The sequence below is a fragment of the Myzus persicae genome, unplaced genomic scaffold (genome assembly GCF_001856785.1).
Source record: "Myzus persicae strain clone G006 unplaced genomic scaffold, MPER_G0061.0, whole genome shotgun sequence".
Taxonomy (NCBI): domain Eukaryota; kingdom Metazoa; phylum Arthropoda; class Insecta; order Hemiptera; family Aphididae; genus Myzus; species Myzus persicae.
The window spans coordinates 125,923-198,011 of record NW_019103690.1 but is presented as its reverse complement, the minus strand read 5'-3'; the positions used below and the strand labels follow the sequence as shown (position 1 = coordinate 198,011).

At 29.9% G+C, this 72,089-nt stretch overlaps 2 protein-coding genes across 2 annotated transcripts; one reads left to right on the top strand and one right to left on the bottom strand.

Moving 5' to 3' along the window:
- Positions 1–14,261: 14,261 nt before the first annotated feature.
- On the top strand, positions 14,262–54,214 carry LOC111035037 (homeobox protein SIX6-like). Its single transcript, XM_022316529.1, has 3 exons — positions 14,262–14,997; positions 22,747–23,124; positions 50,855–54,214. Exons 1-3 carry the CDS (start codon positions 14,669–14,671, stop codon positions 51,228–51,230), a joined length of 1,083 nt encoding a protein of 360 aa, XP_022172221.1. The 5' UTR covers positions 14,262–14,668; the 3' UTR covers positions 51,231–54,214.
- A 5,177-nt stretch (positions 54,215–59,391) lies between these two features.
- On the bottom strand, positions 59,392–67,496 carry LOC111035039 (WD repeat-containing protein 74-like). Its single transcript, XM_022316531.1, has 7 exons — positions 67,342–67,496; positions 64,465–64,672; positions 64,196–64,403; positions 63,949–64,047; positions 63,006–63,112; positions 61,100–61,310; positions 59,392–59,496 (listed from the first exon to the last, which is right to left on the bottom strand). The coding sequence occupies exons 1-7, from the start codon at positions 67,391–67,393 to the stop codon at positions 59,437–59,439; spliced, it is 945 nt and encodes a 314-aa protein (XP_022172223.1). The 5' UTR covers positions 67,394–67,496; the 3' UTR covers positions 59,392–59,436.
- Between the last annotated feature and the right edge of the window lie 4,593 nt (positions 67,497–72,089).

The following is a 72,089-nucleotide window of genomic DNA, read 5'->3' as shown; positions in this document are numbered from 1 at the left end:
TAAATCCCCGAGGTGGGTAAAAATTATATATTACAATAAATAAATAGACGTTATTGCGGCCACCATAAAAGCGTATGGCTTTGGACGCACATGCATATGAAAATAGTCGGTTGGAAGTATTTACACACTTTCATCCTATTAAGACCTCTAGTAAATTTTCGTAAAAAGGTTGAGTACCTACACACTACAGTCTACATGACCATACATTTTATGTCTGCCAGGCTACCTGTTATTTTAAAACAGATTTACTCGTCCGAAAAAATAAAGAAAACCAGTTCAAACTTCCCAAGATTAGTCAAGATTTTAATTTTCTAGTTTTTAATAAATAAACATAACATGTAATATTATTTCACTTATTTTGAATTATTTGTTTTATCAGTTCTATACTACTTTTCCTATTATTTTTGCTGTTGCCATTTTACACGAAAAATAATATAAACAATTATAAAAATGTATGTGTTCTCCCTATCAAAAAATTACAAGCGACCCTCTCTGAGGGAAACATGGCGTATGCACATGAGTCGAAGCAGAACCCCACTAAGAGAAATCCTTTAATTCGTGTATTATTCACATTATACATACACCGCGCACTGCACTGGTGGCGGGCAAAACATATTGTTATTATACGGTGGTGACAATATATGATGATAATAGTAATAATCGACCAAAATTATTATTATACACCGTTGTCGAGTTTAATTAGCCGACTGCACTGCGCTCAGTGTGATATGAACCGAACGGGTACCTAATTGGCTCCCAACAGATACAATAATGTACAGTCATCAATCACGTTTCGCCTTATTATTATTATGTCTATATATTACGTACCGCATTGAAGGGATGGTTTCTTTTTTTATTATTATTATTATTATTATTCGCAAACTTGCCAATTACTGCCGCGCGCGAATAAAAATGAAATATCGTGATGATGGTTAAAGATTTTAACCCCGCGATGACAAAAAACCTAATATATATATTTTTTAATACATGTATGATACAACACACAGATACACCACACACACACACACACACACACATACACACACACACAAACCATCAGTATCGATTTTTTGCAAGACTACGGCGGTCGGTATAAATATAATAATTGTTCGTTTTGGTACATATGAAATAACGTCATATTATTATGTATATATTATATAATTTTGTAATCCACTGTTATTCTCGTGCGACGATCAACAACAGATTATTATTATATAATATATTACAGTACACTTCAGCGTTAAATCGGAGGCGTTCGTCACGAATAATATATACAGATATGATTAACTGCTGAGTTAACAAATAAACGCACCAAAAGAGTAAAAGTCTGTTAAATAGCCATGCACGTTGCACTTAAGTGCTATTATGTAACACAAATTGGAAAAATATACTTTAAATATCAAAAATCATACAAAAGTCAAAAACATGCATTTAAAAATAATAAGTAAAACCCAAATTAACGGTCATACAATTATTTGTTTTATTTAAGTGTCGCTATAGTCGCTACATTGATATATTTTATTGAGCATACTTGTCTGTATAAAAAACAAAATAATCATGTACTTAATTAAAAAATTACAGTGCATAATATTTAAAGCTCTTTCTAATAATAAGCTTTAAAATGAGCCCAAATTGAAGTAAATCTCTAACTTAAAAATTAAAAAAGTTTACAACAGTTGGTTTTAATAAACAATGAGCTACGATCAATCTAATGGAAGATTGAATTAATATCAAGACACTAATCTCAAAATAAAAAAAAATCCTTTAGAGAAATACTTAATTTTGTCAAGAACAATAATTATAGTGGGTAAGAGGCAAACAAAATAAAACAATAATAATTTTTAATAGGTCTAATAAATATATATAAGCATATTATACTCGTATTATATAAATGGACGAAAATTTGAAGTATTGCTTTTTTTTCAAAACGATTATGATGAGTTTAAACATCATCCGTTCGCCACTTTGTCTACAGCCAAACCAACTATAGAAACAAAATACTACGAAACCCCATAAACAAAAATTAGGCTGATCTATAAAAACCATAGCGTGGCAAAACGAGTATGACAGTTTTACAGGAATGCTATTATGATGTGCAAAAAAATTCAAACAAGCGAAATTTATATCTTCTTTATTTTTTTAATACTATTATTAATTTTGTTCTCGTGCATTAAACTTTTAAAATTGTCAGTGACCTGATGAGTTGATATATTGCAAATCCCACGATGATAAGAAGCGCCGCTGCAGCAGCTATTTTTTTATAAATTCATTTTTTTCCTTGAATATGTAGGTTATTATTAATATATTGACGTCAAACTGGCTTCCAAAAATAAACTGTGACTATTAAAATGCACACCCACAAAGTATTTTTCTAATAAAATGCTTAAATTATAGTACCCACGACCTTCCTATCAAAAACATATACTGATCTATACTTTCTATTTTTACTATTCTTTTTATGTCTAGTTCAATACTTGAATATTTTCACCAGCCACTATCGACACTGTAAGTATAATTACTGCACTATATGGGGTGTTCATTTTAAGTCAAATTTCATTCAGTAGAAAGTTATTAATTTATGTTCGAGTCCAGGTGTATTGTGTATTATGTATAATATGCACAATGAACGGGACACAAAACTTAAATATGAATAAACAATAAACAGTTAGACTAGAAAATGATTTTAATATATACTTGAAAAACTACAAATATGTATACTTATGTACCTACTTATATTTCCGAACAGTAAATAATCAATAAAATTACTATGTAAAATCTGTGTGTATGTGTGTGTGGGAAAAAATAAGTAAAAAATTAACGAACTAAAAAAACCTATAAAAAAGGGAAAAGAACAAAACTATGTTTTCAACATATGTTTATCGTTGTCACGGAAGCGTCAGTTTTCAAAATACTATTATATATATGTCAGGATAATTAGCTAGCTTTATTTTTTTGTGAAACATTTCCGAGTAAAATCATTTTTACCTTTGTACTTTTCAATGTATGTATAGGTGTATTCTTCAAACCTTTCTTTTTATCGCCTTAATTGGATTTAAAAATGAATAATATTTATAAAACTTAACCCCGAGGTTGAAAAAACAAACTGCAACATATTGATGTCTGCAGTCAACAGACTAAATATTGTTCATTATGAAAAGGTACATGAATAGGACATTTTAACCCATATGTTATATTTTATTAAAACATAATAAACATCATAAATCATTACACTAAGTGTATAGTATTGTATATTTCTATACTTTTGTTTTGTCTAAGTTGTTTTACAAATATTATTCTTTAGTATACAGTAATAATTGTTCAGTTATGTTTTTATTGTTTATTTGTTTATGATTTCAACAACTTTTTTCATTGTTAGCTTTGTTATTGGACAAATCTAGATCCACTATAGCATTTGAAAAAAAAGGTATTCAGCGACATGTGTGGCTTGACTGTGTGCATTATTCACAGAAAAAATATAATTACTGAGATAATAAACTAATGTCGCAAATTTAGCATAAATTTAAAATGCATTTTCAGTGATAAAAAAAAAACATCAGAAAATATGTTACATAAATCAATCACGTACATCTGAGATAGGGAATAAGAAATCTTCCAGGTAATTATTTTTCAAATCGTAATTTAATTATTTCATCGGTTTATAGAAAATTGTAAACTAAAAATGTATAACCAATAATCAAGAAACACAAAACCGATTTTCACTTTTTGGTATGTAGAGTGTAGACGTCGGGTATAAGTGCAGAGATACATTTATATAACTGCATTACCTTATTTAAACGACCAGCTCATTGTCAAATAAAATTCAATTAATTTCGTTTTTATGACAATTGAAATTTGAACAGTTTTATGATATTTGCATGTATATTTTATATGTAAAACTTCACAATAAATACATATCAAAAAATTTGACACAAATTATTTTATGATTTTTCGTTTGGTTTTAAAGTTAGTGGTGCTTATTTATAGGTACACAATTGTATTGCATTTACAATGAAGCATTATTTTAGCGCTGAATCTTCTTTTCATTGAAGTTATAGTGGCTCATTTTTGTCTGGATTATGGACTTTAATCAAGGCGTTTCCTATATAAATTGTAATGCAAATAAAAAAAAGATAAATAATTGTTGCTTTCCAAAAACTTTTATATGAGCGTGGTGTGTGGTTTATCCTCGTGCTTGTTAACGTTCAGGGAAAATTGAAAAATGATCTCATCAAAGTACCACACGGCCTCTCTAATCAAAAAATGAGTTTAAATGTATACAAAAACATAAGTGATATATAATACAAACTCGGCATATTATATTGAGTATAAGAAAAAATGTTATTTTTTAAGGAATACATTAATATACCTTTACATTGCATTATCGAAACACCATTCTCTCCAATGTGATATCTATATATATATATATATATATACGAGTGTGAAGTGTGAATAGTGGAAGTTATGGTCGATAATATAGGTATCTATAGGTGTAAAATGTGTTTTTGAACATAATATATAGTAATATTGTACAGCCGCGGTACCAATAAAATATGTCGAATGGAGAACGAGAAAAAGAAACGTGTCAAACGAATAATGTGTGTCTACTATCTCTGTATAATAATATTGTATTTTATTATGTTCTGAATCTAAACATACATAGCAGTATATGGTATTAAGTATATATATATATTATTATAAAGGTGCCTATAACAATGCATGACGTGTCGGGGCAGTCGAAGAAAGCCGTCTCCTCTCCGCGCTGTAGGGATTCGTGGAAACGCTTGTTTTCAATTGGCACGGTACTAATTTTTTTATTTTTTCAGTTTTTTTCTCTTTTTTTTTCTCAAACTCCTTCTGCGGAGGAATATAATATTATAGGAGGACGTAGGTACATCGTCGTTTTATAACAATATATATACCTACACGTAATCCTCACGGGAGGGATGAGACGGACGACGGAAAAAACGAGGAAGGCGACGACGAAGAGGAGGATAGAAAGAACGAGGAGGAAAATAAAAGAGAACGTCGTCATAAAAACGAAACACAAATAATAATTGGAAGGTAGCTGCGGAGTAACTGCCATGTACGCGCGGGGAGACGTGACGACGACGGTGGCGGTGGCGTTGATCCGATAATGGGGTGCTTGTACACGAAGAATGATATTGTTGGACAGAGACAGAGACGTGTGACAGAGAGGGGATGGCTTTATATGTGGTGACGGGGTGGAACTGAACGACGGTTGTTCAATACATATATATATAGTATAGGTATAGTTGGATAGTGGTATATGGTAGATAGGAACGGCGACGCAAAGGTAGGTGGTTGTGGGGTACGCGGTGATGGGGGGGGGGGGGTTGCGTTGGGAGACATCGGAAAGCACGACAACTTATATATATAAGGGAGCTCGTTAGACAATAAAGACGAACAGGTAGAATGACACCCTTGGGCGGGTCGGATTACGCGCGCGCGGGACGAATGATGATGACGGTATATATATGATATACGTATATACCTATGTATACGACGGTGGACGACGGCGGCGGTAAAGAATGCCATGTCGACGTGCGTAATATTTGCGCTGGGCCGCCGAGGGGGGTGGGTTGGGGTAGACAGCGATATAGGGGCGGCGGTGGCGAATAAGGGAGTGAGAGCAGCGATACAGCTACACGGGGCGGCGCGAGTGGGGAGATGCAGGCGCGCCCGTTTCGCCGTGGTATATACTGCGCGTGGGCTAACACGCCCTCCCCTCCTGTGTATTTTATATACACATATAAATGTGTGTGTGTGCGTGCGTGCATGTGTGTGTGTGTGTGTGTGTGTGTTTATCCACCGCTTTCCTCGACTATTGTAAGACCCGCTGGCGTGTCGCCGTCCCAAGAGTCTGCCACCGATGCAGCGGTGAGCGCCGACGCCCGCACTATCAATACGCATAATAATATTATAGGATGAGTAGATACGTTGACCTCCAGCTTGTCGTAAATCCGCCAAGTTATTTATTGTCTACAAGGATATTATAATATAATATTCAAGTATAGAATATAATGATAACAAAATGTATGCGTGATGAGGACTGTGGCATCCATATCGTATAGAATCTATAGATCTATACTATAGATTATTCAAGGCTGTTCTTGGGGAGGGGAGGGGCTCACAATTTTCACTTACATTTGGAAGCCTCGTGTTCAAAAGAGAAAATTAGGAAGATTGATTTTAAAAATTATATTGTTTCATGCAGCATTAAAAATGTTTTATAATTATGTTTTTTACACATAAATAAAGAATAGGAATTTCTTATAGAAATATTAAAAGTGGGTACCTTCCAATGTTCTTAATAATATGTAATAAAAGTAAGCAACTGTCGTGGTCCAGCATAATGATAGATGAATATGGTAAAATATGGACAAATATGGTAAGACTCAAAAATACAGACAGAGGGTAGTTTACAACCCAAGGGCTTTTTTGTTCCGTGCACTGCTCACAGCTTTAATTGGCTTCTTGCTGTATTAAATTTTCAAATCTTAGATATGAAAAAAAATTGCTTATTTCTGAATTTAAATAATTAACAAATTGTCGTGATTTTTACCTATTTTGTCGAAATTTGAAATTCAGACGCTCATTTTAAAATTATTGTAGGCTTAATCGCAACTTTGTTTTTAATTTCCACTAACAACATCTTATGAAGAACTTTTTATTATATTTTCAAGTTTTTTGACCATTTTTTTATAGACATCAATCAAAAAAAAAAAAACTAATAATAATCGAAAATTTCGTATACCTATAAATAGTTAAACATGAGTCAAACTATTTTGAAAATTGTATGGTTGTATAGAAAACTCTAACAAAAACATTCAGTGAAAATTTCATGTATCTTAAGTGATCTTTTTTAATGTTACATTAAATATAAAAATTGATTTTTTCGAAAATGGTTTTGGGTAAAAAATCCCATTTTCCTTGTCGCTTTTGAAAACTACTGTGAATCTTTAATTTTTACCTCTCGAATGCCCCAACTAGATTCACTTTCTACCAAAAATCGCTCAGAATCTAAAAGTAAATATGGGTATTTTAAAGACACTTGTAAAATGTATATTATGTTATTGGGCTTCGTCAGCCCTGGATATTTAATATTTATATATGATAATACCTATATTGCAGGTAGTGCAATATGAATTTCCAAGATATTTTAGTAACGCCAGCATATCATACAATATATAATATATTAATATGAATACCATATCAGTTCTGATAATATGTGCGTGTTCGGTGTTATTACTATAAACTAAACTATAATTTTATGTAGATTTGGGCATCATGTAATATTATATTAACTTAAATGGTGACACTTGAAAACTATTGAAATTCCAACTTATCGTTTTAATAAAACAAGGGTACGGGTGCTTTGAAATTCGGTGCTTTGCATATTGTATAAGTTGCTGTACGCGTGTCTGCAACGATTTTTAAATCTCTTTAAATAAAACATATTTGTATAGTGGCAGAGACGAAATCGGATATTTTGATTCACTGCGATAGACATAAGAGTATAAGACAAAATATGTATTTATATATTTTTAACAAATCTAGGTCAAAATATCCAATTTTAAAAGTTTTTATAAATAAAGACAAACATTTTAAAACGTCGATATACTCAAATAATATTTTAAAAAATTAGGTTAAAACATAAAATATTTAATAATTACAGTCAATTGAAAAACCATGGCAATAGATAAGGATATAGGAACTAATCCGGTTTCTGTATATTTCTATATTTCCCCCCAATCCACCCCTGGATTGAGCTTCTATTTTTTGTTGAAATCTATAATAAGATTAATAATAACAAAAAAAAGTACCAAAAATTATATAATATTATCAAAGTTCACGAAGCTCATGGAACAACGCTCTCTATACACACGTCAGAAACGCATGATAAAGGTGTGATATTATTGCTATTAACTTCATTTATTTTACTATAAGTAATACAGACAATACAGTGTATCTAGATTGATTTAATTTTATAACTTAATATTTGAGCCAATTTTATTAGAGATTTTTTGTTATCTACTAATTTACGTAATTGAATTATTTTACATTATATTTTATTGTTTTTTAAAATGTGTTTTTTTTTAAATTTATTTATTGAACAGAACGCTTTAACGGTAATGGATATTATTAATCTTAAAATTAAAATAAACGTTTGGATATTGAAAACATAATTTTGAATTTTACGTAGATAATTTTAGTAGGTACAATTTCATACAGAACAATTATTGTTCCGTGCAACACTTTGGTGACTGTGTAGTCTGTGGCATGGGCGGATTGCGGATAGGCCCATCTGGAAATCGGGATTTTCCCGGTAGTCCCACATCAATATTATACTCAGAGGCCCCAATCCCCCCAAAATAATAATAATAATAATAATATAAAAGTAAATTTTTATAATACTGGCTGACGCCCTGGCGGCTGTACAGTATTTATACGTATTTGTTATATTTGTACACTCCATCTGTTCCTATTAGGGGCCTCTGTACAAACTCGTCGATACACGTATAAATACATATCTATTTTGTTGTATGTACTATTGTGCTAAAACTAAATAGTGTATAAAATTTAAATATTAATAATTAATATAATCGATGTTCGAATAATAATAATAAAAAAAAAGAATGGATCAAGATTTGTTAAGTAAATGTACCAACGATAAAACTAAAAAAAAGTTAAATTTTTTTCATATACAATATATAGGCGCTAAGTATATGTGACCCTAATAAATATATCCCGGTAAAAAAAGTACCTACCATGGACTCTGTGGAATAACTCTTGAGCCAGTAAATGTGTTAGGTACCTTTGTGCCTATAATCTACTTCTGTTGCGCAATCGAGTTGTGTTTTTTTAGCTCAACGAGCTATAAAAAAGATAAATATGAGCAAACGAGTTGGAGCCTTAATATTATTGCTGTATATTTAATCGTATTAAATATGCTGACAAACCTTTCAATTGCAATAATCGCTTAATTCCTCACCCACATCAATTTAAACCGAATTCGTATATTTCTACGTACATAATGTTTTATTTGCGCCTCGCAATAAATAATATAATATTTGGACATTTGGTAACATCAATACATCATCGATATAAATATCTTAAAGATCGGGATTCAGTTTTCACTCGACACTAGACTGATAATTAAATCTTTCATTAAAATAAATACCTAGGTATGTGTATAATACATTCAAATAATTCAACAATTAATAGCTCTATAGCCACCTCAGGAGTTGCTGCATGTAGCTATAGACTGGAGACGTTAGTCGTTAGGTAGCAATATACCGCAGAGTGCAGACAGTATAGGTGTTATAACTTTTATGCTTAATCTTTATTTTTAAAAACTTCTACTAATGCCTAACTACTGGAATTTCCCATTTGCGATAAAAAAAAAAAGAAAGTCCGTATTATTACAGGATATGTTACATAATATAAAAAAGGTACATTTTTATCGATACTTCATGTATTTTTTATTCATATTCAGTACATTCAAGTAGGGTAGTGTAACCACTGGGTGACTCCTCCCATCACGTTTTTCATGTAAATATTTTTGTTCTAATATCACATATTCTTATTGTTCCTAAAGGAACCGATATTGTATATACTTAATAAAGAAAAAGAAAAAAAAATATTCAGTACACACTATTATGGATATATACCTTATAATTATGTTTATTATATGATTCGATTGAACATTGGTTTTTCCACGAAAGTTGTGTATAGCTAATATGCACGGCAGTAGGTATACATAATTATATAATATAGACGGTCGTTTTCTCGGATCAACGTCTACATGTTCATTTAACTTTTTGTGATAAAAAAAATACAAACTCGTAGTTCGACGATTTAAAAAAAAAAAAAATAGTAAAAATAATAATTACGAGTAAGCTGTAACGACGCGCCCAGCTCGACAATACGATATGTATGTAATCAGTTCCCATCATTTTCGGTCAAATGTGCAATGCAGTCCGTTGATCAATATACTGTTAACACTTATATACATATAATACACACACACACACACACACACACACACACACACATACACACAGGTATAAAATTATATAATAAATTATGCACGTGCAGCGTGTCATCGATATAAACGCTTACCTCGCGCATTGTCACGGCTCCCAATAACATTATATACAGACCATTATGGTGACAAGTTGTGTAGGCTATTTCTTCGCGTGCGATGCGTTATTACATAATAATTAAAAATTGAATGTTAATATAATACAATATACTTGTGCATATTATTATAATATCATACACGCGTAGATAACGCGTTAATGACTCGTCCGATTATAATAATGTGTGTTTTGTGTATGTAGTTACTATACATATAATATACCTACTGCTATCGTAAGCAATATTCGAGTATATATATCGTATACGTATATTATATGTGTATTCGTGGGAGATGGCATTTTGTGTCAATGTTAGTAAGTACTTGTAATTTGCGCCATACCTGCAATATGTGGCAGTGGCGGCTTGAACTTATTTTTTCTAATCATTTTCAACACCCACGTTTATTTATATCTATATTTATAGATAAAATTTGGTCTATGTAGATTTATAGCATATTTGGCATCTATTGTCTTGTTTGCTATTGATTATTTTTATGTTAAAATTAATTTATATTTAATCGATGATGTTAAAATAAGTTCCTAACTTTTACTCAACTACAAACGTCAACTTTCAACACCCACCCTATGGTTTTTTCGTGACGCAACTGGGACATATTAACCCCGTTCACGCCTCCACTGATAGGTGGTATATTTAAGTGAGTGTGTAATCTGCGCCACAGCCCACAAATTTTATACTATAATTTTGGTAATCAGCGCCAAGGCAAAAATCGAAATGACGTATTATGTAGATTATAAAAAAAATTTAACAAATTTAACAAATTTAAATTATTGGAATTTACCTGATACAATACTAAGCTCTATATACGTAGCGTGATGAATTTATTGGTGGATAGAGGGCTATTGCCTTATTTAGTATTTTTGCACATAACGTTATTTCATCTAACACATCTACTCCACGTCTACTCGTACACAAGAAGATGCTATCTATATGTTCATAAATAGCAATAAAGCGTATTACAAAATAATATTATTTAGTCCCGAGCACATTGTAAATCAACAAAATGTTACGTTAACTATATAGGTAGGTAGTATTATACAATACTGCAATTATTTTGTTTCATAGTACAGGTGTTCAGCTTTTATTCAGATTCCAAATTATGTGTTTGCCAGTATTAAATTGTAAAGTAGGTAAAAATTTTCAAATTTACAATACTATTATTTTAATAAATTATGAGATAATACCATAAATAAGATTAACTGAAATATCTGTTTGTAAATAATTATTATACATGTTTACTATTTTTAGATTAAAATTCTCAGAACCAAGGTGTAGGGAGGTTGCAGGTTTTGCTACATTAGCGAATAGCGGATGTCATTAATATTTAATATGATGCGAGTTTTTTGCCCGGATAATATAATGGGGTCGGCCCCGGAAAATATATTCATTTTTTTGTATGAGGACACCCACACGTCACATTATTCGTGATTTCGGAGTTCCCCAAATCACTATAGTTTAAGAGGGGGTTGGCAACAGGTTTAGGGGCGTAGGCCGTATATAGTATTGGGGTGGCAATATTTTTATAAATGCACCACTGTATAGTGATATTATTTTCACGATTCGATTCCATACCTACTGAAAGTAATATATAAATGCATACTGTACAAGTAGATATATTAATTTAGTTTTAATTTATAGGTATAATATACTTGACAGCTAAGCTAAACTAAAATACGATTACAATAAATAAACAGCATTATACGTATATGTATAACAAGATATAGACAAAAGACAAATTTAGCAAGTAGAGAAATTCGAAAAGAAGGCACATTCAGTATAATTAGTTCTATAGAATTGTAATTAAATGTATAATAATTTGAAAATAAATTAGGTATATCTATACGTGCTATTATTAGACCTATTTTAGTTATAGGATATTATATGGAATGTACATTTTCAGACAGTCGATATGAACAGTATTATGATCATTTTACCGAATTCTTAGTAGGTATATGATTCATCAAATAAGTTTAATTTCTCTAATATACTGCAGTATAGTATACAGAACAGAGTGTACTCAGCCTGCAGTGCTCACCTCCATCTTTTCATTCTGCATCCACCTAGATCCTATCTAAAAACTAATTTATTAAAATTTCGATTTTTGGCATACTAAGGTATACTTAAGAACCATATTTTAAAATTCTTAGATTCTTTAATACTATTTAAGGATTGTGTTGTGATGATACTAACTGCTTTATTCAAATAAAAATCACCATTTTTTGACTTTTTTGAAAATTTTAATGTACATGAATCGATTATCGAATGAGTAGCTTTTGAGTTATATAACTATGTGTGTCATTAACTAAGGATAATGATCTATTGACTATTATCATGGATATAAAAAATAAAATGGGATACCAACCTATACCTACGGAAAATATAGCTAGGATGATTTGAAAATTGTAGTCATCAATATACGAGTACTAATCTTTCAACATTTTATAATTTGAAAAAAAATTGTTCTATACCTAATGTAATAAATACTTAATGCAACATTCAGATATATATTTTGTATTTTCAAGGACTATGCTTTATTATCTTTATACATTAGTAGGTACTCATAATATGAATTATGAATTTCAATAACTCAGAATCTACTAGTTAGAATTTTAATTTAGATGCATCAACATTTTCAAAAAAAACTTCTTAACAGTTCACAGTAATATCTAAAAGTTAGTTCTCATTAGAAAAAAAATAAATTTGTATCGGCACTCTTGAAAATAGTATAATAATGTTGATGATTGAAAATATCATTATATGTACACAAAAGTTCCAACAATTTCATAAATTCAGAATTTGAATAATTTTATTGTTAAAGAAAACAATGGAAGGAGCATGCTTTTTGAATCAAGACAGATATTGCAAGCGTATACAATAATATTATACCCATTTGATCTGCAAATGTCCCTCAATAAAACATTAAACAATAATAATATATGTAAGGGAGATCCGGGTGATGCAGATAGCTGGGCAACGTAATTAATGTTATTAACTTTTTGAATATATATTGACATTTAAATATAATTGAGCATTTAAGTTAGTATTATTGTGACTCACCAACGCAGAGATAATTATGATTTAATGTCAGTCACTCGCTTACATTCGTATTTTTTCCGAAAATAGTAAGAATTTGTAAAAAAAAAAAACGAGTTATGAATCTAAGCCCTTTTCAATGATATTTATAAATTAATTATTTTAAACTACGTTTATTGTGTTAATAACTATACTTATTATGTATGATTATTAAACACAATTTTCGAAATCATATATAATAAATAAAAATCTTGTTTATTTCAGAAAAAATCAATCCGGGGAAAGTGAAGGTATTTATTTAATTCATATTTTGTATACGGTATACCAATTATATACTGACTATGAAAACACAACTTAAAAAAGTTATTTATAATATCATCATAAATTATATAGTATCCTCAAAAGTATTACGTTATCCCTAACCCATCTATATATATTATTATATAGGTATAATATGACAACAATGTGTCAACATTCTAATACGTGTGCTCAAATAGGTTGGCACACGATAATGGATTATTGAGGCGTACCTACTAAACGTTTTTTCCTATATACCTAGCATAACATAGGATGGCAGAGTGCAGCTAACATTAGAGTGTGATGGTGTCGTGATAAGATACGCAAATTATAGACAACGATAACATTTTTATTTGTAATAATTTACAAACTTAATATGCGTATAAATTATTATTGATATATCCCGCAGACCGCAGTACCTATTATACGGCGTATACTATACCCGCCTACCTATCATACCAAAATAAAAATGATTTTCGATCCATTTTAAAAATGTTCGGTGGCCAGATAGTATAATGATTAATAATAATATCTAGCCATTATTACCATATTGCAGACGTTTTCGGGCTCGACGATCACGGCTGTAGCTTCGTCGGCGACAAAGACTCCAACGTCGGCCGCCGGGGTGACGGGACGCGCGCGCACTAGCGCGACCAATGAGCACGTCCGGGGCGCGACCAACATGGTCCGGGGCCCTCCTACCGACCAGACGCGCCCGCTACCGCCACTGCCGTCTTCATCAGTATTCGCACAGTAACGACAACGATACGACAAGACGACCGCGACGCGTGTCTCTGTCGCAAACACGAAAACGCATTTTAACTGCATCCACCTCGTATCTAACGGTCTCGATCGAATAGCGCGCATTTTATACGTACGTACATACAGAGTGCGATAAAACGAATTATAATATTAGTGCAAGTCAGCTAGCTGTATGGGTACGATTTCGCCGCACTGCCGCTCAGATAGAACTCAAGAACGTCTCACTCACAGATACGACGCTGCTGGTGCATCTGCAGCTGCGGTGTTATTATAAATAGTAATTTTAATATTAACAGTATCAACCACAGTGGTTTGCATCGCGGTGATGACGTGCGCGTTTCACTAAACGGTTGTCCGGTGCAGCGCGCCAACGACGACGACGCGAGCCGGCCATTGCATGTCGTACATGTCGCCGAGGGACGTCGTCGGCGTCCGCGCCGCCGGCAGCATCAGCCTGTCGCCCGGCAGTTGTATGGAAGCACTCAGCGAGAGTTCGGCGTCAAGCGCGGCGGCCGCGGCGGGCGGCTCCGTCACCGTCTCCGACTTCCTGCAGACAAAGCGCAGCCTGTCGTTCTCGTCCGAACAGGTGTCGTGCATGTGCGAGGCCCTCCAGCAGTCCGGTGACGTGGACAGGCTGGCCCGGTTTCTGTGGTACCTGCCACCGAGCGAACTGCTCCGCGGCCAAGAGACCGTCCTCCGGGCCAGGGCCCTAGTGGCGTTTCACAGGTAAAAACACTCCGCCGCGGTATTTAATTATTATATTTATTTATTATTATGGGCAGGTTGTTAGTATATTTTATTATAGTTTCATATTCATAATCACTGACTTATAGGTATCATTTTCATAATAAAATATACATGCAGACTTTAACCGCTTCACATTGATCTTGTAATTACACTTAGGTATACAAATTTATAATAATTATTATAATGGTCCGAATTTTAGAATTCAACATGTAATTACTGAGCATAATTTACAGTTTTTACTTTTTAAAAGAGTACCTAACAATTAATAAGAACTATTTGTCCATCTTGATATCACGACTACCGCCGGTCAAAAATTCCGGTGTTGCCGACCGTAGTCATTTCCATGGTAAACAATCACACTGTTAAAAGCTAGACTTGGTGAGTTTAGCCTTATCTAACTTTGGGGCTTCTCTAAATTGAGAAATAAAAAGCATAGGGGAACCAGGCTCTTATATTTGGAGTCCTATCTGGGGAGTTTATGTGGGGAAAAACATCGAAGGAGAATATCCATTATCCATTAGAAAATATTTCCGAAAATTGGTAGCGAAAAATAATGAAAAAATATAAATATTCCAGAATAAGGTTACTTTGGAGAATTTCCTCCCATAAGGACATTAAGAACGCACTTAAAATTTATTTTGATTCCCTTCCGTTTGTTCTATGGTTACACTAATATATATGATCTATCTATATATTATATATTATATAAAAATGTCTGTATGTCTCTTGCGCCTGCCTAAACGGCTGGACCGATTTTGATTAAAAAATGTGTATGTGTTTGAGTGGTTCCCTGGATGATTTAAATTCACAATTGGACCCTGTAGGACCAACCTGGAGGGTTCCTCAAACAAGGATTTTGAGATTTACGAAGGAAATCACTAATTACTCTGTAAATAATTTTCAATTCTATTTGAGGGACATTCAACTAAACGAATGGATCATACATTTCAATGACTTACAATTTTTTTAACTCATGTATTTTAAAAAAATTTACTAAATTTGATATTTTTTTTAAAACGTATTTCAACGTATTTAATAACGTATTTTTCTCTTTAAACACCAAATATAAATATAAATACAATCAAACTTGTTATTATCAAAATAAAAAATCAATTACTTATTATGAACTAGCACATATTTTATTTTATTATCAAACATTATAAATGACCTACTTACTTAATTTATAATAAAAACATATATTTTCAGAAAAAAATTTGAAATTTAGAATTTCGTTTTTTGAAAATAGTTACAATACATCGAAATTACGGGTATCTACACTCTATGAGTTTTACTTTTTTGATGGTGTATTAATATAATATTATGTAGTTATATAATTTATAACCCCAAATAATGTCAGTGTATTATGTTCTATGCACAACAGGACTTCGCTCGATGTTTCGGAATAATGTCATATTTGTGACTTATAATAAACATAATATTATATTATAAGTATATATATTTATGTAATGCCACCGACCGAAATCAATTGTTGTACACGTTTTGCCCATCAACAACATTACAATATACGCATAGTTGTACGAGTTTTCGTGTATTAAAATATTATGCATATATATATATATATATATACAATAATATGTTTTATTGTTTTCGTTGTAACCCGTACAGAAATCCCCGGCACTGTTCAAACGAGTTGTTTTTTTTTAAATTTTTGTTTCGTATAAACACGATACTTACTGTGCACTCTTGCTGGCCATAAAACGATATTCCTTTTTTTTTTGTTTCTTTTCTGCTTGCTCAAATATAACATTAAGTCTAGTTCGTTTTCCTTCCAAACGACCCTCTATGAGAAAACAATAGGTTTTCAAAATTAATTTATTACGGATAACTAGAACATACAATAATTTTAAACGTTTCCGATAGTAAAAATAAAAAAAACTACACATAGTTTATTAAAAATATATGATAAATATAAACATGGAATTATCACATCGACTTATTTCTGAATTCACGGGATTCGAGTGTGAAACTGCACTACTGCAGTTCCCCTGCAGTTTTCAAATATCAGCAATATAGGCGTGTAGTAATGCAATCCTAATATAATAATAGTAAGTAGTAACAATGACATTTGTATGCGAATAATTATTATAATTATACATGTTGCACATGCAGTTGTACAATATTTCTTTTGTTATTGAGTAATAAGGGCTTAACAGTTAAGGTTATTAGCTTCTAATAGTTGCATATTGATCTTAACACTGATACATTATGTTGAACAGTTGAGGAAGTTTGTGAAATAAATTATGAGTATTAATATAATTTCGCAGTTGTACATAATATATTTCCTTTTATAGGTACCGTGTTAGGTAAATATCTATCCAGTGTCCTCGGATTGAAGTTAATTTTTGTAACATTCTAATAAATACTAAATACTGAAATACTCATTTTTTACGATTTTCAAATTTATACCCTGTTTACTGTACAAATTCAACAAAACTTGCGTTTTTAAAATTCCAACACGTATTTTCAATACCAGATTTTGGTATACCAATACGGAATTATTTTAAGTAATTTCGACTTTTAACCTTTATAAAACCAATGTTTACCTAGTTACAAGTTGGGTAGGTAAAATAAATTAAGTGTGAGTACTGAGTGTGTGGCTTATGAAATTGTTTTATGTATATAACAATACGCAATATTAGTTTCAATGATAATATGCACGTAATAATAATATGAGTACGTAAAATATTGTAATTGTATATATTATAATACTTTCAAATTATAACATATATACTAACTGGCGCTAAAGCCGAACAGCGCTGCATTTTTCACATTATTATATTAATAGGACACGCTAATGAATTATGATGGTTGATGCGAAAAAAATATCTAAATATCGTTATTATATGACCACAATATTAATATAATAAATTGACGAGGAAATTCCTTTATTTCGAATAAAAATATTTTACGAATTGTATAAAAACTATTCGTTTATAGGAAGATTCAACTATATATACCTATCAGTAAGATTTTAGTTGAAAATTATAATATACGCAGTACGCACCTATTCGCAGTACTCCGAAAATAGTACTGAAAACATAATTCGAATTCCTGATCGTTTTACTTATTAAATATTGTTTTTTGTGATTTCGTGAAATAATAATGTTATTGTATAAGCGGAGGACGGATGTTTATTTAGGTTTTACTATACTGATTTAAAACCTGCAGTGGTCAATATGTGTACGTTTTGATGCACTTCTTCTCCTATAAAAATATTTTTCACCTACAATTGTGAATTTCCAATATTCAGCAGTAAACGTCAGGTTTCTTTTGTAAGGTTTTCCAAATATATTGAAAATTCTTAAATCAATTACGGTGTATTATTGTCTATCTACATTCGAATTAAAACAGTATATTATCAGCATGCATACAACGTATAGGTACATATATATATTATAGGCATATAGCACTTAAATAGTGTGGGTTGTGGGTATACGCGTTATAATGTACCTATAAGTAAGTTTTTTTAAAACGAAAGAACAAAACACATTATTTTAAAACAAATATTATAGATTCCTCGCTCCTGCTCAGAATCTAATACGGTGTTTGTAAAACGTTCAGCTGTCACTGTGTATACACTCTCGCTCGACGATTTATTGGAATACATATGCATGTGCTCGAAAAACAACAACGGCATAATATGACCATATCTTCTAAAATTATTGTTGTCGTGACTTATCCAATTGCAGTAAAAATTGTAAACAACTGACAGGTGTTGTTGAATACGAAACATTGATAAATGTGCGCACTATTTAGTATTTACCGATCATCATTATAATATATATCATTAATTTGTATACGTGTAACATAAGACTGCAATTTCCGAAATTCGAAATAAAAATTTTATTTACCACATGAAGAAACTATACTGAATACTAGAATCATACAGGCGTACTGCAGTGGTGATAGAAACTTTTGGGGATCTGTTATTCAATACAGCCAATCGCCATCATATCATGTACAGTGAACATAAACAATAACTTGTGTAGATACTCATGTGAAAACAAACTGAAGAAGTGAAAGATATAATAATATTATGTTATATAATATATATTTTTAAAGACATATTTTGGTTCGTGACTTGTTGCATTTATAATATTCATAATAAGCGATTATATTTATTAAAAAATCCAATCAATGATTGGGAATATTGAACATTTAATGTATTATTTTTATATTTACATGCCAACAGATAAACATAATAATTATAAGCATAACATATTAGGCATAAGAGAAAAAACCAAAAAATGTATCAAAATAATTACAGAATGTTCACCTATTATTATTTATCTACAAAAAGAACCCAGTACGTACATGACTATAAATGTTGCCTGCTCACAGTATCTAATATTTTTCATAGACGAGTGTTCAAAATTCAATGATACTATAAGTTAAAAAGATCGAATAAATGTAATAAATGGTAATAAAAGTTACACATTGTAACAAAATATTTAAATATGTAGTAGGTATATTCGGTAAATTAAAGTATTGTTTGGAACCAGGCGTTTAATGTGGTAGCCAGCTGCAAGACATTAAATTTTATTCCGCAACGTCGCCTATTGAAAATTCCTTAAAATATTCTCTGATAAAATATGTATGTACCTATAATAAACATATCATAATATGTTTGTGTACAGAATGATACGCGTTTTGAGCACTGATATTAATGTTTTTTTTGCAATTCATTAGAACGTGTAAAGTTATATCAATTATTATATTTTTTTTACTCAATGTAAAACTATTATAATATTTTACGTGCAATCGTTTTTTTTTTTTTTTTAACAGCGGAAACGACAATAGCGTAATCACATTCACAGACATCTATACGCCAATATATTTCCTGACAGACGTAGCATATATTTTTATTTTTTTATTTCCAATTCTCACGCCGTTTTTAAGTTTTTGCTGAAGTAAATGTTTTTGTCGATAAGCAGTATTCGGCCACCACCTTATGCGAATGAATGTAATAAAAAAACAGAATTTAAATATACTACTATATTAAGCATTATGCATAAAATTTTGCAACAAAAAAAAGATGTTCGTCCAACAATTTGGCGCGTTTAAAAAAAACATATCAACCGGAAATGCACTAATGTTATAATAACTATGCTTCAATTGTAGAACGAATTTATATGTAAATACTTTAACGCGTTAAACGAACAAAATACCGGATAAAGTGATGATAAAGGTGCAGATGATGTATAAATATCGAAACAACCATCATAATAAAAGATCCTCAAGCAAGATCGGGAGGGAGAGAACAGCGAGAAGGGGGAGTGATTTTGATATCCACCGCATATGTTTGGTATTATAATGAAAAACCTGAAACGAGATAACGACACGATGCGTATACGGTTTAGGGAACCCTCCCTCATCCCTTACCTGTGGCACGCCTGAACAGGGCCAGTTGGAATGGAATGCATTGTATATACTAAGAAAATAAATTGTAAGGATACAAAATACTGGTTTTTTTCAAATCCTGTATGACATAATTTAGCATTAAACGAGTTGTCGTTCGAGTCTGGTCAGTTGTTCTTACACTAACCGAGTTACATCCCCCCGCCAAACACATAAGACTCGTACATTATACCTGTTATACATTTATATGCTTATAACATCGTAATTGGTTATTTACAAGAAAATACTTTCGATTTTAATTTATTTTTTTTATTATTAATGTTAACATGCATTCGGGTTCTATGAATGAAAAAAGGGATGAGCTTGACACTAATAATTATTAATTAGTTTATCCTAAATTAGTGGTTTTGAAAAATGATCAATCACAAATTTGTTGAAATATTCTAGCTTTATAAGAGACGATGTAGAAATAACACATAAAAAAACAAAAACAAAAATTAAAAATTAATTAATATGAACAAAAAAACATTTTTGATAAAATATCGAAGCACTATAGCATCTATCCTATGGATCATCCCCAACAAGCGTATTAAACTTAACGCTTAGGCATATGTGCATTTATAACATTATATACATCAATTTTTGATTTATTAATACATAATAACAACCATAATTAATAATATTGAACAGTATTTTAGGGTTGTGTAGTCGTGTGTAGAACGTTAAATGCACTTATTCAGACTTGGGTGACAATTTAGTAATTTGTTGTGCAGGAAGTAGATTGTACATGATCAACTCAAAGTGGCGCACAATGAGGTTAAAAAGTAAAAACCTAAACAAATGCGTGAAATTTGACTCTCTTATGATTTGTATAGTAGACCTCGTAGATGCACACGGTGATCTTTAAACAAATCATGTAACAATAACGTAGTACGTGACCTAAGTAACCGAATTAATTGTATAAACAAAACATTTTCGCGGATTTTACAAAAAAATCTTATAAAAACCCATGTTGCATTTGTTGAAAAAAATCTCATATTAATTCTTATAATAAATGTAAATGAAAAAAATAAAAACACGTAATTTTGTAATTAAAGACATTATAAAAAACGAGCTAGTCTGCATATAATATTTAACGGATTAAGCGGATATAAACACGGTTCATATTATATTCAATGCGATATCACAACTTCATTGTTATGAACGCTTTACCTATTGTATCATAATAACAGTTGAAAATCTCTGAAATAATTATTTTATGAATGAATTTGATATAGACATCTTTGGTTACCAATAGGTTATACTCAGTTATAGACGTTATAGCCTTATAGGTATACCAATAATAATCTGTTTACAAATTACATGCATAATAATGTATTATATGTACAGTCTGTATGACTGATAAACATATTATGTGTACCTACTATAAGGATCGAGTGAAAATGATGTCATCACCATCACAATAAAATATAGCGAAATTAAATCAAATAGTTCAGTTAAAATAATATTATTTTAGGCATACATCGAGCTACAAATACTCAAATGCGCATATTATATAATATATATATACCTCTTAGCTTACTCATAAAGTCATAAGCTTAACTGATAAATCATATACGTAAATGGTAATACATCCGTAGGTACCCAGGCTGTCTAGCTGTCTATATGTATAGATAATATTGCGTACATGTATAATAATATGATAACCAATGGAGTATCCAGAATTTTGATTTGGCGTTGATAATTTGCTATATGACTATAAAAGGAAGGCTGTTAACCAGGATCCCTCTCCCAAGTTTGGTATGCAAATGCCATGTAGCCTACAACATTATATTATAGACATTCAGCAGGACTTCATGCAAGTTAAAATTTTAATAAATAGTTATAGATACGTCTTAATATTCGCGTTCACAAAACACTGAAATAATTTTTTTATTTTCCTGAAATTTTGCAAAATCGGTCATGCTAGACGCAAATTTACCATCTAGTAAGTTTATAAGACACAAAGTCGGAGATACATGAGAAGGTATATTACGTTCTCTTATAAACTCATTTTTAATTTGTATTGTATAAACGTGTATATGTATATAATATAATTGTGTGTAAATAAATTATATTTTAGCATTTTTAACCTTCAAGAAGACCCTATTATAATAAATATATTAAGTATAAATGGAACAAAAAATTTGGCTCCTTAATAATTACGCGATAATTACGTTTGTGATGTTTTATTATCTGCTTGAATTTTGTTGAACACAAATCGTGTGGAAGTATAAAATGAAAATTTAAAAAAAAATGGCTCAACACCTTTATCGTATTAAGTTATATTATAAACTTGCTTCGTTACAGGAACGCATTCCACGAGCTGTATGCCATATTGGAAAGCCAGAGCTTCGACTCGAGGCACCACTTGCAGCTCCAGCAGCTGTGGTTCAAGGCGCACTATCTGGAAGCGGAGAAAATCCGAGGTCGGTCGCTAGGAGCGGTGGACAAATATCGGCTGCGTAAGAAGTACCCTCTGCCGAAGACGATATGGGATGGCGAGGAGACCGTGTACTGTTTCAAGGAGAAGTCAAGGAACGCGCTGAAAGACTGTTACCTGAAGAATAGGTACCCGACACCCGACGAAAAACGTGAGCTGGCCCGGCGGACGGGCCTGACGCTCACGCAAGTCAGCAACTGGTTCAAGAATCGGCGGCAACGTGACAGGACGCCCCAGCAGCACAGGTCAGTTATAATGCTAATAACTATTACTAGTTATTAAGTTACATAGTTAGTTGATTGTTAAGTTACATGGTCAGAGGCAAATGTAAACTGGGCCTGTAATGACCTTTTTTATTATGACCTTGGCTCAGACATTTCTGGAGATGAAAAAAGCCAATTGTAAACTCAGCCCGATAATTTTCATACATAACATATGAATAGTACGATATAGTTGAATCTGAAAATAATATAATATAACGTATATTATGTGTTATAATTCTGCTATAATGAATTTGCATACTTACTTTTTAGTAATATCATTGTGTATAGATTATAAAATATAGATAGTATCCGTACTACGGAATATAGATATTATACTATCTATACTGTGATACTAGTGATACTCAATAGTCAATGGTAACAGATATGAAAATGAAAATAAAACAAAATAATTTTTGGAGGATAATGAGAATTGCCTCCTCGTTCTACCCCCTGGATATAATGCTAGTTGGATTTCAAAAATATTATAATATAATTATTAAATATGAGAAGATCTGGTCATATTATTTTTATTCGGGTCAAGTTTACATGTCAGTCATTTTTACCTGAAAAACTCAGACCGAGTTTTGCTGTATCTCTTTTATACATGTTTTTCCTCGGGCCAAGTTTACAATCACCCGCATGGTCAGGTGATACATTTAAATCGCGTGTCAAAAACCAAAACACAAAAACTTTCGCATCATACCACATCACTTCTAAAAAAGTCGTCAATAGTTGCATGCTACGGACATCGTGGAAAACATAAATATATTATATAGTATTACCAAAATTATATTATGTTTTCCAAAACAATTTGATATACCTACTTAACTCAATTTATAAGATTAATTAATCTAGAAATAAAAAATTCACAGTTTATATTTTTTTAAATTGTTTTCGAAAAACTATTACAAGAATTTAAACAACAAAAATAATAGATATTATATGATACCCTTACAATAATAGTTCACAAAAATAAATGTAATAGGTAAACGAATATAATAGTATCTACTATGAGACAAAACTTTTTTTTGTGTTTCCACTGTTACAGACAGGAGGTAGGACTAACAGAATATAGTACAGCAGTTCATAATTGTTAACCTTATTTCGAGTTAAATAATTTAGATACACGAAATAAATTAAATTACCTAGGATAAATTTGTAATGTTATTATTTAGCCCATGGTGCCCATTGCATACAATTCTGATGCACTGTAGTTGTAGTACCTATATATTATGGCAACTGACAAGTTTTAAGCCGAACTAGATAATAATATCACTACATCAGTCCTTGCTATAATTTTAATTTTTATATATTATGTACTGTCGAATTAAAGTTGTCGGTTGTGGGCAGTCCAAATTAATTTATCTGAATATTAAAGATAATTTCGTTAAAAACAATATATTTTGTTTTCGTATTTGGCTCTAATAAATAAACAACGTGATAATCTTAATGTGAAAAAGTTGAAATTGAGGTTAATATTAAGAAATGGTCTATAATAATACGATATTATTAGGTGAACGATTTAACACACTAATAATGAGTTTCAGACTCAGATAAATCAATCTAAATTAATATCATTATATATATAATTCGACTGTACGTGTGTATGTCACTGAACTCCTAAACGGCTGGACCGATTTGAATGAATTTTTTGTCTGCGTTTGGGAGACGCCCTGGGTGCTTTAGATTCACAATTGGACCCGATAGGTCTGACCCGGAGAGTTGCTCAAACGGGGATTTAAAGATTTACAAAGAAAAATATAAATATATTTAGTAGAAATTGGTATTTTTGTTTTGCTTATTGGTTGCCTGCAGTATTTCATCGGGCAGATTAGGTATAAGCATGCATACAATTGAATTTTTGCACATTGCCTACCAAAGTGGCTGAGTTGCACTTATAGCTTCTCATCTCTGTCCGCAATCAAATAAAACATATTATTTATATAAAATACTCATCAAGCGGGGTCCGCAATCCACAGTAGGTAGGCATAAATGCATAATATACTGCTCGCATTATCACCATCGAGTCTCATATAGAGTTGATATTTTTAACAGGCAACAAAGTGCAGAAGATCAGCTAGTTTCATATATAATTTTACAAAAATGAATTATGATGTATAATATTATTAATTCATTCTTGTTCGATCCTTCTACGATCACGACTACGATGTCTCCGTCGGAATCCGTCATTAAGAGCTCTAATGTAGATTGGGTTAGGGTACTACGGTATAATAATATTATAGTTTGTTATTAGTATAATATTATAAATTGTATCACACATTTAGTATTATTTTACAGTTTATACCCGTTTAAAAAGGGTTCCTCTTGTATGCGATTCATAAGCAATCAGACGTCAATCAAAGACGAAACTAAATTTTTTCACGCCCAACATCGAGTAAACAGACCAAATACGGTATAATAATATATTATAATCACTTATTGCCGCTGACGACGACAATCTTAATAATAATTTTGTAGGTATAAGTAGGAAAGTTTCGTAAAAAATTATCGACATTTTTATTTGTAGAATGAGACTGATGATGTCCCTGTCCTTCAGACAGCTAGTGGGAGGTGTCCAAATTGTGTTTGAATATTATATTAAAAAACCCCCCTTTAAAAAATCCTGGTTACGCGTCTGTTGTCCTTCTATGCCGAGAAAAAAATTTTTCGTTTAATTATTTAATTTTTTTTTTTTGTTCAACGTAATCACAGAATAATGGTAAAACAATCGTCCGCGTGACGACGAATTGTCTCGACAGTAAAGTGTTTATATTATTATGCACTATCAAAATTATTATGAAAACAGAAATGTACATATGTTATGTTCTTTGGTAACAACTAACAAGAATAGGTTATCATTAAGGAAATAAAAATGTAAATAGGTAGTTGAAAATACAAGAATGATATTATTTATTTCAAGGCTAAATTATTAATGATTGTTGTTTCTTTTATTTTTACTGTGCCCGCCATATAGTTACTACGCCTATTCCACCGTATAATACAATGCAGTTATAGACATGTATATATTTTAATAGTTTCAAACTTATTCATCAATAAAACTAATAATTCGTGAGTTTTTTGCAATGTAAACATTTCTTTTTTTCGTGTTAAATTAGAAAAAAAATGCGCAATAGTAATTTTTATATTTCTTAAAAAACATAATTATATCGGTACATATTACATCGTAAATAAAATAAAAAAAAACTAATTAGCCGTTAGGTTAGCTGCAGTATTCAATATAGTTCATATCAAATTATGTGTTAGTAATTGTTAAAAATAATTAATTTACAAAATAATTACATTTGCAAAACCAACAAAGTCTAGAAATAATTATTAAATTATAATTCGATTTTTCTTCAATTACTGAGAATCGAGGTGCTTCAATTAATATTGTATAGTCGTGTTTTGGAATTTTAGAAAACATTTATTTCGTTGGTTCAGTGTACAGTATTATAATATAATATTATACTTAATACGATTCTAGTGAAACCGTTTTATGTATATAGTTAACCAAAAATTCAGCTATATGAGCAGGCATGATATTTTACCCTAAATGCATTTCGAAAAGATTGACAAAAGCGATTAGTCAACTAGTCGATTGCATAACACATGTGTAGCATAAAAATTGACATGGGCCAGTCCTAAATTGAAAACCATAAGACCAGACTTTTTTCCCCAGAAATTCCTATAAGGGAAAGAATCTCATTAATAATTGAAGCCATGCACACACAAGGACCGATTTTAAAATATACTAGCAGCTATAATATATGAAATATGTTTTTGCTGGTTTGAATTTAAATAACGACTATAGCGATCTAAATGCCAAAATATAACTACCCTTTCAAACTCAGTCTCGGCTATTAGTAAAATCCTAAGTATTTACGTCACGCATCTACGATTCATAAGACTTATCGTCGGTCAAAAGGTCTAGAATCTAGATGATATAAGCCCAATGTGAAAGATTCCCTTCAAAAACCATATAATATACAATACCTACGTTTTAAGTTATAAAATTTAAAATATCAACAGCTATGTAGGTTAGCCTCCCATAAAAATATTTATTCTGGTACTACGCCTGTACCTATATAGGGTGATTCACCCAGCATGCTCATCATCAATTTTTTTCTTTAATAATGAATTTATTCACATTTTGATTTTAGAATTTTTAAGTATAATTTAAGTACCATTTTATACCAAGTTAAAATACTGAGATTTTTTACACAGTTTGAGTAGTGTCCTGTAGCGATACGAAATTTGTTTTTCCAGATCAGAACCAACCAAAGCAGATTTTTTTATTGTTGATTTATGTAAATCAAAATTTGAACGAGTGAAAAACGATGCTTGTTTCGTCACAAGACACCCCTTGAATGGTATAAAAGTCTAAGTATTTGAATATATGGCTCTTAAGTATATTAAAACTCTGTATAATGTATATACGCATATGCATCATATAAGTTTATAAACCATGGGTTTGAACGAGTACATTTATATGCTATACTGTAATAACATTATAGTCTACAATAATGTGCGCATAGGTACGTTTAGTTGTACAACAACTGGCGACGCATAAAAAAACATATATTTAATATCGTATAATAACTACCTACGAAAACGAAGAAACCTAAAATATATTGTATTAGGTGGGAGAAAAAAATATTAAAATCTTCGTAAACGTCGTCGTTGACGACGGTGGCGGCATAACGTTTCCGTAAAGAAAATCACGCCGTCGTGTTTGCCATTAAACACATATATTTAATATATGGGGCGACGGCAGTGGCGGTGTTTCCGACGGTCAAGCCCAGTAGTACAAACATATAATAATATAGTGAGTACCGACTGCCGAGTTTACGATGTTATTGTGTACATGCGCGCACATGTAAAATATATATTATATCATATTATATATTTATATACACATAATATATATATAATATATTGGCATGTGTGTGTGTGTGTGTGTGTGCAGTATATATCCCGTGTCCAAAAATTAAAGAGAGAGAGGAAGAGTGAGCGGGGGTGAGACCGTGAGGGAGATCGTGAGAGGTATAATATAATATAGAGAGAGTAGTGTATTTTATATATATAATGCGTGTATGCGTGTAGAATGAATGGGTGAGACTGAAAAGAACCGCGCGTCCCTTTCGGTGGAACACGTGTTTGCTAATCACACATTCTTGTATTTCGGCGTCCGTGACAAATTACCCTCCGCCGCCACCGCCCCACAACAGTCGTCGCCTGAGCCGTTTACGCTCACTCCGTCCGTCCGTCAGTCCGTCCGTCAGTCCGTCCGTCCGTCTAATCACGTTGTTACCAGATTTGCCGAGTATATACATATCATCTAGTCGATCCCTGCTGTTCCGACCACCCCTACCACCATTTCATCCCAATGTCACCCATAAACCTTCGCTTCTAAGACCACCCTTACTGCTGCTATCCCCCCCTTGCTATACCCGACGAAATCCTTTGGAACGATATCACCAATATTCATAGGCCACTTACATGTTATGTGGTGTAAGTATAACCACCAGTAGTGGACCACCTTCACTATAGTGTAGTACCAAGAATACATGGCAATTATTTCGACATTAAAATTAGACTTGAATATGTTAGTTCTTCGGGATACAGTGTATCCCTAGAGTGTGGACTTTGTGTAGTGTATACATCATTATACTATATACATAGAGGACTATGTACATGGGATCTATGTATTATGGGTCGTAATTTTAAGTATGAGTATATTACCATCATATTATCATGTATAATTTATTAGTTATTCGTTTATTACATATTCGTTAATTTTACTTGAATTCGATTTATATTATTTTGTTTGTACTAAATATACTAACTTCGCCATGTAGCCCTTTAAGTTCCTAAGGTAATTTTGGATCTCCAAACGGCAGTATTCCCGCCACGCCTGCTACACCTTAACAAAAACAACATTAAACACACACACACACACACACATCTACCTATAGGCTATACTCTATTATATTATTAAGAGTTCAGGGCAGCTGGGGGTACAATACCGTATAAATTGTATACATTAATATGTACACGTTATTAGTTACATTATATTATTATTATTACACTGCACGGGCACAGACGAAGCGGCGGTCACCTCTACGCCGTCCCCGTCTATATCCTCCGCGGATGCGTATGTGCATTTGAGTACGGTCGGACACGCCCACCGGAACGACGGCCGTGGCGTCGTGGATTAGAGGAGCGGAGGCGATTCGACGCGCTGCGTGTATAATAATAATTATTGAAAAGCTCACCCATTTGCGTGATTCACTCCCTGCGGCGTCTGCAGGTGCACTGTAGAGTGTGCCGTGCCGCACACGCGCACCATGTCGACGGGTAACTACTAGGTAAATACAAATGATTAAATTGTACTATCCAAAGTATGAACGCCACCCCTCTCACGCACCTACCGATATCTATTATATACCTACAGATTTATTAAAAGTGATTTAGCATATTTCAAATGCTTGTACATTTTTAGTTTTAAGCTTAAGAGTCATAAGCATAGTATGGTACATAAAGAGGCGCCACACGGCCATTTGTTGTCTCCGTCTTACAACATGGCTAATTTCGAGCTTACAATAATATACATTTTAGTATTTTACTCTGTAATTTCTAAGATTAGAGTGAATTTATATCTTATAAAAAGTAAAAGCAAGAATATTATCTAGGTTTTAGACTAAATTAAAAACTGTAAATTGTTTGTACATTGAAAAATGATGATTACTTACTTCAAAATAATGAATCAATAATCAATCAATTGTTATAAGGTTTGTAAGACGGTGACAACAAATGTCAGTGCGGCGTGCGTTGTATCCGTCTCATAAATGCATAACATAGCAATTTGTATACACGTACCTTCTGAATTAACCCAATCAACACTGTTGAGTTTAATCAGGCGAATGTATTATACAAATTAAAAATAACAATATTATGTAGCAAATCTTGTACTGGTTCTTTTTATATTTTATTTTTTAACAGTGTTTTGAATATATTGAAATTGTAAATTGTTAATGTATTTTAAATGCTCATAACTCGCTTTAAAATTAAAATACAAAAAACCTACGAGATTCTCTAGATATTTGATAACATTGTGAATTTATGAAGTACTTATATAAATTTAACTTTCCAATTTGTTGTCGAACTTCAATTTAAAAAAAACCACTTATATTATATAATATAATATAAAGGTATTGTTCATTATATAATATACATGAATAGTGTACCATGTACGTTGTAGTGTTGTACACTTGTACCTACTATTATTAATATAAAAGTATAGTGGGCAACATTAGTATTAGTATAAAATATCCTCTTCACATTGAGTGTTCAAATAGTCTGGTATAAATTGTTGATTTTAATTCTATACTATAAAAAAACTTAGACGTAATATTTATCCAAAACTAAATGAAATGTAATGTAGTTTTAAAATAATCTTCCGTGCTTGAAGATAGTTAAACTTGATCGGTAATAGCTTACGTCGAAGAACTTAACATCGTCCATACTTATCATATCAGTTAAAAACCTCTCGATTAAAAATATTTGTACATTTTGCATCTTCTGCATTAATTTTTAGTGAAACCAATACAATTTTTATCATTTTAGTTAAACTTAAGATTTTGTTATTCTTAAGTCTTACGTCACAACTATTATATAATGATCTAAGTAGTCTAGCTTTTTAACCTATAGCTATTAGCCTATTGGGTTAACGGGTTCAGGCCCCTCTCCTCCCCTTTAAAACCACCACTGCCACACAACTCAGAATTTCGGGTTCCCGGTCAATTTTCGTGTTCTAAAAATATTGATATGTTTACAACTGAACAATTAATTTAACAGTATCATAAATTATTTATAATAAATAGCACCTGGTGAAAAATTTAAATTGTTATATGTTTTAACACTTGAATCGTACGGTATCTGCAGCACCATTAAAACACGATATCTACAGCAGTTATACATATATGCTGGTATAATTACATATTGTGTTTGAATTTATATTGCTGTGTACTGCAGACGTGGAGTGACTTTTTGTGGGTCAAGTGCCAACATTGTGCGATCAGGGTTTTCAAAACTGTTTGATGTTTTTGCCCCCCCCCCCTCTTAGGAAAAAATACTGATTTAATAACGATTTTTACATTTATTTTAATTTTATAAACTACTTGTACTTATTTTATTGTTTACATTTTATTTTTAATGACAAGACTTTTATAGTTCATTTTCAACTTTTATTTTACAGGACTCCTTAAGCCCTGTGACTACTAAGCTCTAGTAACGCTCATGATAGGAGGTGGGAGCTGTACATCCTACCGGTTATTTTCAGCATTGAGCCCCCGTAACTAACAAATCCTTGTTACACCTATGGTTATATTATAATTTATCATTATATTTTCATCACACGAAACCGCGGAAATCTAATTGTTTTTAATTCGTACGGTACACACTTTACTCCCAGGAGACTTCCCACATATACGTGTGGACCACGTATAAATTATATTATATCACTGTAATATAAGTTATCGGGTTTGTTTCGTATATACAGGAAAATCGAATAGACCGCGAGGTCATCCGTGCGCATTCGCTCGATATTGCATCCTCGCGTTCCCAATTGGGGACAGTGAATAATGTATTATATTGTTGTACAATATATAATAGCATATTGTTGCTATTACAATGTCTTGTATGACATTCGTATACAATTTATTATGTACTTGATGTAGTTATACAGTTTTACATATTATTATGTACGTATGGCATAGGTAACTACGGTTCCTATGTCAAACCTAACCTAACCTAAGTTCCATACTTTTATATTGGAGTTGACTTTAGAGCTGCGTTTTGTATTTTTTCGTCCATTTGATTGCATTTTTAAGCAAACTTCTGCCTGGTGTTGTTTGAGCACTTCGATAAAATTATAAATCGGTGGGTGTGCGTTATAAAATTGATCCTTCAAACGACGGTGATATAATTCTGGAACATTAGTAGTCCTTGGCTCGTCCGAAGATGGCTCAGCCCACAGGTGCGGTGGATGTCATTTTGCGCTGCAATTTTCAATAAAATTTGCCAAAATATAATCGGAAAACTTTGATACCTCATAATTGTCAAGAGCAATAGAAAATAGTTCATAAAACGCATCAGACATTTCAGTAGACTGTAAAAAAGCCAATCCAAAGTAATATTTTAACCAATTTTAAATTTCTGATTCATTTTTGTCGTATTCAATTTTAAGTCCCAATTTTCCAATTTGTCTGTACCAAGCTTGCCCTAGGAGAAACCGGCAACATTTCATTTGTGCATTTAGAAAAGTACGCAAAACGCCATTATGAGTAGATAGTTCAAAATCCATAAGTATATTTTAGGTTTTAATTCTTTATTACATGATGTTTTTATTAAATGCCACTTTTTGACATAAATATCAGTTGTTTTGGATGGCAACAGACAATACACTACTTGAACGTGCGTTGATTTATGTAGAACATGAATTGTATACAATTGCTCAAAATTAACGGGACAAACATAAAATGTAATATCGCATAAAATAGTACAACTGTTATTGACTAAATATTCTAAATTACTCTTAATCGTGAAAATTATAATTTTAGACTCTTTATCTACATGGTAAAAAGCTTCGTTACGATTTGTTGTCATACTATTGATTTTAAATTGTTGGATGAGTTCTTTAACGAAGTAAGTGCTGCAGGAATTATTTTCCGACGTTCTCTATACATGGGTTTTCTTATACTAGACAATATCATCATGTAATAGTTCTGTATTTTCAACTGCCATCAGTTCACGACGAATAATTTTATTTGGTCGCTCAGAAATACATTTAGTCGCCGTTCGTTTACAATTATTATGAACTATTTTTCGCTGAACACCCCGGATTTTCTACAATATTGTGATCATGAGTTATATTTTCGTGGCCCGTCAAAATATTGGATATTTTGGAATTAGTTTGAATTGTTGAAGTACATTTTCTTACAGTACATCGCCAAGATATATCTCCGTTGGCCATTACTCGATGTTGTCTGTACTTAAAATTATTATGCACAATGCACCTAATACCTTTATTTGTATACGTCAATGTAAATGACATTTTAATAATTAACTAGAATTATAATTCGTAAACGCAAACGGAAACGCAAACGCACTCGATAGTTAAGTAAACAAAACGCACAAATGCACTCGATTGTAGCACAGACGCAACTGATATAATACATAAGTGGATCTTGACAGAAATCTGATATACGATTTAAAACTCGAATTTCTAACATAAACTCAAAAGTCATAATATAATAATCTATATAGGTCAGTCATTTGATATAAGTTTATACTGTATATAGGTATTGTATCACGGTATCTGTATTAGTTATCTTAAATGATTATCAACCGTCACAGTAATTTGTTACGATACAATTCGATAATACAAAATACTAAATTGAACTAAAATAATACTACTGTAATAATTTTAAAATTAAACCTATAGTGTAACGGGTACAATATTGTATCAGGTAATACAATTTATTTTTGCGCTTTTATATTACTACTAAGGTACAAAGCGCAAATTCGTTTTGCGCTTTTGGTCTATCGAAAAAAATTGAACTTTTGCGCTTTTGGGCTTCACCGGTTTTAGAAAATATAAAAACTTAGGTATTGCAGGAAAGGCTCATATGCTCCTTCTTCTGAAATAGGTTAGGTTGGGTTAGGACATTTGAACTCCGATTTTAAGAACTATCAACTCTATTTTCATAAGTTGAATTAAACGTCTATATTAATACATCACAAGTGGTTGATTATTTCGAAATGTATATTTCTGGAGTTATATAAAGTTATTTAAAAAATCGGAGTCCAACGTGATCTGAACAAAGTTTTCCTCTAAAAAATAGAAAAAATATCGTGATAAATGATAATATATTAAATATTAATATCAAACAGATACAATATACAACACGTCATATCGCTGTGTACAGAATATGTGCGCCTCGCCATCTGTGTTGTTTTCGCGTTCAAACCGTTTCCGCGAAAACCGTGTGGAATACTGTGTACACAATAACATCTATTCTATATTATTATTATATTTAGAGAGACATTAGACGTAATAATATTATTATATTGTACGCTGTCCGTGGTTTTACTAAGAACGCACGTGCAACCAGGGATACCAAAAATATTCAGACAAAATAACAAGTCAAATCTTTGGTCAAATTACGCAATACTCTCCTAAGCGGCTATGCTATACATTACATTCGGTGTACATACACATCATATTATACAGAGTGATTATTTTATCACCAAGCAATAATTTTCTCGTTAAATGTACCTACATGTTTTTGAGAAGAAAAAGTGTTTCAAATCGTTACACAAAGCAATGTACCTGTATATTATCTTGTGATTTTTGTAGTTTTTACACATGATAATACGTTTTTGATTTCAAAGAATAGTTAAAAAGTCGAACATTTTATCAGAACCTGTAGGTAGTTTATATTAAATTATGAATATCATAATTTATGAACATTTACAACTTAGGTCTTAGATGATCGGAGTGGAGACGTAGCTCTACTCCTTTCGTCAAAACTTTAAAATAGTATTGTATTCATCATTGTCGCCAAAGTTGTAATTTTAACTTGTAAGATAACATTTAAATAATTAAATAGGATTTTACATTTTTACATGTTACTTAACTGTTGTAAAGTGCACAAAGTCTCTGTTCGAATATACATATTTTATAATAACTGTTAACTACAGATTATTAATGACAATAAATAGACAATAAATACAAAAATTGTGAATTGAACGGGTTGGGTACCTAATAATTCATATTATGTCCCGTTATAGCACCGCTACGCTGTGATAATCCACGAAAAGAAAATTGCAAATTTATTAATATAACTCAACGTTACGATTTGATACCGTTTCGCAGGTCTCGGAATTCGGATAATGCGTATTTAGCTTGCAATGATTTTAATTTCATAATGATACGAATTATTATGAAATCGGCGTGTACACGTCGTGGAATATTATTATTGTTCTTATTTTTACGAAGTGAAATTCCCGAGTGATGAGACTCCTGCGCGTATACGCCGAATCGCTTGTTTTCTCTTGGCCGACAACACGTTCGCCGTGTACTTGACACGGATTTTGTTCGTTTTCCAGTGTACGCTTGAAAATATGCGTGTACAAATAAAACGATTTTAAAACGATTTTTGGGACGTCACCGTTAATTTAGGACTGGTCGATCTATCGAATACAATCGGTTATTTAACAAGTCTAGTCGCCGGTATCCAGTATTATTCAAAGGACCGGCGCCCGGTGGAGAGGTCTGTCCTGCGGAAACTGATGGTGGTGGAGAGGTTGGTGTCTAATATTCTGTATCGAAATATAATAATAATGAAGATAAAATATTATATTAACTCACGGCTCAATAAACAGAAGGGGATATCATTATATCAATCCACCCACCCATCGCCGGTAAATAATATTCCGTTTGGCCGTTTATAGGTACACGATAATAATAACAATATATTACACGGGTCGGTACACGTTTCGGCGGCAAATGCGTCTGCGGCGTGTGACCGACCGACGAGCGGCGTGGCGGAGGCGCGCGGCGGTAGGGTGGCGACATTATTGACACTAAACATAATAATATGCGTTTTTCCAAAATGCAATTCTCACTGGCAGCGTATCGTTTTACAATGACATCGTACCTACACGGACGCGTTTCTTTCCCGCGTTTTTACGTAACAACATTGACCTCGCCGTGTATCGTGAATATTATTATATGTACCTACGTACGTTACTATAATTATCAAACTATCCGTCTACCCATATAGTATGTCTTGTGCATCCGGTTACGGTCTAAAATAAATCGGCTACCCAGCTTTTCGTTCATAATGTTGTTATTATTATTTCATCGTAAAATTATGAAGAAGATTCATTCGGTTCGAGGGAATAATAATATTCTAATAATATTAGGTATCTATAATCTATAAAATGCATGTGTCTACAGTGTACACGGTACGGCGGCAGACTGCCTTTATGCTGTACTACTCATATTGCATGGCCTGCAGGAACACCGCGATCTCAACTCGGATAAAGTGTATAATCCCTGCAAAGCATTTTTATTTAGTGGTCGAGGGTGGGTCGTAGTTTATGGGTGCATACGTCATGAATGTGCAGGGCGTGAAGTTGGGGTCAGCGCTTGCCATTTTCTATGTAATTTCATTAAAAAATAAGTTTCAATTGTCCAGAAGATCGGGGGCTGCACTTATTACGGTCGCGATTTACTGAACTTAGGCAGCTAGTTCATACATAATTATAAACGCGAGCGTAGATTAAACACAGATTTCTACATATACTATTTATACCTATAAAGAATTTTCTGATTCCTATGGGCTATTAGAAACTCTGAATGAAACGAATACAAAATAATTGAAGCTCGTTGCTCGTCCGACATGCCTTGGGTTGGAAAAATGTCCTGCATTGATATAAAATGTTCAAAGTATATAGGTGGTAAAAAATAGTATTTTACTATGATACATTTTCTTGTCAATTTGCCAATGTATGACACGGTTCCTTATAATTATAGTTCTAATGTAAGTTTCTGTGACATAATATAAATCCGGTTGACGCGAAATAGTGATGTGAATGTATTTTATCATTTTCAAAAAAAATTCTATGCTGCATACAAAATCGATTATGGACTGAGCATTTTTCGTCCACATATTTCGGTGGTGCACAATATTGTGACTTGTGACGTTTGCAAATGATCATATAATATACAATAACGAATTGTTCACTGTTGCGGTTGCCGCTCAACCTCAAATCCATATGGACAGATGTCAGACATGCGTACAAGACACACACCCTCAATGATATGTATTTAGAACATAATAATATTATGTACATTCAGCTATTAAAGTAAGATACGCAAAGTGCATTTAAGTAAGTCAAGATGCACACATTGTGCATTGCGCGTTATATTCAAGGTCGACGCCACGTCGTTCGACAATTAAACGAGTGTGCATCCTTTAATACTATATAATAATAAATAACATTAATAATATTATACAGCCTGTATATTATACTCCCACCCTAAAATTAATATTGTTCGTACCTACATGTTTTAATTTTTTTTCTTGTTTGGTAGGCTGATTTTTTTATTTTTATTTATTTATTATTATTAATCGGCTCACATAAATTCCTCCATACAAACGGTAGTCACGGAATGTTTGTTACTCATATTTTGCAACAATCATATTACCTATATTATTTGCATTGATGTGGGTATAATACCATAATATCAATATGATATTACCTACACAGCAATTTATACTCAATGGGTTAGGGTTTCTTAGGATGTTTACTTTACAATCACCTTTGTCCCGCCGTCGCACCACTACAGTTCCATTTCCGGGTTTTCTTCTTCCCCCCAACAATTATCTGCCAGTTTAGTCTACCTAGTACATTCCCCCGGAATATGTCTACCCTCTATGCCCCCCCTTTTTCCTGACCGTTATCACTTTATCTACCTACCTTTATTTCCTTTTTACGTTTTTCTTTTTTTTACATATAGGTAACAACTAACAGGCATAATGCAATAAGCTCTCATTAAACTAGCGGAGAAATAATTTCAAAAATTATGATGATTAAGTATTATATATTTATATGTGTATATATGATTATACCTATTACACGATAAAATGTGTAAACAAAACATGAAGTTTAAATATCTTGCCCGTGGGCACTAAATATACACTTCTTTATTATTTTTTATCACGCGCTTCTGAATATACATTTTATAGTGCTTAAAAATATAAAATTGTTATCAATCGAACCATGTGCACACGTCGCATAAGCATAATATTATTATCTTGGTTATTCGTATACTGCAGTATTTTCTCCCTCGCTCTTCTTTATTTCGGCATAACGTTCCGTTTCGAAGCATAATCTAATTTTGAAAAAAAAACACCAACATCTCTCATTCGTCCGAAAACAAACAAAAACGCATTTATTATAAGGACGCCCAAAGACGGTCAAAAGAGACGTTACGCTTATAATATATATATTTTTTTATGTGTGTGCGTGTTACGGCCTCTCCGTGATACGGAGGTCTGAAAAATACTAACGACCAAGTGTGTTTGTAATTTTAAAGATATAATATATTATTATTGTTTACTGATATAAAATTTGGGTTTTCAGCCCGGTTTTCGGAGGTCATATATTATATTATTTAACATATGATGTTTTTGACGTTTTTACTGGCTGGGTTATTTAGCTATGCGTATATATTTGTGTGTGTGTGTGTGTGCGTACCCTTGAACGATATACCATAATATACGATGACGGTGTTGCTCTATCTCGGCCGTTGTCGCCACCGCCGCGAGACCGTTCGGATCCTATCCGTTCGAATGTGTGGAGAAAAATACGCGGAAACCCGCGTCGGCGAAATATAGACGACCGTGTATTATTTTATTTTATCATCGCCGTCGTGCAGCAGTCGGCTAGCATACGGCGCAGTCATTATAAAAGTAACAATTATACAATACCCAATATAAAATAAAATAATGATTACCGTCCAAAACTGTACTCACACTGCAGTGACACTTATTTATTAATTATTAGGTACAAGTGTACAACATAGTAACAGGATAATATGATGGCTGCAATAATAACTGAACGCGCAAACAGTACTTATTCCTACTTCGTACGATTTTCAAAAAAATGATATGTTCCGATAATTTTTATTGAGTGTACTCGTACCTGCAAATGTTATCTACATGTTTGGATATTTCTATAAAATCATAAAATACCAACAAATAAATTACATGAGGCTAGGAAATGTCAAACTTCATAACCAGTATAACTAGCTGATGCTGTATAATAAGTACATTGCACAAATGTACAATTATATTATAAAATGATATGTTACCCAGTGTCCCAGTTATACCTATACCATGGTTTTGAAATGTATTAGATTAAACCCGTGACCAATAGTTTAATATGTAAAGCATTCTGTTATTAATATTATTGTACGTCTGATGACTTGCCCGCTATGTACCATTTAATATGTTGTTTCATCAATGGAATAAAAATCAAACAAGCCGAGCGTTTGATATCATATTTCGGCCATCGCCACGCTTGATTTGACGTTATTTTCAATGTTATACATGTTAATTTAACCCTGCCCATATGACTGATTTACGCAGATCTAATATGTAAACATCCTCGAGATGAGATATAAGTACATAACATAATTATATAGTACATGGAGGTACCTGGTAAACAGCTGGTAAATGTCGTGAGTACAAAATAATATAATTACGGCTACATACGAACTGAATCGTTACCTGTTTGGTATATATTTTATATGTACTAATTTAAGCCCATGCTGTAACTCAGTCCCTCCAAAATTAAAAATTAAAAAAATCTTCATTCTATTTTTATTCTATATTTTTTTTTTTTACTCCTAAGTCTCCCAAGACTGGCTACAATAAAATATTCTACTGCAGATATAGTTAAAAATGTTTTTTATGTTACAATTTTGACAATTCGATTAATGTGTGTAATAGGTATAATATGTAAAATTTAGATGTTTAAGGTAATAAATAAATATAAGAATTTAATTTAATGTCTTAAACATTGGTAAAAACTTGTTTGATAAACTTTGTACCGATATAGTACATACCTTATAGCTATTCTATAGGTATTCAAATCTTGTTGTTGGTTTTGAATGTAACAGTAAGTTTCCTTATTTCTCTATTTTCTTTTTCTTTGGTTTTGATAAAATTTCTTTTATTCATTTTATGAGTCCTTCTCTTCATTTTTACACATAAAGTCTTAGTCACGCACTCACGCCTATACATACAGCTAATATTTATATTTTATTTTTCTCAAATACGTGAACTTAATTAGTCCCCCCCCTCGTCCAGGTATGGAACTCAATATTATACTATGCACTGATTATTTATAATCATTGCAATCCACCGATAATCGGGACTTTACAATTTAAAATACGCGCGAATAATTCATATAATATGCCATTAAAAATGTAATGATATGCACTTAAAATAAAAAATAGACATAACAAATTTTTAAAACAATTAAAATAATTATAATACTTATAGATACTTAGGTATACATGATATAGCTTCTCGATATTGATATATGTTTATACATAGCACAGTAGTAAAAGTGTTATAATTTGGATACGAGTGTAAATATTGAAAATATTTTATTTTCCTGAGTAACAAGTTGCAACGTAATATACTAAAAAAAACAAAATCATAAATTAATTTTCAAAAAATAAAATTTGAATTATTATTTAAAAAATATTTATGCATAATTATTATGCAAATTTTCATATAATTACAATATGAAAATTATTATTCATAATATTTTTATTTTATAATATATAATATATTATGTGGGTGGGTGGGCTATTAACAAAAGACGCACGTGCGCTGGGTATCATAATATTAGGGTCTCTCGGTTGTAATGTACCTATATAATACTGGAGTATTACTGAATACACCAACATACAGACGTGTAAAACTAAACATCTAAAAGCAATATTATAATTGTTTTATGATTTTCTGTCCGTAAAATTGAATCACTATTGGTGTATATACTAGTGTCTAATACGTTAGTACGAGAGTAATACTTTCGATCGTTAATATTATTATTGTATTTCCTGCTATTGCCTAATACATTTCAAAATATATATAAGTAAATAATATGAGTTATGTTTTTGAAAACATTTAATGGTTCAACAATTAAAAGTGGCACTCCAAATTATACGTTGTACACGTATAGGACATAGAGTTTACAATAATTTATTATTATAATTCATCAAAACATCTTAAAATTGTTTAAGATTTCTTTTGAATATAAATTTAACTACCTATATTTAAGAATAGTTTTCGTCAATCATAGGTTATATTGATGGATGCGCAATGTACATTGTATATTTTTGGATTCAATATTGTACTTACAAATTATATACCGACCTAAACTATAACCTATATAGTATATACTATACCTAGTACCTACATAGATGTTAACTACTATATATTGTATAATATATAAACATGGATGATGGATACATTATTATTTATTACTTACTTAAATGCTACATTATGTTATACATACTATACTTATACAATCTGAAAATAGTAGTTAGTTAGTGTACCGAATATTAAAATACAAGGCTGGTACTACTAACTTTACATACCTGTTTATAATAGTATATGACTTATACTGCGTTAATGGTTTCAATTGCACTTATCATTGATAGTATGTAATATGAATGTACACTATATAGAATTGTTGTAGTATAGTTAATTATTAGCTTGTAGAAATAGTAACAGAAAACAGTGTTGGATGGACTTACATTGATATTATAGAAATTATAGATAGGACAAAACATTATACTTACGAGTTATCACTTATTATGTTATCACAGGTATAAGGTATACACTTTATAATATGTAATTTATTAAACTTTGATGTACATAATCAATATTATTTCATGATAAAAATTCAAGAAATCTAAAATAAGTGTGATGAAAAGTGTTTGTTAACTATGTCTGTTTCGTAGTTCGTAGGGTTTTCAACACGTATCTCACCTAACCTATATATCATAAGTGCATAATATCAAGCGCTGATTGAGGGAGGGAGAGGCACTGTCCGGGATCCATTGATTTTGGGGACCCATCTTTATCCCCAATATATATTTTTTTTAATGCTTTCAAAACTGTTTTCAAAAAAATTAAATTATATTAGTAGGTAAAAATTTTATAATCATTTTATATCACAAAAAATTACTGAATGATAATACCTAAATATTAAATTGATATTCTAATAGCTTATAATATTATGATGAAGTTTTTAATATGTAGATCGTGAACTTACTCCATTTGAACATATAAATGATAGGCTTTATTGACTCTATTATCTTTTTTTTCTGTTGAACCGACCGAAGAGGAGGCCCTGTTTTAACAATACACTACTCCGACTTCATTATCTAAGATTTTTCGTAGTAATATAGTACAATATGACGATCGGAGTGGAATGACGGATACCAAGCAAAATGTGTGTCTCTACTAAATCACTCATCTAAATTTTAAATACTTATAATTTATAACTTATAACTGATTAACAATTCGCTTGAAATTTTTAGACTTTATGCATAAACTATAAATATTATTAGAAAAATATTCTACTTAGGAAACTGATATTATCCGTTGATATTTATTACCTAAATTTACAATTTATTGTTTATACTTTTTTTTAGAGATATACTTTTTTACATGTTTATAAAATTGAGAGTCTTAACAGGGTTTCAATTATTTTATTCTAAACAGCTCGAACTATACCTAATTATTTTCGGAATCTCAGTATTAGTATTTAAAATCTGCGAGTGTGACACATTATAAAAAAGATTAGTTCTTATACTATATGGGTTTGAACATTTTCAACAACTAACCTACGAATAAATGTATTCATTTCATGATGACTTATGTATTTTTTTAGAATTTTAAGAATTAAATCACTTTTTCTAGTCATACCTATTACTTATTTGATCACTATACTACACATGCCCATATTCGTCTATTCAAGTACATAAAAATATAAAATAACTCCACACCTATATAATAATAATTATAATAAATAGGGTTTTTGTAAAATCTTTTTTTTATACAATATTATATTATATGGTACAATAAACACGGAAATGGGGGGGGGGGGGCTATGGCTCTGTATTCCCCCTCGCTACGCATCTGCTTGCACATTATAAATTATACATACTATTAATATGACTATAGTGGTGAATAAAAAAGAGTTATACTATAAGAAGACTCAAAAAAATGTAAGCTTGACAAACGATTTTAAAACTTGAATACGCATTCTATCGTCATCTTTTAAATTGTGGTGGATCATAGGCGAATCTACAGGGTGTGCCTGGTGTGCCAGGGCACACCCTGCGACTCGTATAAACCTGTGTATAGGGCCCATAATACTCATTTCAGTTACAATGGTATTGAGTCTAAACATTAAACAATTTATATTTTAATTTTAAGAGGACGTGATACCTGCATGTGTTGTCTCTGTCTTACAAGTGCGTAACATAGCAAATTTTACGCTCAGCAGAACACGTGTAGCTCCGTTAGTTTAAAAATTAGTGCGTATTGACCTCTTATAAAATCTAAAGGTAAGATTATTATCTAGTCAACCTCATAGGTTTTTTATTATATTTTAATTTTAACGCGAGTTATGAGTATTTTATGATGTATAAAAAATTTACAATTTTAAAATACTCATAACTCGCGTTAAAATTAAAATATAATAAAAAACCTATGAGGTTGACTAGATAATAATCTTATCTTTAGATTTTATAAGAGGTCAATTTGCACTAATTTTTAAACTAACGAAGCTACACGTGTTCTGCTGAGCGTACAATTTGCTATGTTACGCACTTGTAAGACGGAGAAAACACATGCGGGTATCACGTCCTCTTAATTTTAATTTTAATACATTTTTATGGGTACAAATATTGTCAATAAATGTTATCGTGATAAGCATAGTTGATAAGAGATCAACAATATTATCAAGAAAAGAGAAAACATGTATGTTTATTTATAGCACGGCTATAGTCGTAATTTATATTCTTAATCATAGTTATTTTATGTAATTTATGATCGCTTAGAATCTCTCTTATTTTTATTTGTGGAGCAGGAATTAACTAACTCAGTGGACATAAATAATGTAATTGAAGAGTTCAAAGTTATGACTCCTAACCAAAGAATACTAATTTTATAAAATGTACCTATAAAAAATAGTTGTTAATTACTACCAGTTATATTATATATTTGATACAATTCTTTGTTATAATTATAATAAAATTAAGTTATATATTTAATGCATTTCTTTGTTATTAATGATAATAAAATTAAGATGTTATAGGTATTAAACTTCCAAGAATTTTAAACATAATTGATTAACAATTTAATTGTTGGTAGACATATGTCCAAAAAAAATAACTGAGTAACATATATTGAACTTTGCAATAGTTGTAGTTTATTAAATTGAATAATTTTGAAACATAACATGTATATTTTACAGCACGAAAAATAGCATCTAAACTAGGTAATAAAAATTCATCTTAATATTATTTAATATTATTAATATTGTGATTTCAAATGGGAAACATATTTTAAACGTGTGATAACTGAGAGGTATTTTGAACTACAGAGGGCCTTTTTGAGGTAAAGGCACACCCTGCTATGAATTCCTAGATTCGCCTATGTGGTGGATATATAAACAATTCTTAAAATTAGTCCCACAATGAGACTAAATGCATTTGAACAACTATATATTATTTTATAATATACTTATTTTTTTTCTTAAATTTATTGAGAAAAGTAAAATACTTTTTACTAAAATATATTGGTTGATAAAAAAAACTGTTGCTAACGTATTAAAATGTAGTATATATTGTATATGCCAAATGATATTATATAAAATAGAATAATTAGTATCAAAAGTAAAATGTATTATGTAGTATATATGTGTAGTTTATAATGTTGATATGTTTATATGTAATATATTGTCATAACATAAGTCACCCATTAAATACATTTTCTATTGATCTTCTAATTATATTTTAAATCAATAATCCACGTGAAACATGGCCTCTTGAAACTCAATCTACTAATAGTCCTGTGACTCTTCAAAATATTATGAAAAAAACAACAGACATTTTAAATTTATTTTATGTGAGCATTATAATTTTATATTTATTAAAGTAGGTAACATTAAATTGCATATAATGTTATAAACTTATAAATGCATCATTTATTTGAATTAATTATGTTCATTAATTTACCGAACTTAAGAATTTAGACGGTCGAAGATTAATAGATTTATAAGTTAATGACCCATAATAGACAATTTGATCAAAAAAATGTATTTAAAAAAAGCATTATTACTAGAATCCATTAATAATTAACCTGAACTTGTTCATTTTTTTGAAATTCCGTTTTATTGATCCGTGTTTAATCATTAAAAATAAAACCAAGCGTACAACGACATAAGATATAATAATAGATATTATAAATAGTTCATTAAGATTATGAACATTTTTAATGAATGATAATCAAATACCGTAATAAAGTATATATAGCCATATAGGAATTTATAGCTATTTTACAACTCTTATATTATTCATGAAAAAATATGTTTATGCTGACTCTTAGTAAAAGTAAAACGTGTGTACTAGAGTGAAGCTTATAATAATAATAATTAATAAAGTAACTGAAAACAATATCATTGATTGTGAATATTAAAACAATTATAATCAATGACAATACTAAATATAATGTATAAACTATATAGTACAAAAAACAGACATACACCAGTAATACGAGCATTAGTTTGTTTAAAACATTATTTAAACGATTAATAAACAAAATGATAAGTCATGAAGAATTAAATGCTACTATTTTAACTTATGTGTATTGTGTAAAATTAATATATGAACATTCTTTGCGAGTACAGGCTATTACAGCTAAACTGTTTTGTGAATGTACTTACAATGTGTTGGTCATGTGTTTAAAACGTAGTAAATTTTATCTATAAACAATAAAAAATGAACATGTATTATATTACATCTAATGAAATGTTAAAACCTTATAACGATACACCTATATCGTGTTCTTATATTTTATTTATTTATTTCATTAGCAGGCCGTGGCCCAAAAAACAAGTTTGTACACGATAGAGACAATGTAATAGCAACACTAACAACTAAAACAATATAGTAAGATAATTACAATAAAATAAAATATAATAAAATGAATACACTAAAATTAAATTTGGATTAGAGGAAATCGAAGGTTGGGTTTCATTTGCTAACCTCATCAGTCGGTATAAAGAGGAGAGTTAATTCAGTAGATAATCAGTTATGGTGAAAGGAATAAAGAGGGTGAGGGTATGCCATGGAAGAACTGTAATCAAGAACCAGTTGATTAATATGGATAATACCTATTTTCAAGAAAAACAGTAAGTTGGTGAAATGTTACAGTTCGGCGGGGATAGCAAGTTAAGACATTTAAGGATAAGGGTTTATTCAAATAGAGTAATAGGTAAGTAGCGAAGCCTAAGAATCTGAACAGGAACTCTCTAAATTGCTAATCAGTATTCAGTAGCTGATTTGGGGTCTCATAAAATAGATTCATACTTAATAATTGGATAGACTATAGAACTGTCGAGGATATTTATTACGAGGCTTTCAATTTTTTTACAGCAAACATCTTTTATATTTTGTCTGGAGGATAAATTTGGTGAAAGCATTGGACTGAATAAAGAGTAGTCATAGAAATACAATAAACTGTCATCACTAGGGCCCGGATTCTGATGCCCTAACAAATAAAAATATGACCTAGAAAATTGTTAAGTTAATACAATTATTTATTAATATTAAAATTAAAAACTACGGTTCATAAAAATACGAGGTTTTGATTTAATTTTAATTTAAAAACTGGTTTTAATCTAGAAAACAATTAAACATTTTGATTGTATTTTTCGTGTAGATATGTAAAATTAAATTAAGATTAATGGTAATATTCTCCTACCAGAACATTTGAAAAAATATAATAATGACAAATAATTAACTGGTAATTTTTCCCTCGATTGTTAAAAATTTTTAAAAATACTCTAAAACTTCAAAAAACTACCTAAAGTTACAAAAATGAAAATAAAACGAAAAATGCAAAACGAAAATTTGTAGTATAGATTTATATGTTATTGAAACATATTTTAGACTTGAAGAGCATAGTCTATGAAATCCAATTAAAATATGCAAAAATCATCAAAATCAGGATCAAAATCATCACTGTAATGGATGTGTTAAATTTGAATTCAATGTTCAATCATTGTGTAATCGATGAAAAACGATTCTGAGCGGAGACGGTCTAATCGTAATAGTTAATAGAACAATTATTACTTAAATAATAATAATATAAAAATGTCATTACATTTTTTCCCGTTTATTTCAAAAAGTACTGAACAATTTCTATTTTTGACTTACCAAAATAAAAACTAGATCCAATTTTCTATCAGAAACCTCCCTTAAAGTTGACAGTTGGAGCATTTATTTTACTTGAAAAAGTGTCTATTCAAAAAAAAACACATCATAGTGAAATAGATACATTCATTGCCCCTCTAAGTATTTAGTTCAACTAAATGAAAATACTTAAAGTTTAAGTAGAGAAGTGGACCAATACTAGGCGCCCGTATCTTTTTGCTGCTACATAGATGCTCCGAGAATCTAAATTCTAAATAATATTGATTTATAATAATAAAAATGTGAAGGAATATATTAAGTATGTATAGCAAAAATATTTTGCTTTGAAATATTAAATTAAAAAATGTGTTGTCATTTAAAAAGTGTATACAGAAAAATATATAGGTCATGATAAAAAATAGTAAGTAAAATAATAATATTGAAAAAATAAATTTTAATATATTTTAAAAAACTCTTATAAGGAATCACTCGAAAAATATAAATAATTTTCAAAATAGTAAATTTCTTGAGTTCAAAAAATCACTCTGTATATTAAACTATAATTTAACTGAGTATTTTTCTTCGAGTATTCCGATTTAAACATATTTTAAGACCTAGCTTATATCCTCAAGATTGGTAAACACTATATTATTATATTTTTATATTTAAAAAAAAGTCATATTTTTCGTCCGTCCGAAGTTATCTCTCTGAACACCAGACGGATTTCGACAAAAGTATCGTCCTCAAGCCACTAATCAACACATTTCGACTAAATTCGTAGACCCAATTATCCAGTGGTGAAATAGAAATACACCTGTGGTGCTCCGGACCTGTTTTACCGAGACATTTGTTGAATTTTTTTTAATATAATTTTGTTTTTCAAATGTTTACAAAATAAATTTTTCATAATTTCTACCAGTTGTAATTTGTCCTGATTCTTATTGTCCATATTTAAATTTGGAATATTGAAAATTTTAAATTAAATAGTAAAATGTTAGTTAATATTAACTTATTATTTAAATAATCTGAAACTAAAAAGTTCTCAGAGAATAAATATACTACCTAGTACCTACTATAGTTTCCACAAATTCCTCCGAAAAATGAAACTCAATGGGTACTCAATTTATTTTCTATTAATTATTTATGCCTTTCAATATATCACTGATATTTTATTTTTAAAAATGTATAATCATAATAACTAATAAGACATTATTTAATTATTTCTTAGGTTTTTTCATTCGTTGTTTTTGTATTCAGTTATACATTTTATATTGTATGGCCTACTATTATGTCAATCCTATTAGTAATGTAGACAATTTTTAAATCACTCAAAACACGTAATTTTCGTCTAAACATTTATAATTTCCTGTTTGCTTAGCATTTACCTATTTGGCTATTTATCATAGATATAATAAATAATAATAATGACTAGGCCTAACAGATAATTTTATTACGCAATTTCGCATGGCCTATTGTATGTTGGAATGTCATGGACAAGATATGTGTATCGAAAGAATTTGTTTATTCTCACTGAATTAAACAACAATACCAAAAACATCGTGAACTGCCAAATCTTAAAATAATTACAACTAAAATACTCAACTTCTAAATATTATTATCTAATGAACATATAATTTGATATAATAAGATTATTTTTATAGATCATTTCATTGTAAAACAATTGTTTGCCAAGATAATAATTATTTACTTACGATAATAGTTGCAAACTTCCTAATATATTGAAATACTTATTGGATTATCTTCTGCACGTATTAAATTTGTTTATTATCTTCAATTTAAATATATCATTTAAATAACATTTAAAAAGTGTCTAAAGACACTTAAAAATTTAATTTGGCTCTTCTGTAATTTTGTTTTTGTTAGAGGTAGAAAAGCTTATGAGAGATCTTGTATTACATTATAAAATAATAGCAAGGAATATTAAAATTATTTTGAATTTCTATCTACAATATAATTTTCACCTTTTCACAAAAATACGGTTTCGACGAAATTGTCAACATTGTGACTTCAGGCTCACATAAAAAACCATTGTGGAATAACGCTCAATATTCGTTTTTATAATTACACTAATAACAACTTCACTAATAACAACTTATGAGGAATATTATATTCAAATTTTAAGTTTTTTTCAGGCAAAAAATTAAATATATTATCGACAATAATCGAAAAAAATTTAAAAAATTGAAAATGTGTCATGAGGATAGCTCAAAAAGAATCAAAATATTTTGAAAATTTAATCATGTATGGAAAATTTTTCATATTAACATTTAAATATCTACGGTTATTTTTGAATAACATCAAAAATAAATAAATTGATTTTGTAGAAAACTGGTATAAGCAAAAATTCCTGTTTTTACAAAAAAATGTTTGGTTTTTCTTGCCGCTTTTGAAAACTATTGAGAATTTTTACTTTTGATCTCCAGAGTAACTACCATATAATATCACTTTCCTACCAGAAAAGATACTGACGTACAAAATCGTCAAAATCGAAGCATTTTTAGTGCACCAAAAGATAATGACAGAAACAAAACAGAAATTTAAAAAACACACTACCATTGTAAAATCAATACATCTGCATTCGTCGGAGCAGAGTGGTTAGAGAATCTTTAAATTCATAAATTATGAATAAAACTGGAATTTTTAAGCAAAATCAGTTTTTCACTAACCGATTTCTTTAATTTGTATAATTCAATAACGAATAACCGTAATTTAGATACTTCAACTTTAACTAAATTGATGTTATAATTTTCTACTCACGTGATACAATTTTTAAAATATTTTGTCTCTTTTTAAGTATTTGTTAAGACTTGGCACAATCGATTTTTTTAAATAAATATTGTTAAAAAATATTTACCCAACCAATTTTAAAATTAAAGGTTCCTGATAAGTTGTTAAACCTATTTTTAACATTAAAGATACATGCTGCACGATTTTTATTTATAAGCAATCTTAATTCAAATGTTGACAAAATTCTTCAAAATTACGAAAATAACGTATAACTGAGTCTTGAAAATTGAATACAAGTTTCCTCACAAGTAATTTATTTTGAAACCATAAAACTAAAAAAATAATAATAACCACAGTTTTTTTTTATACTTTTGAATTCATTAAATATTATTCGTGGTGACTTGAAACTTTTACTTTATAATTATAATATTTATATTATACTCAACAAATATAAATATGTGCCAATACATTAATTAAATATCCACGATATAATAAGTGCAATGATAGAGACAAAAATTAAATCAATCTTCCAATATAATAAATAACTTTAGTCTTAAATAGCAATATCATAAATACTTTTTAATATAGGCTGACAGGTCGTCTTTGCTCTGAATCTTTTTTCGTATGTAATGATTCATTGAATTCAAATTTAACACATACGTATATTGTAATAATTAAGACGAAATAATATTATATGTCGAGGACAAAAGTAAATATAATTTGTTTTATCGTTTGATTTTATCTAATTCATCTACAGAACACCTCAAATGAACAGATTTATTTATTTTTACACTCTTTTCCAAACAATTATGATCGGTTATATTTATTTAAATTTCATTTTTTATGCTGTTGATTTACTAATTTTTTTTATATTTATTGTTTCAGTGATTTGCTGAGTATAGGCAGTTCGGATAGCAGAAACTATGAAATGGCTGACGTCCACGGTGTCAAGTCCATGTGTTACCAGAGCGTGGCCTCGTCCACAGGTGGCGGGAAAATCGGTTCTGTGGCAGCAGCCGCGGCTCTCAAATCCGCCACGGCCACAGTGGTGGCCGGATACCCAGCGTCCGACTCGGAAATGTTCGCGTCCGACTATCCGTCACACCACCTCCATCACCATCACCACCATCCCCACCAACACCATTACAGCAACAACAACAATAACATAAACAACAACAATCATCTCAGTCACCTCTACCACAATCACCATCACCAAATGCTCCAGCCCATACCACAAACTTCGGCCGCATCGCATTCATAATGACTTGATGATTATTAATTACTATAATATATATTATGTATATTGTATACTATAATATAGCAGTACCTTATAATATTATTAGGTGATAGTAGATATATATTAGTAAGAAAAAAAATACAAAACGGCATAAATTGTATACAAACCCCATTATCTGTATGAGGGTCAGTTGTGCAGTCTGTGATTAAAGTTAATCACAGTTTAACCGGCCGAATTTGGCCGGTTAAATATCTGTTATCAACTGATTAAGCGTAATCGGAGTTTAATCACAGACTGTACAACTGGCCCTAAGTATGAATATTATTCATTTTTTTTTTTAATTGTTTAAAAAAAAAAATCATGTCAAACATTATAATATTAACAAAATATTCAGCGAGCCCGTGCGATTTGTGGTCCGAACAAACGAACGCGTCCGTCAGTCGATTTAATCAACACGCTAACCATTTGCAACCAGCAACAAGACAACTATTATAGTTATTATAAGTATGAATAAAATATAGTGAATTAATTCGATCGATAATCGGGCATTTTACAAAACTTTAAGTTTCGAAAGAGATCCTATTAGATATCTACTTTTTAAAACGGGGATTATGAAGCCCATATTCATATTATCCACATTTTTGTGCTGATCTTGTACTAAAAACGCATTTTTTGAATTCCGGTGTCAAAACACAATATATGTGCTATCGCCTAGTGAACATTTATTTATTTTTAAACTCGATTTGACTAATATTTAGTTTCTGAAATTCCGGATGTCTATCATATGTTTTTAATAAATCAATTTATATATTTTGAGGATCTTTTAGCTTTTCTCAACTGTTTAGGTAATATTTATTATGCGTACCCCATCATACATAATAATTTATGCAGATGGTTATAATATTATTAACATTTATTTGCATTTAGCAATACTTGTTGGCTAATTTTATTTTATTTTGTTTATATTTAAAACTGACTTTTTTTAGACTTCAGTTAGAATAAAAACAATGATATTTTTACCCGTCATACCTTTAACACATAAATGTAATGTCATAGTCAGTCTCATATAATTCTACAAATGGGCATGGAAATCCGAAAATATAATTAGTAGAAAATAGAAATTATGTCTGTAGGTAGTTACGCATATTTACATGAACCATATACTGTTATAAGATTTAAAAATAATAACAATAAATGGATATCATATTAGTCATACCTTGTTTTGAAGCTATTGCCAGATAACAGACATAACTGTGCACAGCCAGACACACATCTCATTTATATCTGTTTCTTTTTCTGGCACGATTATTACTCGATTCTACCTTACTCGTACGCAGTGAACATATACAGCAGAAGTATAATAATTATATAATATAGCGTAAGAAAACGTAAAACGCTGCAACTATTCTTCTTTAGACCATATTCTATTACAAATTAAAAATAATTTGACTGTATACAAATATTATACGATAATAGTCATCCCGAAAATATTATCATCTTAAAATGTGGCGTTAGAGATGTTTAAACTTTTTCAATAGATTTCACGAATTCGATGTTTTTTTTTAATTGTAATAATTTCGTTACCTTTACGTTACTTATTATAGATTGACTGAGACAGTTATATTGTAGTGCCACACGACTTTACTATATTGACACTTACACGGGTATTGCATAGGTAACTATTTAAATCCCGAAAAGGGTCCGGTTCACACCCCTCCCCCAAAAAAACTTCATATAATCACTAAAAAATGTCTTAATATAATCGTAAAATAAATTTAAAAATTATTATCACATTTATTAATTGTATCATTTAGTTACAACATAATTTTAAAAATGTTCAAAACATAAATTAGCAATAATATTATGAATTTTCATTAATGTCGTTTCTGTTTTTGACTCGACCTCCCCCCACAAAAAAAATGTACACTTCATTCTGCCGTGCTATTTAACTTATAAAATTAACTATACCATATAGGCTGACTGAGTGACAAATGACAGATAACTGCAGTATTTTAAATAACACCTATACCTGCCTATATGTATATGATAAATTTGTTTCCAATGTGCGCCATATAGTTCGCCGCAATTATATACAAATACGAGTAACGATACAATATTGGCGTGTGCAATCGATTTGAAAATAATCATTCTATAATATAAGTAGGCATATTTTATGTCATATATATATTTAGGTGTACACTGTACATGTGTGTGTGTGTGTGCGTGTACCTATAAATGATTAAAATAGTTTTTATCGTTGTTACCTAGTTGATTTAATTGAAATGCCAAATACATTTCGTAAGTGGTTATATATTACAGTGTATATAATATAATAATACATAAATCGCATAAAGTTATATCCGTTTAAAATTATAATGTATAATGTTTTATGGTAATTTTAAAATTATTTTGTATATTTTTCGTTTCTAGACAAATATAAATCCCGAATTAGGTTTTTAGTTTCTCGCGCACTTTTATATATGTATGTATTAGGTTAGGTTAAATTACTACAAGTTGACTGATGACGTCAAAATATCTGTTTTAAATCTAAATATCGTATATACCTGGCTTTTATCTCGATGTAACACAGTTACATGGCCTTGCAGGAAATTAACTTAGTTCGTATAAAATAGAATTAAAAGTTTCAAAAAAAGTCACATGTCGTTGTTATTTAGAATACATATTTAGTAGGTATATTGAAAACCAAACATTAAATTGTATTGTCGTATAAAAATAATCACGTTAACCTGTAACGCGTTTGGAAAACAGAAACCTAGCTGGGTCCTAGCTATACGTGTGCTGCTGCGGTGATTAGATCTATTATTATAATTAACCACATAAAATGATTTTTTTACGGGGTGGCACCCGACCATTTTTTTGTTAATTTTTTAGTAGGTATTGTAAAATAGAAACGCCCGAGTGGTTGTATCGAACGGGTATTCGTATTTTTATTGTATATTATTATTATTATTATGTACTGTACAAATTGTTCTTGAAATAAAATACAACTGGATAATATTATATAAAATATGTATTGTAAAAAAGGATATTTTATTTGTCAATTCCTTGAATGGGCGCTGACGATTATTATAAACTTATAATCGCAATGAACGTGTTAAAGGATATCCTGAAGCAGTAAATCATATGAGGTCCATAGGGGTTTTTATAATTTTACTGCCCTACAAGTTGCATGCACGTTTTTTTTGCCCCCCCCCCCCCCACGTCCTGTCCCGTGTAGTTCCTAATGTAGAACAGTTGAACTTGGTAAAATTGAACTTTTTAATTAGAAATCGTCAATACCTCGAACTTAGGTAAGACCCAGACATTTCATATACTTACTATACCCTGTTAAGATCAAATCAGTTCTTATTTTTTTTTTTACTCATAACTGAAAGGCCGCAACTTGTTACCGCACATTTGTCTTTTTTACAACTCTTTTGTGCAAAATATTAAAGATTCAAGGGTTTAACCCTATTAATTTAACTGGGTCAAAATGCACGGTTCCACCGGTTACAGCACGTTTCAAAAATATTGCGGAAATGTTGAAGTCCATATTAAAGAATTTTCGCACCGTTCACTGTCCTACGACTTACGATTTAACACACTACACTGCAGTCATCGACGTGTTGACGTGTTATTGTTCACTGTGAACTGTACCAACTAAAAGTAGGTACGTAAAGTCCAAAATAATATACCTAATATAATCTACAAAAACGATTATTTGTATTATAAGATATACGCTTAACTGATATCGAATATTCGATAATTTATTTGTACTGCTATACAGGGCCGGCCGTAGGTCTTTTGCCGCTCTAGGCAAATCTAATTTACGCTGCCCTATATGCAATAGTTAATTTTTTTGAGCGGAGGTGGTTGAATAAAATATGGACATTTATTTTTAACTATAAACCCTTGTTTTGTTTTAAAAAAAAAAATGTTTTGACTGACCTCAGTTTTCTTTACAAAATATAAAATAATAATAATAAAATTAATATAAATGTTGGGTATGAAATAGAACAAGTAATATTTTTGACCATCGTCACTCATTCAGTATCATTTTCATAGATCAACAATATGTATTTAATTAAACATTAAAAAATATGTAACTACACAATTAAAAATATAATAAATGAAATTAATTTTGCGAGCGTTTTCTTGGGCAAAATCAGTCGGTAAATTTTTAAACTCCAGGTTTTCCATTACTTCTTTTCAATAGGAATTGTAGCAAGATCACTTAACCTTTCTTGATTCATAGAAGACCTCAAATAGTTTTTAATTATTTTTAATTTGGAAAAGCTCCGTCCACCAGATGCAACCGACACAAGCATAGTTAAAATAATGTGAAGTGCTACAGCTACATTTGGTTACGTTCTCGGTAAACGAAGTATCAATAGTATATTATTATTAGTTATTACACATTTATTTTTGTATATTTTGAACAATGAACATACAATTCAGCATACTACATTATATTATAATAATTAAATCACTTTGGTTCATTCGAAATTTGCCGCCCCCACAGTAGTGCCGCCCTAGGCGGCTGCCTATTTTGCTACCACATTGAGCCTGCCCTGCTGCTATATTATCTGTGACCGATAATTAATTTACCTTAAGAGGATGCGTTTGTTGTCTCCGTCTTACCAACTTACAACAGCAAATTTTCTTCCACTAGTTTGAACTATGAATTTAAGTATTATCAAACTTTTAGGTGAGAACATTATCTATTCTTAAGCGTCGGTGGATTTTCGATATTTTCAAGCAAGATACGAGTATATGAAATAACACAGATCAAAAATCCTCATATCTCGCTTGAAAATCAAAATATCCAAAAATCCGCCGACGCTTAAGCATAGATTAGCTTAGCTTCTTACCTAAAACTTTGATAGGAGGTTAATTCACTCAAATATCAAAACTAACAGCACACTAGTGAACGAAAATGGTCTATGTCGTATACGTGTGTAAGACGGAGACAACAAATGCATGGGTAGTGTCCTCTTAAGTAGGTTAACATTGAAATATTTATATGTGTGTTTTTGTTGAAAGCAAACAATTTGCACCTAATTAAAACTATCATTCGATTACTACAAGTACCTACCTCACTGAATATTTTTGAATAGTTTAATTAGGTCTACTTTATTATACATCTAGTAGAACAATAATAAAATAATAATTTTTATTACTTGTATAGATGTTTTAATATTTCATATCGTTGTACCCAATCGTTCTCACTATCTACGAAAATTCTATAGAACCCAAAAAATAATAAAATTTGTAACATTATCATATTCCCAAAAATGTTAAGTCATATAATGCGCCAAATGTAGACAAAATAAGATGTAAATTATGATATTATGGAATTCAATAGATACTATAGGTGTGTAGGAATCCCCATCTCCTTTTTCTCGCAACCGCCATATCTATAAATTATGCATAGGTAGTGGTGCACAACTTTTGTACCTGAATTTCTCCTATATAACATCATATTTTATTGGAGCATGAGAAAAAACAAATAATGTAATATTATAGGTATAACAGGTATATCATAAAAAACCCACCGAAAGACCAGAAGCTGCCTTCCTTAGCACTTTGCTAGCGAATGTGTAGCGCAGGCTCCAGGCACCTAAATCTTAACACAATTATATGGAAAGCGGACAAGAATACCCTCACAGCATATAGTAATCCCCCGTTTGTTATTCTGAAATATTATTTTCGAGCCAATCAGCGTCCACCACTAAAGACAACTTATACACGTCTAAGTCCTCTTTCCGGACCGGCCGCCGCCGTAATAGAAACCAAGTTCTAATAATATTCCTCCGTGTGTTGGCAGTAGCCTAACTACGGGATGACAAGGCACAGCATTCTATTATTATATTGTTATAATATTTAGTTATAAATATTCAATACATAATATAACACATATAATTATGTAATATGTACCATGTGGTAATAATAATTTAAAAAATTGATTATTTAAAAATTAGTGGTAATTGTTTACTTTCGTGTAAGGAAGTATGAACATTTTTAACCCCAAGGTCTGGTTGCTTGCCTGAATACATATAATAAGTAATTGTGGAATGACATTTTAACAATATTTACATTATTCTCTACACTTTTTACATTATTACTATTTACTACCTATTTACTCTAGAGTCTAGAGTATAGACACAACATTCAAATTCAGTTTTTGTTGTTCAGATTTTAGTAATCTCTTGAAATATTTGAATGATTTACCTACCAAATATTTTGTTCTTTTTTAATCTTATCTTCAAAAGAAAGATAATACATATTAAAAAAGAAGAAAACAACTTTTAAATTGATACCTACCTATATATTTTTAATAGAAGTTGTTTTAAAAATTTTTTTTAGTTTTAATACATAATTAATGAAACCTTTGGATTGTAAATAATATACAAACGGATAATAAATAATTTAGACTAGTAAATTACAAAAATGTTATAATTTTCGATATTTCAGTGTAATTTTAAATTCAGATTGTTTTACTCAAATGAATATGAATACCTTAGATAATTAGGGTCAAAGTATTTAATAAAAATATGCTATTACGTCGGTATAAAAATATTATTCCTAACAGGAACTTTAATATATAAATAAATATACACAAATATCTTCAGAAACAGACAGGTAGAAACCACAGAATTTAATTCAAATTTAGTACATCCATTCAATTATTAGGTACAACCGACACCTACTAAACAGCAAAGAGACTTCTGTTGGCTTCTCAAGTTTTTTTTTTTTGTTTAAGACTTAAAGATAATTCGATACCGACAGTTTTTAAAGACTACAATATAGGCAATTTCCGATGTGTGTGGATTGACGGTACAGTTGGCATAAGACAAGTGTAATTTAGTTCCTGGTAGAAAATAAGCGCAGTCGAATCCTCTTAATGGAGCGGGAGCATAACATATTTTAAGGAGTAATATTTAGGCAATTCAAATTACACATACATTTGGGATGTGTGAAGTAAATTAACATGTGTGTGTAATTATTATCATTTTTAATTCTCGTTTAATTTCACGTGCACGCACATGTTTATACATCAAGGAAAATAAAATATATTTTTGTTTTAATAACTATAAAAATTACTAAAAGCAATAGCAAATTAAACATACTTCCTGAAGTTAAATTGTAATTTCAAAAAAAAAAACGTATTCATAAGTTTATAAGCTATATTAATTAGGAATCACTATTTTTATTTAAAACCTGATTTGCTCAAAATAAATACAAAGTTAATGCATTTATTCACGACATTTAATATCTCAATATTTATGTTCCCCTAGGCTCTAATTTTCAGGTCCTTTAAAATTGAAAATCGACTTTCTAAACATCAGATTTAGAAAGTTATAAACGATAAATAATTACACACACTTATGTTAATTTACAACTCACACATTGACACAGCTGAAATGTTTAAGTCATATTTATTTCCTGAATATTACTTCTTACTTTTAGAACATCCCTTAAGGCTTAAACCGCATTTTTGAATAAAATAATCGATCCTAATGTTCTCCATTCATACTATTCAAAGTAGATTAAAATGAATTATTTAGTTTTAACCAATCACAAAACTAAACATAAAAGTTTTAAATGAAATTGGAACCAAAAGAAAGGTTTATTTAAACAATCTAAGTCAACAGCCAATATCCTGGTTCTCAGTGGCCCACTCTACCGCTCAACATTTAAAAAAATATTTATTTTAACATTTGATAATTTATAAATCCCTCTAATTCCAGTTTAATTATTAATAATAGTTTTGATTCAAGTGGAATGCATTTATTTTAAATTTTTCAAAATTATTTGTACATAATAATTAAAATTTAATTTTGATTCTGAACTAACTACTTATATTTAAATTTAAAAAATGATTTGACTTGATTTACTTTCCACTTATGAGATAAATTTTTAATTTTGTTGTTTTAGGAAAAAAAATCCAACGCCACAATAAAACGAATTAACTCATAAGTTACTTCATAAGATGGAAAAAATTTAACTCGAAACGTTAGGAGTTACTTAAAAAAGAGTAACTCTTTATGTAACTTAATTAAAACTTAAAAGTAACTTATTTTAACATTTTAGCTTGTTAATGCCCAATCTTGGTATTTGGGATAATTTTAAACCTTAGTAGTTTATAATAATAATAATAACAATCTTAAAAATTACTCAATTGTATAAAATGAACATTATTTATTTACAAGTAAAAAAAAATAATTTATCAAACTGTAGTTTCATCCGGCTTGATCAATAACGCTAATGGTTTAGCCACAATATAATCCTGTAACAAAAAAACAATTTTTAAATAATTAAAAGTTTCAAAATATCTACACATGATCAACCAATATAACTATACTATAACTATATCACAAGAGAACGGGTCGTGCACCGATCGAAACTAGCCACAGCCACTTATCTCCATGCTGCAACCGTCTGGTTACATGGAGGGGTAAATAACTATGATTTATGCAAAAAATAGCCCATTCTCTCGTGAGCCAGAATATACAACTGTTAAAATGTAATAATGACAATAAAAAAAATAGAGTAATTTTGTAATATATTTTATCTCCAAAGTATAATATAATCATCACTATGTAACAATGAAACCGGTTCTAGTTTTGATGCCTTAAAAATTATACTTATTATAACTCAACAGAATTTACAGAAGTCATATTTTATTCTTTAAGAAATTAGAACATAACACACATAAACTGTGTACAATTCTTGATAAAAAATAAAAATTATTGTAAACCAGTATTAAGTTAAGAGGACACTTGTTTTGTCTCCATTTTACTAACTTGAGTTTTATTAAATATGAATTCAGCAGAATCAAGCTTAAATATTTAAGTGAATGTGTGAGTGAATTTGAATCTATTGTCAACTTAAAGGGTAAGGTCATATCAATATTAACAGTGTTTGTACCATGGATATACATACTATGGCTGCAAAACGAGCAATAATATAGCGGCACCAATTTATTTTATCAAGTTCCATACAATAGTACACATTCAAGAAAAGTTCCTTTATACTAGCCCTCCATAGTGGCTAAGTATATAGGTGGTGTACTTTTTGGCAGAAAAGGTGTTGCTCAAAGCCGTGACCTAATAAGTGCAACCATAGGTATATCCATGGAGTAAGTAAAAAAATGATGCTATGTTTAAAACGATGCTTAATTTCTGAAACAAATATTAAATTTTAATTAAACAAGAAATAGTCTGATTTTTTTATAGTAAGCTTGGTAAATAAATATTATTTAGTTATCAAAAACTTTCTATACGTATACTTTAAATAATGTTGAAGTGAACCCAACCTCATATATAATATAAAAATTAAAAATGTTTTTTTTTCTAAATCAACATAGCTGAAATCTAGTTTAGTTGTTTTTTTACAGTATTTTATTATTTTTAAATAAGACGAGAAATTAAATGGATTAAAAACTTATAAGAAAACAAGTTCTTACATTTCAGTTTTATAATAAATTAATTACTCTAAAATTTGAGCAATATTGATCTTGCTGAATTCAAATTTAACATGTTTTAATAATACCTATAATACAACAGAAACAACAGAAGCAAACATGGCATCCTCTTAATTACACACTTATAAGATGCAAAAATATTAAACATTTTAAAAAAATGTTAAAACTATAAAATGTGAAGTAATTTATAATCACCATCATATTTAAAATTAAGGTGTACAAGATGTAACAGAGAGAACACCAAAACAAATTTTCAAATATTAATTATAACAAAAATTATTGCATTGGCAGTTCTTTCTGTTACACTGTAATATAAAATAAAACATATTTAAAAAACTAAATACATTTTAAATAAAAATATTTAATTATTAATGATATGTTATATAAAATATAAATAATACAATACCTGCATAGTGAGGTCACCACTAGTGAAATTGTGTAGTCTTATATGACAGTCCAAACTTATGCTCATTACATGCATTTGGCTTAAATAATTAACACAGGATACTGATTTTACAGAACCAGTACTTCCTCTAAAAGTTTTCACTGGCAATGTAGATTTTCCACGAAAGTCATAATGAAATATAGACCCTTTGGATGTTCCTACGATTACTTCACTGCAATTTAAAAAAAAATGTATGTTATAAATATATTTTAATTAATAGCTAGCTATATCACAATAAACATAAAGAGTGAAATTAGGAACAGAACAAAAATCAAATTAATTTATAATCCAAAAATATTTTTCAACACATTTTAATCAAGTACAAATCTCAATAAATGATCTTAAAAAATGATTTCACATGACTATTAAACATCAGTTTTTTGTATTTATTAATTCAGATAAATGAGCTAATACAAAAAGATGCTATATTTAAAACTATACTTCATTTCTGAAACAAATATTAAATTTTTATTTAACAAGAAATAATCTGTTTTGTTTTTATAGTAAAATTGATAAATAACTGAAATAAATATAATTTAGCTATCAAAAACTTTTCAGTTTTTACTGAAAATAATGCCAACCTAACTCTTATAAAGTATAAAAATTAAAAATGTTTTTTTTTCTAAATCAACATAACTGAAATCTAGTTTGGTAATTCTTATTTTTACAAATATTCTTTCATAACTTGTTAATTTTAACACAATAATGGTTCAAATAAAAAAAGATTCAATACAAACTTTTATTAAATACTTAAGAATCAAAGTATTTGATAGTTATAAAAGTATACTAATACTTTAGAAGACTACATTTATGAAATAAATAAACAAATATAGGAGTAACATTAACTTAAAATGTTAATTCTTCACGATTTAAAATTAAGGCTCTCATTAAGGAGCAAATTATTGGTGACCTAATTCGCATACTCAGCATCATACGATCTTGGGAGTAAGTAGAAGTGTAAATGTTTATTAGAGTAAGGATTATATGAGCAACAGGTACACACTAGCAGGTGCATGTCACTAACCAATAAATAACAAAATATTTAGTTGTTTGTTTCGGGTATTTCGGCAAACAAAAATGACTTCACGGTAATATGGATAACTCGTTGACAACAGAATATTTTTAGATATTTTCTGTTTCAATTGATAAACAACATTCTATAGCCCACATTGAATTTCGATTTTTTATTTGATTTTAAAAACCGGTATAAAACAATTTGTAAAAGAAGCTAAATTTTTTTATTTTTTAAGACTTATGATTAAGTTTGAGATTAAAATATTGAAAAACGAAGTTCGACGTAGGCTATAAAATATAACACTCTATTAATAAAAAAAAATAATCAAATTTGGTCGATTCTACAGGGCGAGATCATTATTCCCGTGAAGTGTGATTTTGAGGGCAAAATCAGATAAGCTTGGAAGCTATGAAATTACTCACTCAATTTAACTTTTTCTTAAAATATAATAGTCATATTATTTAAAAAATTGTGTGATTCTAACTTCAACTATTATAAATCAATTATCTTAGTTAAATATAATTGAAGACACTAAGGCTTGCCACTACTCAGTCTACATTTAAATATTATATTACACTAAGATTAAATTTTTCATTAAATTACATTTATTTTAATTAAATAAAACAAATGGAATAGCAAAATTTCAAACAAAAACCAAAAAAAAGGCTAACATTTTCATCATATAAGATTTCATTTTTTATAATGTATATTAATTAATACGACAGTTAACCATAATACTAAATTAAAGACTTAACCTTAAATATACAACAGTATAGCTAATGAGCTAAAATTCATTAATAGTAATCGGTACTCGGTGTCATACCAATAAATAATATTTAATAACACACTTACTAATCACTGTAATCTGGCATGGTTCTTAAGCTGACGAAACCTGTGTTTTCTGCTTTACAAGATGCTACTGGTCTTCTTTGACTAGACAATGGATCATGTAAATCAACCTATAACGTAGAAGTAAATTTAAATCGGTAATGCTATGCCATCACTCAAAAGTCATTGCTTATTGGTCATTTATAATATAATGAAAATGAAAATCTGTTCGTTGGTAACTGTATCAATTAAGAACAGCTGGACTGATTTGGCTCATTTTTAATGTTCGTAATATAACAAATAAAGTTTTCAAGGAGAGGAAAATGAGAAAAGTTACCTATTAATGGGATTTTTATATGTAGGTACAAATGGTAGACATTGGTTGTATAATATTATAATATAGTTATATAAGCAAATTAGTACTATTTTTTCTATATTAATGATTGCCACAGGTACATAATATAATATAATTGATCGGACATAATATTTAAACATATCACTTCTATATTTGGTCAATATATTTTAAACCTGCATTAGTTTATCCAACTCAAAAACTACTTTACTATTTTCAATAAAAATGTATACCAATATTTTCTAAGGACTAAGAGGGTTCTTATAGTTTACTTTTTCAATCCCTAAATAACTAAGAGGTAGCTTACACTTACATATTTTTTTTGTTCATTTATAGGGTTGCAGCCATTAATTACATATAATATTACTAGATTTTATAATATAATTATCTCAAGTATGGTATACAAATCAATTACTAATAAATTTATTTTAAAAAAAAAACAATTCTTTGGGGCGGGAGGGACAGCTAGTTTTAAATAAAAATACAAATTACAAATAATTACAAAAAAAAATTTTAATGGATTGCATTAATTTAGCTGCAAGATTTAATTTATTTTTAAGTCTTTCATTTCTAAAAATTGTTTATACTTTAAATTAATTATAAATTAATATTTACCACTCCATGTCTATGAGAAACAACTGCTTTATTGTTATTGAAAAATTGAATATCAGACACATAACATGGCAACTTGAGCTGAAGCATATCTGGTTTAGGCTGTAAATAATACAACAAAATAAATAAGAACATTTAAAACTCTTTACGCAATATTAAGTAAATGTTATTAATAAAATATGTACTACAACCAAAAACGGTTAATACGTTTATAATATTTAAAAGGAACAGAAGAAAAATATAGGCTTACACTTTTAGCAGTAAATTCAATCTTTCCCGTTTCTAAATCCCATATTTTTAAAGGATTTTCATTTCCTCCTGTTGCAAATTTATCCAATGTAAGAACTTGTCTAATACATGATAAATGTGATCCAGTACTTATTTTTTCCAACTCATCTGTAGTTTTTTTAATAGGTTTAACCACTACCATTCCATTGTCCACTCCAGCAATCAAAACACTTATCATAAAACATAAATTATTCATAGTAAAATACAAAATATTTATGATAAATTACTCACTTATTCTTTTTAAATACACCAATAATATTCCCTGATTCTCGAATTAGATATTTCTTGGACATTTTCTTAGTTTTCAAATCAAATAATAACATTTTTCTTTTTGAGCTTATTATAGTTTTGCTTTCATCATAAATGCTAAGGTTATTTAGCGTTAAAGATGCATCCAATAAATTAGTGTATTTAAACTTGTTTTTTTTAAGTTCAACACCTGTAAAGAAAAACAATTTTAAAACATTATAAACAAACATTTTAACAATTGTCTAAGTTTCTCTAATATTATTAATAGCAAATATTATATAAATACAATTATTTGCTTTTAAAACTAAAAAACGTATTAATTAAGGTGGACTTCCAAACAGCAATACAATATTAATAAAATATTCAATTGTAAAACTTCTCAGCAACAAAAGTTTACGTAGACAGAATAATTATATTTTGTACACATTTATTTCATTTTTATTCTATATTTTACAATGAAGCATTGAGAAATAAGAATTATAACATATTAGGTCTTTGAAATATTGTTTATGCATTGTAATTTACCCATTTACTCAGTAGTAAATTCGAATTAATAGAGATAATTATAGTATGGATGCAGTAAGATATCTCTACGCCAATGTTGTTTCCGACAAGCTGACTTTAAATAAGAAAACTAATATTAAATTGATGTTGAATCCTCAATAATAAATAGCATACTATTTAGATGATTATTGAAACATACTAATAAGCAAAGGTATACAATTGATAAAAACCAAAAATCTTGAAAATATTTGATTTATTTAGCAAATAACTACTAACCTACTATAGATATAGATTCAATTAATAATAAATATTAATAAACATGTACAAAGTTAATCAATAATCATTGTTGTCTCAAGAACTAGGTGCTTACTTGTGCCTACTGTATTACAAGTATGAGAAGTCAATTTAAAATTAATCAAAGATAATTACTTAGGCATAGGCGGCACTTGGGAATGATTCTAGGGGGGGGGGGGCAAACAATTAATTACAATAACCCAGAAAAATGGACTTTCATAACCCAATTTTCCCAAAATAAAATTTCAACCTTGATTTAATTTTTTATTGGAGTGCATTTTTACCAACTTTGACTTCAGTAAAAAAGTTTTTTTTGACTAAATTTACTAAAATAAAGTATAATTATCTTAAAATATTAGGAGATATTTCAAACTAATAACTATTGTATTTTGGGGTATGAATATTTGATTATTTGAATAATAATTCTCATTTTACATTAACTTACATCCATATATCTCGTAAAGAATTACTTAACAGCTAATTACAAAACAATGTTCAAATTCAAAACTATTTACTTGAGTGCTAAACGTCGACTTTTTATTGAAGCTTCTACATCAAAAAATTTGGAATTCCAAAAACTATTTTCTTGTTTTACATCAGAAATTAAAATTATATTGGGAATATCATTAATTATTTTAAATTAAATTCAACTTTTTGGCGTTCATCAATAAAAGATTGAAATAACAGGTTTTTTCATTAATTTTTTTTTGGGGGTACAAAAGTATACATTTGCCACCCCATAAAATTTTGTTGGGGTGGCAACTGCCCCCTTATGACCCCCCCCCAAGTACCGCCTATGTACTTAGGTATATGAAACTTGAAAAATTTAATAGAAATTAATTTTAAATACTGTCGACATTAAATATGTATTACTAAAGCAGTCCTGTGGGCTGGTTATTAGTGATAGAACATAACTTTTTTTTTAATTTTGAGGAAATATTATATTGTAAAGCACTAGGAAATTATTATCACAATATTAATGAAAATATATTGTTTTTTAAGTTTGAATATTATATAGACATGTGAGTGTATACATGAAATGTGGTGTAACATTAAGTGGTGTGTGGAGGAAGATAATTATAATATTAAACACACAAAATATGTGTATATGACATATTATTGATACAATAGTATTAAACCTGCCTATATTATGTCTAAATTTACAAAGATATATATATGGGCATGTAAATCAATAATAGTATAATAATCCCGCATAATTTTATTTCTGAAACTCCTTTGTGTGTATGGAGACACGTAAGACTGTATTTTTTAAAAATCTCTGATAGAACCTATTTAATATTTTTAGATTTTTCAGGTTTAGTATTGTAATTTAATTCGTTCGACCCATCTATAAAAATCCAAAACTACGCCATTGAGGTAGGGACCATATTAGTTAGCTAGTATTGTAAGGAGGAATTGTAATTAAATAAAAATGTAAGTGGAAATTAATTTGTGAGCGAAGAGAGCAGTTTTTTTGTTCAGTTGTATGCGCTAACCTGTTACTAAAAACTAAAATGACGCTAATGATACACTACCTAAGATCCCAAATCTAACTTAATTTGTATAGATATTTAATATGCATTAAATGTGTGTATGACAATCATAATATTTATCTATAAGATGCTATCGATATAATCTATATATTTCTATAATATAGTTAGCTACTGACATTACTGTTGATCTTTTGTACCAACTGCTATATTATTATATCATAAAAAGTATAAATTATGCAAAGTTAATTTCTTGGTCTGAACAATTAATATTTATATTAATTAATATTTTACATATTATCTTTCCTAAAAGTATGGTTTATACTTGTCGCCTGTTGGAACGATAACAGATCAGATTAGTTATATTTTCAGAGTAATATTAATGAAGAATCGATTCATTAACTTAACAAAATAATTAACGCAATCCTAAACATCAAATTACTAATTTCCTCAAGCACATATGAGTTTAGAAATGCAGAAATGAATTGAAATTACCGGTTCCCTTGTCGGTCACGATTAAAATCGACATTACACAAATTTCTTAGCAGAACAGACAACTTTAAAATATTACCTTTTAACATTCCATTGCTGAAACCAATTATCGCATCGTAAGTCCAAGCCATTTCAACTGAATGAATAAAACACAACGGTTGAAAAAATCCACTTTACAAGACCGGCGAGTTGAGTTTTTATCGTGTGGTCTCTTATCACTCGTCGCGAAGACGCGAACACTCGGGTTATCGAAAACACGTGCTTTGTTTGAAAACGACGTAAATTTATTGATTACACCGCGTCATCTGGAAAACATTGTTATTTTTACCTCCATGATTTCACACCAATCATCACAGCCTCCACATCAACCATCACAGCCTCCGCGGCTTTAAATTTTCACAAAGTAATTTTCAAACATCTGGCAGATAAAAACAATAATTGCAGTTTAGCTACCACACCACTTGTTTGGTTTTTTTTGAGCATGTACTTAACGAGTTAAGAACGATAGCTCAAATCATTATTTTGGAAGTAATGTCCTTCCGTGGCTTGTGATTTTTGCTTTTATAACTTTCTGGTAGTGCTATTTCACACAAATCGGTTAATCTCAAATAGAACATAAGTACCTACGTAACTGTATCTGCTAAATGTATAATGATAAGTTCTATACTTATATGAAATAGTTATCGACTTTGAAATCGTCCAAGAACTACTGTTTGGCCGCGCTTAATTGGTACCTTCACAATTATCCAAAAACTATGAATGGGTTTAAAATAATGTGTGTAGCTAAAGCCCCTCGATACCCTAAATCGGCCCTACTAGTTACTTGCACAACTATTGCTGTAATAACTAGGTGTGTGTTAAATGCAAATATTATGCTAATAGTATGCTTAACACTTACTTGTTGCACGACTAATAATCCGTTTTCAGGAAAAAATATTTTTTCCATGTAGGTACTCTGATTATTTATAATTTACGAACAATTTAATATAATTATAGATAGATATTAATATATTATGGTATATAATATATATTTTTGTTTGTATTAAAGTACCTAATTTATTTTACGATAAGTAATGCGATAGCTAGTAGGTTGAATTAATTTTTGCAGAAAACATTACATATATTTTAATATTAATATTTAATTATTGAATAAAAACCTGATATTTAAATCATATATTAGGTAAGTATATATTTATATTATTATCATGGTATTATTGGTATTAACTTTTAAGTCAATACTTACGGTAGAACGGACAGAACGGTGTGAACAGCTTCGTGATTTAAAGAGTCAATAGAATAAAATTAATCTAAATGTTTTGAACATTTCACTGTGCATAATATATTATATAAAAATCTAAGCGCTTAAAAATTGAGTTAAAACAAAACATGGCAACATTTATAAAAGAAAAAAGTATATTTTGTGGTTACCTTAAATTGTAAATTAAATCCCAAATAAATTCAACAATTGCTGTTATATTCAAGACTCCAATATATCTTTTTCCTTTTTTTATGAGTGTTTCAGGTTAAAAATCACACAAGAAGCATTAATAATTGATTCAGTGGAGTACAAATAGAGGGTTTCCGGTATAAATCCCCCACAAGGACAAAAAAATCTAGTTTTGAAATGTTTGGAATGAAAAATATACACGTCATGAAAATGTCATCATATGTATAAAATGTAGTATCTGTCAATGATAATGGAATCAAAAAAAAACATTAATTTTTCGTCCGAGAAGGTAAACAAACGAACGTTTGTTATTCTCATCATAGGCGTGTTCAGACTTTGGTGGCTTCGGGGGCACAACAAATTTTTAAATTATTGTGAGACCTATTTTTGTTTTAGACATATCACAGCGCAAGACCTGGTAAATGGGCACAACCGCACAACAGTGCCATGTTCAGTAGTTATAAAGAACTGATGAACATAATATTGTAATATGAAAATGTTATCACTAATTAATAAATGCGTAACTAAAAAAATTACAATTAATCAAAATCTATAGGTACTGCAGAGTGCAGGGTATACACCGCACGACTTTGTTTTATCCTGGCGTGATTTTGTTGGAGGCACAGTCTACTGTCCCGGCCCCTCCCGTAAACACGCCAATGATTTACATTTTACATAAAAACTTTTTTTGAGTAGATATTAAATATTGTTAGTCATTAATAGTAAATTGTTTCAGTGCAGCTGTCGCCTTTGGCCAGTGGGTAACAGTTTGTGTATGTATCTATTATTGTAATAGCTTACCCACATCCCGGCGTCATCAAAATATTATTTAATTTATAATTTTATTCCTTATCTCTGGTGTATGACATCGCACTCGTATGTGTGGTATTCGCCGACCGTCTTACACACACATACGACATAAATAATGTTCGTTCACTAGTTTTAATAGTGAGCTGTTAGTTTTGATATTAGAGTGTATTGACCTATTATTAAACTTTTAGGCAAGATTGTAAGAACATTCAGAACATCTATGAGTTCTCTCGTTGGTTTTTTACGATATTTTAATTTGTAAGTGAGATGAAACTTACTTCACAGTCTGAATTTTCACGTCGAGTGAGTTTGAAAATGCTCATAATTTACTTTAAAATTAAAATATCTTAAAAACCAACGAGAGAACACAGAAGAAGAGAGAACGCTAGAAATGATTTAATAAACATAAATATAAACGATTGTCCAAATGTCCGATGATCAGAATGTCGTACTGTCATGAGTTCATGACTCGTGATAGGTATTCAAATATTTTATCATACCAATGAGCATATTACAATAGTAATCAAAAATGTAACTGAATTTTATGATTTAATTTGCCCATAGGTTGTCTTAAGTTCTTAATGCATTTGGTTAACAATACCCCAACCCCAGTGTCCTCAGTATAGAATTTTTCTGGTAAATTAGACGACATTATGTAACCAAGTAAATATGTATTATATGTCTTAAAATACATATTCAAATATGATAACGTAACCCTGAATATTTTAACCATTGCCTTTGATAAAACTTATTGCGTTGGGTAAAGCACTCCGATTAACATATGTATATATATGTATATTATTTAATCCCCTCCCCCGTAAGATAATTGAATATACGCCACTGAACTGATGTACGTCAACAGAATTGTCAACTTATAAAATAGTATTTGAATCAAGTTAAGAACATTTTAAAATATACAAACGATAACCTAACTTTTTTTAATGTTCATAAAATGCTTTATAATTAAAATATAAAAAACTTAGGTCGTCGACTAAATAATATTCTTATTTCTAAAATTGGTAGTAGGCCAATTCATTCTAAAATGAAATACATTTAGCCACATAGGTAGGTAACAGAGTTAAATGAATAATTATTCAAAAAATCATAACGTACAATTTGTTATTAATGTAATTGCGTTTGTAAGACGGACACAACGCATGCGGGCATGGCGTCCTCGTTTATCATATTATATAATATACTTTGTTAATATTTTATTGGAATATTAATCTATACTTAAACATTTTTTGTCATCAATAAAATAAACTTAAATTTTAAGTTCTGTAAAACAATGAAACTTTATGTACCCGCCAGAATGATTTGTATTTGTGAATAAAAAAAAAGAACGTTTTCGAATATAATTATCTATGAATTCTTTTATTCATCTGTGTTATATAATATAGTTACATTAAAGTATTAAACTATTGATTTTATAATAAAAAAGTATACGAAGGTGAATGTGTTATGTGGACATAGCGACGGTAAATTATATGTTAGTACCACACAAATCATCACTAAGGCAGTAAGGCATGAACATAACACTTATTAGATAATTATTATACTTGAATATACTTTAATAATACATTTAATATTATACAATAAATTATAGAATATCGACCACCAAACATTGAAACATTAATTGCATAATAAATAATATCTAAAAGCTTATCACACTAAGAGGACGCCACCCGGGAATTGGTTTTCTCCGTCTTATTTAAGTACAACATGGAAAATTTTATGTTCATAATAATTAATAGTACATTTTACTCTGTAATTTCTAAAATTATAATGAAGTTACCTCTTTCAAAATTTAAAGGCAAGAATATTATCATGAATGATTTCATTGATACTATTATTTTTATGTAATTTATGACCATTTTAAAACTGTTTATTTTTTGCACATTTTAAAATTATTAAAACTTACTTTCAAATAATAATATCAATACAATACTCCCTAGATGCCCTAGATTATATTCTTGCCTTCAAATTTTATAAGAATCAAATTCATTCTAATTTTGGAAATTACAGAATAAAATGTATTATTGTGAACGTAAAATTAGCCATGTTGTAAGTTTGTTAGACGGAGACAACAAATGCCGGTCTTGCGTCGAATTCGTATTACGTCCAAATGTCCAATACAACAATAATTGAACATTTGGCAAAGTAAAATCAGTGGTGTATTACGTATATTAGTCATTAGATTTAGATACCTACCTACTATACGATATTAGCCATTAACTTAGGTATAGGAAATTAGGACACAGTAATACAGTATATTATTATATTATTTATACTGTGATTAGGAGAACGCCGCACCCTTACGTCTTATTGTCTCCACATCTTACTATTGCAGTATTGCATAACATAGACAATATTTTACGCTCTGTAGTTCACGTTCAGCAATTAAGCTTTATTATTAGTTTTAATATTATGATGAATTTATCCATTGTTAAACTCAAAGCTATTACATTGTAAACTGTGTTTATACGTCAGTTTTGTTCGATACATAATTTTAATTTTTATGTCAAGTTAAAAGTAGGTACGGAGTAAGTGAAAATGTGAAATATTGAAAT

Bases quoted from the DNA above. Each gene is read 5' to 3' on its own strand.
- LOC111035039 (XM_022316531.1), bottom strand. From the start codon at position 67,393: ATGGCTTGGACTTACGATGCGATAATTGGTTTCAGCAATGGAATGTTA. The intron at 64,404-64,464 runs GTGAGTAATTTA...TTTTATGATAAG, and splicing joins GGTGTATTTAAAAAGAATAA to TGTTTTGATTGCTGGAGTGG. The intron at 61,311-63,005 runs GTAAGTGTGTTA...TTTAAATTGCAG, and splicing joins ATGCCAGATTACAGTGATTA to TGAAGTAATCGTAGGAACAT.
- LOC111035037 (XM_022316529.1), top strand. From the start codon at position 14,669: ATGTCGTACATGTCGCCGAGGGACGTCGTCGGCGTCCGCGCCGCCGGC. The intron at 14,998-22,746 runs GTAAAAACACTC...GCTTCGTTACAG, and splicing joins GCCCTAGTGGCGTTTCACAG to GAACGCATTCCACGAGCTGT. The intron at 23,125-50,854 runs GTCAGTTATAAT...TTATTGTTTCAG, and splicing joins AGGACGCCCCAGCAGCACAG to TGATTTGCTGAGTATAGGCA.